General features: G+C 41.7%; 2 long non-coding RNA genes across 2 annotated transcripts; one reads left to right on the forward strand and one right to left on the reverse strand.

Annotated features, from left to right (window-relative positions):
* Positions 1 to 28,222: 28,222 nt before the first annotated feature.
* LOC137163339 (uncharacterized) lies at positions 28,223 to 43,796 on the reverse strand. The gene is made up of 3 exons (XR_010922689.1): positions 43,543 to 43,796; positions 29,395 to 29,463; positions 28,223 to 28,544 (listed from the first exon to the last, which is right to left on the reverse strand). It is a non-coding gene; the product is annotated as an uncharacterized lncRNA (long non-coding RNA).
* A 2,929-nt stretch (positions 43,797 to 46,725) lies between these two features.
* Positions 46,726 to 48,070, forward strand: LOC137163341 (uncharacterized). Its single transcript, XR_010922690.1, has 3 exons — positions 46,726 to 46,804; positions 46,965 to 47,072; positions 47,668 to 48,070. It is a non-coding gene; the product is annotated as an uncharacterized lncRNA (long non-coding RNA).
* Positions 48,071 to 72,089: the final 24,019 nt, after the last annotated feature.

Consider the following 72,089-nt stretch of genomic DNA (forward strand, 5'->3'; position numbering starts at 1 on the left):
CAAATATATTCTTTGATAACAGCAAAGGGAATGCTGAAAGCTGCTGGCCAAAAAATTGCTTTTTGCATAAAAGCTGCCTTTTATTAAGTATACCCCACTGTGAGGATCCCCCTTGAAAAAGAAAACAGAAGGTCTGAGAGTGGAATCAGCACTGGTGAACTGTAAAGAACTAAGACTTTCCAGAATTCAAGTACTGAGGTGGATAGCAGACAGAAGCATACCGGGCAACAAAAATGAAAAAACAAAAAACATTCTAATCATGAAGTGAGACAAAATAGGTCTCACCTACAAAAATTAAATACTAGATCTTAATTTTTCATAAAAGAGATCAGTAATTATTGCTCCCAGATCTCTGCCTAAGAAGATGTTTTATATTACCATACAAAAGTCACTCTTTTTAAAATCCAGTCCTTTGTAGGGTAAAGAGCTCTCAGGCCAAATCTGGAGATGCTTACTTTCCAATTGATTCTGCAGCCCTTCCTCACATGGAGTGGTATGTACCCACAAAAATAGTCCCATTGGGGTAGATTATATGTTATGTCACAATTCAGAAAAACACTTAAGCACATGACCTCATTGACCTCAGTGAGACTTAAGCACATGCTTAGAATTAAATATGTGCTCATGTGCTTTGCTGAAGCAAGGTCTGTATGCACAGGCTCATGCTGGGGGGCAGGCAGGCCACCCAGCCCCAGGAAGAGCACCAGGAGGCTTATTTGACTTCAGAGAGGCAAAATGCTACCTGGGACTATCGTACTACATCCTTTCAGGGGGTGTAGATTCCCCCCCAGCACAATCAGCCTGTTCTGCTAACCCACACATATGGAGAAAACACAGCCAAACCGCCACCGCCATCTACTCTCCTCCCTCTTCTGCCCTCTATTTGCTAAATTGCTCGTGGGGGGAAATTGCAGGCCTTGTCTATAGCCAAGACCAGCACCAATCACTGGACGCCGATTGCTGTACTGGAGTCAGCAAGATTCCAGTAACAGTTCCCCCCTGCTCCTTCCACTGTGTGGTCATTTAAAAAAAAAAAAAGCACAATCTCTAGCCCACTGGAATCCCAGAGTTGCAGAATCCAGCCCTCAGTTTTTATTTGCCCTTTGCTCAGCCAATCTATTAACTTCAGTGGGAATTTTGCCTGAGGAAGGACTGAGTAAAATCTGGGGAAGGCCTTATTATTCCTGAGCAGCCAAATCCATAAGATTAAGGGTATCTTTCTGGTTCTGGAAGTGTGAGCTATCAGCCTGTTTATATTTTTAACCACTTAAAATTTTTAAATTCAATTCTTGAGGGTTTCCCCATAAAATAGCATACCAAGGACAAGTCAAACAGCACATTTCCCCTCCACACTTGGTATTATTAAAAGAGCAGGAGATGCACTTTAGGGCAGTTTATTGAGTGCATATGCCATTGAATATGACAAGTAGGTTAATTGGAATGAAGGAAAATGTGACCCTTGACTATAACTGCCCCTTCAGGGGACTGAGTTTAATGTTGTTATTATTGTGTTCTGCAGCTTTCGGAGAAGAATAGTGATAGCGCATAGGAACTGTTCTTAAACAGCTTCATATAGAGTGATTTGGATTAAATTTGACTCAAGCTTGCCCCAAGAAATCTTTCCCTGGAAAACCCTGTAGCACTCACAAATACTTCAGAAGAAACAGTACGGGGTGTTCAGCTCAGGGATAAGCAAAAGAGATACTGTGGTTTGCATGTCAAAGTCACGTATATTAAGCTTGTACTGCAGTAACAGTGGCAGGTATGTGTACGGAGGAACTGGAGCTGCAAGTATGTGTGTATTGAGCGAGAAACAGATTTTCCTTTGAAAGAAGGCATCACAAGAAAAAATAGTAAAAGCAACTATTAAATAATTGTACATTTTTAGCAGTATTTCTTCATGATGTGTGTTTACGGTTCTGTTAAATTTAAATCTCAGACCTGAAGAAGAGCCGTGTGTAGCTCACAAGTTTGCCTTGCTCACCAACAGAAAGTTGGTCCAATAAAATATATTAACTCACCCGCTCTGTCTAACACAGCCACAACAGCACTGCAAACATACATTTAATTCTGCCAGTTCTCTATGGACGTGCAGTGCGTGAGAGTTCTGATTATACTGCACTCTCAATGTGAACCTGACTTTATATGGCCCAACCTGGAAAGGCCTGATTCGTGTGTCTAGGCCTTACCTACGTAAGTAAGCCCCCTTGATTTCAGTGGGAATGCTCATTGGAATAAGGGCTCGACAGATCAGACCCTTATATTGTACTATTTTACTCTCACCAAACTGAACTGGAGGTTAATCCATGCCTAACTAGGGAGCAAGTAAATATCTAGTCATTGTAAAGTTTTACTCACATAATGTAATGAACCCACTGGCTCATTACTTAAAGTTGTCTTACTCCTCAGTTTAACAGCCAGCCAGTAGAAGGCGCAATAATCTTCAGAATACAGGACAAAGGAGGACTGCCTGAGGTCAGCCTCAGCAGAGAACTAGAGGCTGCATGTGCACAGGAGCAGCAGGCTGGAGGTAGCAGCCTGGGATTTGGCTACAGAAGGAAGACCAAGAGCAGGGACTCTTCCTGCTGATATGGAAAGCCAAGCAGGGAAACAGCTGGTTGCATAGTGCTGGCAGGAGTCTAGCAGTATTACCAGAGGGAAGATATCAGTCAGTGGCCTGAGGAGTCCCATGAGATACATCAAAACAGGCCATAGGTTTTGATGTAAGAGCTGGATTAGGCACCACTGGCTTGATCTTTTAGTCAGGGCTTCTGGATGCTAATATAATGCAAAATAAATCCATGAATAAATAATCATCATCATCACTGGAAAACAGGCCGTGATTGACTAGAACAAACTTGAAAATATAATTTTGCAATAAAAATCAATTTACTGTGTCTGTAATTTTCTGTGTTTCATTTGCTACAATAATCCTTAATGAAAACTAACAGGAAATGACTGCCTACATCTGAAAAGAAGTGGACAGATCAGTTGGGAAGAGGGTTATTTCCCTTTGAAATTCATGTACCTAAAAAACAATGACAGCTGAACTTGAAATAGTAAATGCTATCTTCATTCTCTAGCCCAGTCCCCATTCTGTCTTGCCGCAAAAAGGATCGACACAGAGTAAGTGTTACAGGCAATCATTCACACATTAGCTGAAGTATTTCACTTAATTTAGCATCCATTTCATTGGCCCCATTTTGCTGATACCATAGGCATCAATAGAAGCAGGATCAAGCCCCATATTTGTGAGGGATGTTTGAACTATAGAATATAAGACCATCATTGTTGCAATACTCCATCAAACCAGTGATCCATCTAGTCCAATATCCTGTCTCTGACATAGGACAACTCCAGCTTCTCTAGAAGAAGGCCCAAGAAACTTTCAAGTGGACAATTATGAAATAACCTGTTACAGAGTAGTATACTCACAGCTGGCTGGTGCCTATTTCTGATGATCCTGGGGATTAGTTCTGCCCAGTTCAGCACTGCATCTCTTCTCTTCCATTGTTGCAATTCTCCTTCTGCTCATGGAACTGCAGCATGGCTGTTTTGTCACTCAGCCATCCAGCCAGGTCACACTTTGATTTCCCCTTCCGGGGAGGGGTCTTTCAAAAATCTCTCTGTACCAGCAGCATTAGGCATTCCTCATGTGCGCTGCCCTGACTATGTCAGTGACCACCAGTGCCAGAACCAGGGGAAGAAGGGGTCTGAGGGACAGGCCCCCACTATTTAACAAAAGAAATATAAGCAGAGAATTCATGTCCCCCACTGATTTCCACCCCAAAGAATAATAAACTCCGCTGGGGACATGCTGCAATTACACCATTCACCCACTCGGGGCTGCTGTGGCACCAGAACAGAGGGCAGCCGGCTCAGGGCCAGAGCAGCCAGCCAGCAGCACCCTCCCCCCCCTTCTACAAAAAGTTCTACACCCTTGTGTCATTCCTGCCATGACTCGGGCAGACTTCCCATTCACTGCCCCCAGCAATACCTCTGCAGTGGATGATAGAGGAACCCAGGCCCTCCCTCTACTCTGGGTTCCAGTTACAGGCCCTACAAGAGCAGTTAAGGTCTGGGTCCTCCCCAACCTTACTGCTTTCTTCCCTGGGCTACTTTCTACCATGCTCTTTAAGCTTCTCATTCACCAGCCTTCCTAATCTGACTCTTCTCTCTCAGCCTGCTAGATAAATTCTTCCTCATGGGTTACTATCCCTTTTCTCAGAGGTTCCTATCCCCCTTTCTTCTCCCTCAGTTCAGGGAGAAGAGCTGCAGGCTTCCTCCCAGCCACAACCTACACTGCTGCCAGCTTCCTGGCTTTATAGATGCCCCACCTGTTCCCTCCCAGGTGATCTTCTTCTAATTAGCGCCCTCCACACAGCCTAAATCTCCCCACTTTGCAGCTTACTTGGCTGATTGGGCCCACCTGGCCTAATCCAACCCCTCCAGAGCTGGTGAGGGGAGTACACCCCATCACGCTGGCCCAAAGGGGAAGTTTATTTCTAACGCTGATCTGTTAGAGGTTGGCTTATGGCTGAAGCATGAGGATTTAGATCACTTCCAAAGAAACACTTTTATCTTATCAAGTGTAACTGTGGCTGTTCCCATCACCCATATAAATATGTAATCCTTTTTTTGAATCTAAGGGCTTGTCTACATGACCTTGCAGTGCAAATTATAGGGGTGTTACATGCAGCACGCACTAAAGTGTTGTACTGTAATTGCCCCATATGGAACCTGCTTGTGCCAACTGAGAGGTACCTAGCTCACTTTTAATGTTGTCTTGTGCTAGGTAGTGTTTTGTTGGCACAAAGAAACTGGGATCCTCCATGACCCGCAGGACCCGCTGCTATAATAGCGGGAGCGGGATAAAACCAGAGTGGGTACTGCAGGATAAAAATTAATGGGTATTGCAGGGCAGGATGGGAGCAGGATTAAAAAAAAATAGTCCTCCTGCGCTGTAAACAACACGAACACGTTGGCCAGCAGCAGTTGCCGTTCTCCAGCTGCCCAGCTCTGAAAGCAGTGCCACCGCCAGTAGCATCACAGACGTAAGGGTGGTATTTTGTTGCCTGGGACGCATATGTTGTTTGTGGCATGGGAGGACTATTTTTTTTAATCCCGCTCCCATCCAGCCCCTGCAATACCCACTCTCGCCTGCTCCCGCATTGTTTATTGAGTTTTTATCCTGCTCTCACTCCTATGGCAGTGGGATCCCAATCCCGCTGCAGGGTAGAGCCCTTGTAAAAAAAAAAAAAAAAAGAGTTTCAGATTACAAGTAATGAAGGGGGAGGCATGACAAATTCCGTGAATGGTAAGGGGGACGCAACTGGAAAAGTGTGTGCCCCACTGCTCTAGAACTAGCTGTTCCAAGAAGCAATCATTTAATTTTCTATTTGCAGTCTTCCTTTCAACTATCCGGATTAGTTTGTAGATTAGAGCAAAATGAATTCACTCCTTGATGGCTGAGGAAGTGAGCAGAGAGGAAAGAAATAGCATTATTGTTCTTAGGTGGATAGGAAGGTGGTAACATTGTCCAGATAAAGAAATATTTGAGAACACATTAGCACGGTGTGATTCCAGCTGGAAGGTGCAAGCAACTGTCTTATTGGTGCTCATTTTCAGACAACAGCAATGAAATCATGTCTCCAGCACAGGAAGGTCAGCCAATGAAGTTTTGTAAACCCATCAAATTATGCTCACCACTGAGTAAGATGTCGCCAGCATACACTGAATTAATAGAAGGAGCTGACGGTCTAGCCACCCAAACAAATGTTGCCACAATAGCAGCAGAAAAAAGTGCATTGGTTTTTAATTTCCTGTGTACTAAGAAGCAGGATTCCCTGGATGAAACTAATTACATGACTTTTTTTTTTCTCTGTTATTTGGCAGACTGCATTTAGTGGCTTCAGAAGCAAACCACTGTATCAGCCAGCATCACCTGGCAGCAGCAGAAGAATGTATGAAAGTTCAGGTCACTATTTTTATTGTTCAATAAAATATAAATCCAACCTTTCGCCTCACCCAAAAGGAAAAAACGATTACCAAGTGTGAAAATATATAAGGACATCTGAATACATGTTGAAATTAGTACAGAGATCCCACAGTAATGATCACAATATGAGAATTGAGATAGAATTTATAGTAGCTTTTTTAATATTTGCTTAATTCAGATATTTATCTACCAGACTCCAGCAGTTCACCTTATGCCAAGTGTTTAAATTGTTAAATGAGCATACGTTACCCCAGCTTTTGCAAAAAGTGCAATGGGAGCTTCCTGGACCACAGATGGTATCAGAGTCTCAGCTTTATAGTACGTCTCTTCTGAAAGACAGCACCTCCTCCAGCAGTACCTAGAGTTTCCATATCCCACAAAACTTTCTGAGATTTCAGAAAATTTCCCATTTAGCAACAGGACAAACCTGAGACCTTTTGTAGTTTTTCCCAGTGAGCGAAAGCTACCCTAGAATAGCTAATGGCCCAGTGGTTAGGGCACTCACTTGGGAGTGGGAAACCCAGGTTCAGGTCCCTACTCTGAATCAGGCATAGCAGAGACTGGAATCTGGGTCTCATAGAACCATAGAAGATTAGGGTTGGAAGGGACCTCAGGAGGTCATCTAGTCCGACCCTCTGCTCAAAGCAGGACCAACTCCAACTAAATCATCCCAGCCAGGGCTTTGTCAAGCCGCACCTCTCCCACATCCCTGGTGAATGCCCAGAGCACTTGGCTCTAGAGTCAGTCTGTCTCTCTTTCAATTTCTCCACCTAGAACTGTTTGACTTTGTGTAAATAATGAAATATGCAGTGGGCCAGAGAGAGACTGACTCCCCAAGCCAGTGGTTAGGGCACTTACCTGGGATATGAGAGTTCAAGGTTCAAGTCCCTCCTCCAAATTAGGCAAAGTAGGGTGTCAAGCTGTCTGGAGAAGCTCCAGAACATGAGTGCCAACCTCAAGACAGACTGTTAAAAAGCAGGGCACAAACCCCAAATTGGTTGCAAGTTCTATACTTAGATTTCACCAACCAAGTATCAAGTGTAAACTCCTCAGACACTATAGCACCCTTAACATGCAGTCACAAACAGCCCCTGAGATACGCCTATCTATCTTGCCACCCAGGCATGCCTGCCTTTATGATAGATGGTCCCTTACACCAAAGATCACAACAATATTCAGATTATTTTCAGTCCCAAAGAACCGGTCACTTATCCCAGGTCAATGCACTTTAAATCTCACAACAGAGACGGCGCTTGAAGCCAATTCTATAATAAACTATCTGAAGATTTATTATCTAAGAAAAAGGAAATAAGCGTTATTTACAAGGTTAAAGCAGATAAACACACACACAAATGAGTTACAGTCCTAGACTATGTCTACACTCACCACGAAATTCAGCGGCAGTCAACAGGAGGTATGCAAGCTACATAACTTCTACTTACTGTGGCATCTTCACTTCGCTGCGCCAATGGGAAAATGCCCTCCCATCGATACAGCATTGCTCTTCTTGGTGGGGGTGGATTAGCAGCATCGATTTCCAGGTCAATTGAGCAGGTCTCCACTTCCGCTCAATCGATCCCGGTGAATTGATCCGTCGGCCCCAACTGTGCCACTGTCAGTATACACACAGCCTTTGATTCTAAAAGGTGATAGAAGCTGCTGTAGTATGCAAGCTGTATATGTCCTTTAGGGATAACCCAGGCTAAGCAGCTGGGGATCCCTTGCTTATCCTTAGAAACTTTGCCTTCCCAAAATCCAAGCATCATAAAGATCCAGTTTCTTCTTGTTAGGGATTTTTATTCCCTTGTCTCCAGAGTTCAAGCTGATGGGATGAGTTCACAGCATGCCTCCTCTTCTTGAGGGGGGAGAGTAGAGGAGGAAGGGGAGGAATGCAGTTAATAAAGTCTTTGTTCTTTGATATTTCATAATGGCTCATTTGGTGTCAATGGGCTTTCTTGGTGAGCAGGACCTAACACCTTCTGTAGGAAGCCAACAGTTTACATTAATTAATTATTCTTTTCTGGTCGATGAGTTACACAGTTACAGAGGATTACAATGGAGCTAGTCTACACTTAAAATTTACAGTGGCATCGATACAGCTGTGCCTCTGTAAGAGTGGTTGTGTAGCCATGTTATGTCGACTGGAGAGAGCTCTCCCGCCAACATAATAAAAACACCTAAATGAGCGGCGGTAGCTATGTCGGCAGGAGAGCATCTCCCGCCAACAAAGCGCTGTCCACACAAGCACTTATGCCGGCCAAACTTACATCACTCAAGGGGGTGTTTTTTTCACACCCCTGAGTGACAAAAGTTTTGGTGGCATAAATGCTAGTGCAGACAAGGCCTTAATATCATGTTATAACATGGGCTGCAGATGTTATAAGTGAGATTAATGGATGCAGCAATTTACAAGCATTCCTTCTTAAAGTCTAAACTGTAAACACATTTTTATAACTCTAATACCTATTTTAACAACACTAACGCACATGTGAACCAGATTGGTTGCTGCTATGTATTGATCAGTGTTCAGCTGAGGGCTAGGAACCTTGGCATGAGCTGGCATCTGGTCTGCCAGCATCACACAGGGACTTGAACCTGGGTCCTGCAGATGAATGCCATAACAAGCAGTCTATTCTGGGATGGAGGGTCTCTCTTTCTGTGACCAGAAATTCCATCCTGGACCTGAAAAACCTTTCCTGACAAAAGTTCTGTCAAAACTGGTACATTGCTGCAAACAGTTTCTGTTTCAACACATTAGCATTTTCCATCAAAAACCCCTTTCATCGGAAAATTCTCCACCAGCTCTAACCATAACCCCAGTATTGTGCGGGGCCATTTGTACGGAACTGGCTCAGGGGAAAGAGTACCTATTAAATCTGTATCACAATTTGTAGTGCCCTGCATTTTCTTTTAATATCTCTTCAACTCTGCCCAGCTTGTGAGATATGATGTGATCACAGCCCAGAGTCATTTAGTTTCAGGCCAGTCAGATCCCCATCCTCTTGGGAGTCCTCTTTACACCACTGCAGCAAGGAGGCTTTAAAGCTACCTTAAAGTAGCTGCTGTGATTTCCTCTGTTATAAGGGTATCGTTGGTAGGTTCAGGGCTGACATAAGGGGCATTCTGGGGTGGGCCAGGTGTGGAGATGGGGCATATTAGGGACAAGAGAAAGTATGATCCAAGCTGACAGAGAAGGTCCTTGAAGTTTCTATCCACCTGTGCAAGCTAGAGCGGTCCTGAGGTTGTTCTAACTTGCACTGGAGGCAGGTTTATTCAAATCAGTGGAACAGGAAGGTGCTTCCCCTTCATCTCAGGTATGCTGAGCATCTTGCCATCTTTGCCTACATCACAGTTGTCTTCTGTGCATTAATCTGATCTAACATTCAGTATGGCATTACGACCTTGGTTGAGGAGCATATGAAGATCTGTGACAGACCAGGAGGGGACTTTGTTATAGATCAACATGCAGGAGAACAGAGTATGCTGCAATGGAAGGTATTACTTTTGTGAAGGAGATGCTTTGAATCAGTACGTGTGGAAGCTGCTGAAGGAAGCTCTATTGAGTGGAATGGCTAAGAAGGAAACACTGTTGATAGCCTAATAGCAACTGGAAAGTGAGCTATCTGATCAAGTGAAATGCGGGGCCAACTTCATCAACATGAATCTAGGGAGCAGATTTTTAAAGGTATGAAGTGCCTTCAGATGCAGGTAGGCCCCTAATGGGATTTTCAAAAGTGCACCTAAATAAAGCTGAAACTGAATACCTTTAAGAATCAGGCCCTAATGACTCAGACATCATGGTGATGAGGGCAGAAATAACTGAAATAGAATCCGTGATGAAACTCCAGCACAGTGGATTTACACCAGGGACTAATCTGGTGCATGGTCGCTAAATGCAACACCAGTATTGACTAAAAATCAGCTGAACTATGCGTATCTTTCAGATAAATGTTCGACTTTTATTTTTTCATGTGGCTTGGGAAGTTAAAGGAGAGAACCGAACCTTACCTCTGATAACGGGGATACTTAACTTTCCTGCATGCAAAACAGAGTTGGCAATTGGGACAGTTTAATGATCTTAGGACCCAGTCACGCAAGGTGCTGCATGGCCTCATTCCCTTCAGTTCACAGTGGGTATCCAGCACCTTGTAGGCCACTATATTTGTTCATCACTTGTAAATGGTGTCATTATGGTACATTTAAACAAGAAGCCCTTCCAAAAAGCTCACTCTTGCATTCTTTGGCCTATATTTTCAAAGTGACCATTGATTTTGGGTGTCCAGTTTGAGACACTTTAAAGAGACCTGATTTTCAACTCATGCGAGGCCCTGCCGTCAGTAAATCAAGTCCCATTAAGATGCCTCAGGTTAGGCTCCCCCAAACTAAGGCACCCAGAATCACTAATCACTTGAAAATTAGATCCTGAGGCTGGATTCTCCTTAACTAACCTTGTTCAATGGAAGGCTGTAGCTCTGGTGTCGTGTTGGTACTTTCTTGTCAAGGGTTGTGGCTTGAAGATATAGAACTGATCTTCTATACTGATGGTATTCAGTACTTGGGGGTGCCAAGCATTTAAGTTTTTATCCAGTTTGTCATTTCTCTTTGACGCACAGCATCAGAATCACTGCTTTGAAGTCTCCATAAGGTCTTGAGCTCACCCAGAATGTCTTAGGTGATGTTGATTATTTTACACAAACTGTCAATATGCTAGAAAAATGGAAACATGACAGTTATTTAGTATTCTCCAGCATGAAGGATTTTATGTCCTAGAATTTTTTTTGGCAATATGCAGTAACAGAGTCACATTTAGGCATATAGCAGACAGTGTTAAAGCACTATGCTAACTCATTTCTTTCTGTCCAAGCAGAAAGCTGTATGATAGCTGCCTTTCTAATGAAACAAACACAGTAATCATTACTTTTATGTAGTGGTTGGAAAGAGTTGTTTGAAATTCTGGTTGCTACAGCACTTTGATCTGTTTTTCCTATAGCTTGCATTGAAGCCATTGTTAGTCATTCCCTATATTTAGAACTTCCATTATTGATGTCTCAATAAGCCAAAAAAAAAATTATATGAATGTGTATCTCTGCATTTGTATTGTGAAAAACTGATATGCCTGATTTTTACTCTGTGGGCGTATGCAATTTGGATTCAATTTGGAATTAATTGAAGCAGTCAATTTTTTAAAAATAATTGACAGAGCAAGAAAGAGCATTTATACTCAGATTTTTATACCCTGATTTTTGCTTTAATTACCAGGAGCTCTTTCTTTCTCTGATTAAAAAGAAGCTAGGTTAGGTGGAGAAAAATGTATACAGTTATCTATTTTTAATAAATAACTCTGATTTCATTTAACCGGTATAAAGAGGTGGTCAATAAGGAGAATTCAAAGCTGCAACAAAAAAGAGACAAGGTGAGGGGCAGTCAAGTATTACTGAAGTGTTTTTATTCATTTTGTTTTAAGATATAGAACAGGTATGAATATATATTGTATATATCGCTCTCCCCAACTTTTCATATGTTACCTTTCTTTGATTGAAAGCTCTTCAGGACAGCATCTTCCTATGTGTTTATGGCCCATCAGAGCTCTCATTCTGATTGGGACCTTTGGACTTTACCGCCATCCTTAATAATAATAATACAGCAATATTTAATTTAAGCATCATATAAATATGGATTTCCATTATGACAAAAGTGAAATTATTGATGTTTGAAACATAAACAGGTTAAGAAAAAAATTCAAAGTTCCCTCCTACAACTGTCTTGTTCTGGTTACTTCTGTTTTTTGCAGTATATCTCATGAATAAGTAAAAATGAATAACCAATAAAGTACAGGATTCTTTATAGAAAGGAGCTGATGTTGAAGAAAAAGAAGCAAAAGAACATAAGGAGGAGTGGGAGGCATAAGAAGAAAAGCATTGTAGCAGGGAAGAGTGAAATTAAGCTGAATTCTGTCCTCATCTACATCACAATGCAACCCATTGACTTCAGAGGGTTATACATGAATAACAGAGTTAAAATTTGGCCCTGAAGGAAGAAGTTGTGTCTCAAAAGAGTTCCCCTATTTCCGAAACGTTGTGGAGACTATCTGCTGCCCCAGACAAGATTAATGAACTAATACAGTATGATGAATATCTTATGGTCATTCCTAGACATATTTCACAAAGGCCAAATTCAGACCTTTTGCAAGCTCCAATGAAGTTAATGGAATTATTCCTGCTTACACCAGGTCTGACCAGACCAGTGACCAGGTTACCTGTGCAGAATAAAGTACTTGTAGTCCATTATTGATATGGAGGCCAATTTATTCTTCCTTTATAGGAGAAGGGCGAACGCATGATGCTTTAGTCAGGATTTATTTCAATAAAGTGAGAGAGATTACTGTGCATAACTAGAATGGGGTTATCTTTGTTAAGGCCTGATTGCCATTATTCCACGAGTTAAATTATGCCTAAAAGTCATGTCTCTGATATGATTTAACATATTTCTATCCAGAGGGAAAACACTTTTCAGCAAGACCAAATAACGTAATCTTGAGAGGAAGGTGATTATTAGCATTTCCAGAAGGCAGCCGAACCTGAGCATTTGGCCAAGTATCATCATCAGAGGTGCATGAAACATTTTTGTTGTTGTTGTTGTTTGTTTTTTTCTGGTCCGAGAATGCGGCAGAAGAGGGTATAAAAAAGTAGAAGAGGGCAGAGCCACTAAAAGATGCCTGGAAATGCTTGCCGACTATCTAACTCACCTGCAGCAAATCCAGAATGGTGTGAGGAGATGCCCTGTTTTGGCATCTGGAAGGCTGTTCTATTATGAATGAGCTCACAGTGCCTGCATTCTTATATGCTGCAGCTACACTCTCATTTCCAAAAGTAGTGTTTTTGGGGCAGTACTTGCAGAATTAGCAGAAAACAACATGCCAGTGCTTTGGAACAGAAATTTAGTATAAATACCAAACCACGTTCAGAACATCTGTGCTCAGAGGCATTCATTTTTTGTGGGCCATTGCTAGTTCTGGTGACATTTAGATTTTGATTTCGAGACACAGGCATTGGCTAATAGAAGAGGGGCCTGTATAAGTATACACGCTACGGATACAATAACCAGTTTTTATAGTGCTTTTTACATCTTCAGAGTAGTGTATAACCTAATCCGCACAACACCTACCTAAAAGTGTGGCTCTACTGTGAAAAGTGACTCTAAAAACTGCATCATAGAGTTTCCTGTGTTTCAATGACTTCCACGTCAAATCTGCTCAGTTTACAAGTAAAAAGATAGTATTCCTAAGTGCCAGCTCTGCCAACTCAACCTGGGAGCTGAAAGTTAAAATTGTATATCTATGTACCATTGCCAGTACTAGATTGTGCAGGCCCAACTCTTCCCTCTGTTACACCTGTATGACCCTTCAATTGAGATCTTTAAAGCATACAGAGGGACTTAGCCACACAATTCCCAATAATTTCAATGGGAGTCATAGACCCATAGGGTTAGAAGGGACCGCAAGGGTCATCTAGTCTAACCCCCTGCCAAGATGCAGGATTTGTTGCATCTAAACCATGTGGCTAAATCCTCTAGTCAGCTTTGAAAGTCTTAACTTCTGTTTTCAGTGGGGTTGTATCTGTATAAACAGCCTTGTCTACACACAGGCTTTTGTCAAGTTTTCCCATCATTGCTGTCACATGAGTGCAGCACCACCAGTGCTAGCCACAGTGGGAATATAGGCAGAGCACGGACTTTGTCACTACCATTTTTTCTAGACCCGCTCTGAGCAGTGAGATGACACAGTGATAAAAATGACAGTGGCTGTTCCACACTTGTGCTCCCACCATACCTAGGTCCAATGGAGCTACACCAGCACTGCCACCAGTGGAAGGACAATTTCACAAAAACTTGAGTGTAGACAAAACCCGTGAGGGCTACATTTGGCTTGGGGAAATGAGTAGCCAATCCTTTTAATGATGTATGAGCCAGAATAGAATCCAGTGCACTCTCCCTTAGCTATATTCACTCTGCAGGTCATTAACTTCCGTGGGACTGCTTATATGAGCACAGAGCCCAGTGCCGGGACCAAGGGAAGGCAGTATGTGGCCCTTCTCTATCCTGGGGTTGCTGAGTTTGGTGCCTGGTGCAGATTGCAGATGTAACAGTAGTAAAAATGTATTTCTGCTATTCATATAAAGGAAATTTAAATCCTCCTTTTGTTTTTACTGATGTCATCAATTTTTGCCACTGCATTACTGCCTGGGCTATGCTGCTTTCATGCTACATGGGGGTTCAAAAATCAGTCCATAAAATCCAGAGAGGTGTTGCTATCAAATTGCCTGCCCCCTTTCAATAAGCCACTGAGTCAAGGTCAGAAGTGAAATGAAAACTGCACGTGACAGATTTCTTTGAAAGAACAAATTGTCTGTTGTTTAGGAAAACATTGGATTTTTAAAAAGCATTCTTCATGTTTTTCTCTAATTTCTGACTCGTGCGGTCTGGCATCACTGCACACCATGTGCCACAATGTCTCCTCGCACAACACCTGCTAAAGATGGAGTGAAAAAAAAAAAAACTTCCTTCATCTGCTTTCTCCACTTACCAAGATTTTTGCCTGATTTTAATCTTGCCATCAATAAGAAAAGGGTCTAAGCAGACAATAAACCACAGGGCAGAAGAATACCTACACGTTACCCCAGTTTCTGCCAGCTGGGTTTAGCTGGTATGTCCATAAAAATTTCAGCCTTGGTCACAAATAAATTCAGCAAGTCATCTCAAAATATAGAGTATGTTGTGAGATACATACAGTACAGTTAAAAGCCATAAAATATGACTGATGCCTCAGAAGAAAAGTTGGCACAATAATAGTCTAAATATCAAAAGATAGAAAAACATAACATCTCGAGGAATATTAAATGTTGCAGCAGATTTAAAGAGACATCATCAACCTTCATAAGCTCAGCTTTACCTAATGCCCTTAAAGACTGTTCTAATACAGTAGTTTTCTGTTTTAAGTGAATAAGATTCTCATCCTGCAAACTCATCTGTGTGTGCTTCACTTCAGACACGAGTGTCCCACCGACTTTAATGGGACTCCTCATGGGAGTACGAAGCCCAGTGCAGGAACCTAGAGGAGATAGCTGGTGCCTCTCCCCTATGCTGCGGCTACTGGAGGCCAGTCAGCCCCCCGACACATATCAGAGCATCCCTGAGAAGAGTCTTAACTTGTACCCCAGATGCTGAGGCTTCTATGGCCTTTCAGCAGATGGAGAATAACCTGAGCACATGAAAGCCTCATCCATACCCTCTCCCATCCCTAGCCTGCTCCTTGCATGGCCCCAGAATGCCTCCTGAACTAAGAGTTTTGGGAGTGCAAAGACAAAGCCAATGTTGCTGGAGAGCCTTACAGTGGCTCGGAGGTTACTTCGTACTGGCTTATCTGTTGTAAATGGGAAGTATGCTTCTGATGAATCAGGACTTAATTTGGGCCATCTCATTTGTTTCAATGGCCATTTACTGCGACTGGAGTGGACACATTTACAGAATCTTTCAGGTGCAGCACACGAAGCCCCAGCGCTATATTCTGCAGTTGTTGGAATTGTGTGTGTGTGTTCGTGGAGATGAAGTGTGATAATGTTCTGAAAATTTTTTATTTGTTAGCACAGGAAAGATCAGATTCTCAGCTCCCTGGCTAAACAGCCAAGGAAAAGATCTCCCCTGAAGTTACTCACATGCTGGTGTTTCTCTGTTCAGTGCAGCGGTAACTACTTTCCTAAGCACCTCCGAGTGGTAAAATGAAAGTCCCTCAATTTGTAATCTATATTCAGCACCTCGTGTAGCTGAATCAGGCTGCAATCACAGCTGCCTGTTGAGTCTCCACAGGTTGGTAGCCACAGATCCTAATTTCTAGTGCAGTCATTACTAATAAAGGTGTTTCTCCCCTGTTTAGCTTAAGTAATAAAAATATACTCCATCACAAACACCTCTGAAAATGAATCAGTCCAGAAAAAAAATATTCTGGTTTATAGAATGAAACAAATCTGGTTAATTAAAACCTACAAATCAAAGTATTTTTCCAAGTTTTCACTTCTTATAGATTTTTTAAGTCCTTTAATAAATTCTTAAAAAAATAAATAGGATAATCTTATTTTCCTTCCTCCAGTTCTATCCTTTCTGCCTGCATCACTAATATACAGCAGTTAGCTAATTAAGTTTGTTCTGTGGCTAATGATATTGCCTCTTCTTTCACTGAATAGTTCACACTGCAGCCTTGCTCTTAATCTATTGTAAGATTTTTTCATCTGTAGATTAAAAGAAAAACATGTGACCTCGTAAAGCCTGTAAGAATTTGAGCTCTTGATGCAAGAAAGTGTAGGATTTCTATTATATCTGTTCTTTAATTATGGAATAGCATGTGAGAGAAGACTCTTAATTCATAATTATGTTCCTGACTATTACATATTTTAGAGGATGGCATATATAATTGGAAGAAAAATACATATGACAATAGAGGAAAAGCGAGGAAACTGTTCCGAATCCTGTACTACATAGTAAAAGGTGCCAACATCTTAGGATTGCTACTCCCCAGCAGCCTCTTTGAATTCTCTTCCAGGTTACATGCACAGCATAAGTCACTGCCTGATAGTTTCACTGAAACAGAAAAATATAGACACAGCAATGATTGCATTCAATCATAAAATTCAATCAATACAGTCAAGTCTAAATGTTCTGTGCCCGAGCAAAGCACTATAGTTTCTCCCTGTCTTATTCCCTACAGAAATGATTTTTCATTTCTAAAGGATAACAGTTGTTCCAAGTGATCTAGCAGATGTAGTTGAGTCTGTCAGAGTGAAATATGTAGGTCAGAGCACTATGAATTCATTGTTTTCTTAATGTCACCTCTTCTTTGGATGGAAAAGCCACTTGATGATATTTGTATTCAAATTGGGGGCTACAATGATTGGGGGCATGATGGGGCAGCAAAACGCAGTATTTGGCCTTTCACTTTGGGACACCCAGGTGTAAATTTCAATCAGTTCACATGTGAAAATGAGTTTGGTTGTCTCAACAAAATCCCCTTTGCGCACGCCACAACACCGCCATAGGGTTTGGCATATTAGCAGTCTCTGATAACCCAGGACTAGGATCAGAAGTAGGTCTAAATCAGGATAGGATGCAGGGACCTTGTACAACTAAAACTATCTAGCATGGCTCCTGGCCCACAGAGATACCATGTGCCCTGTGCTAATCATGATTCTTAGGGGGAAATATCAGTGCAAGTAGAAGGTCTAGTTTGGTGTTATATATTTCTCACCTTCATTCACTATTTTGAAAAAAGGAACCAGTACTCCCCCACAACAAAAAATTGGCCAATGCCCAACCACAACACCCGCCCCCCTCTTGGTCCAAACACCACAAATCCAATTTTCTCAATACTCATTCTTCTCTAGGAAATAACATTAAAGGTTCTTCCTTAGCCACCTGGAGCAGTAACAAACTAAAGATGAAAACCAAGCCCTAAAAGCCCAGTCTAACGTGAAACCATGCCAAAAAATCCTAACTAAAGGTTGCAGTTCCAGTCTTCATTTGTATTTGGGATGTACAGTAAGTGACAGCTGAATAAATCAGGACTTTGAAGCCCCATCATTATGATCAGGTTAAGGAGCCCTATTAGCTCATTTTTGGCTAAAAAGTTCTGATTCATACATTCTTCCAAAACCTGTGGGATCTTGGTTTGTCTGCTGTGTGTGTTAGATGTGGCAGAGGACAAGACTGATCTTTTTAGAAAACAACCCTCCTTTTTTTTCTTTTTCTTCATGAATCTGTGTTCCTGGCTTCAGTCAGACTTCTTGTCTCCCATTCTTACTAGCCCCTACTTCCTCCTCTCCGTCATTAATTTGTTCAGCACCTTCAGTGAGTCACAAAAGACAAACTGACAAATGAAGTCGAGTTTCATTATATATATGTTACTTAGGAAACCTCCATAATGCTATTTGTCAAGCCTAACTCATTCAAGAACCCAGACTTTAATGGACCTCCATTTTTGTGGGTGTCATTTGGGTGCAATTTTCCTCCTACCATCATTCGTACCCAGAGGTTAAGTCACTTCACATGTCTATCTCTGACTACACCCCCCCAAAAATCAGCCTTTTAGTTGTCCAAGTGACCTAAATTGCTGGTACAAATGATTATGGATGCAATATTGTGGCTGCAATTTACACCAATGAAAAGGAAGCTAGCACCAGGAAACCTAGACTTTAAACTGTACTATATTAATGAGGTGAAGATGAATCTCTTCTTTTTAAAATAAACAAATGTATCGCCTTAAAATTTTTCAGTAGAATCCTAGTATCCAGCGTATAGTTGTGTTTATATATTGTATTAGTGCAAGTCATCTGAGTATATGGATCTGCATAGTCATCTTATAATAAAGCCTGAAGCAAGGACTTTTTAGGCCTAAATGGTTTATGTAATATGGTCCCAGTTCAGAAAGGTATTTAAGCATATGCCTACCTTCCAGCATGTGAGCAGACCCAGTGAAATCAAAGGAACTAATCATGGAGGTTAGACGTAGGTAAGGCTGTGAGTCTGTCACGGAGGTTGCAGAAATCATGGATTCCATGACTTTCCGCAACACCCGGGACTTCCTCTGCTACAGCAGCCCTGGGGCCAGCCGCTTGGGCAGCCCTGCAGCCAGCTGCTGTTGGATTACCAGTCTCGAGCAGCAGTTGCCGGGGCGACCCAGAGGCCATCAGAGAGTGGTCCGCAGAGACCTTGGAACAGTGAGTGGCCAGGGGCAGTCAGCCCCTGCCACCAGAGCAGGGGCCAGCCATCAGCCTCCAGGGCCCCCCAGAGCATCGGCGCCCCGGGAGCAGCTAATATAAAGTCAGAGGTATTTATAGTAAAAGTCATGGACAGGTCACAGGCCATGAATTTTTGTTATTGTGGGACCTGTCCCTGGCTTTTATTAAAAATACTCATGACTAAATATTAGCCTTAGACATGTGCTTAAGTATCTTACAAAATTACTTGATTTGCCAATAATCTGAAATTAGGTATCTTGTTAAGTAATTTGAAATAAATGTGCTTTCCTGAATCAAGCCCTTCGTGCATAAGCCTCAGAGAAACAACGGGCTATTCTTACCATCCTAGAAATAACAATGAATCCTAGTTTCATGTTTAATGAAAATATGATTTTGGAACTCCTTTTAGGGTCAGATATTAACATGACAGTATGAGAGTTCTTAAAAGCTATCCCAAGTGCACTCCTTTTTCCAAAGACTTTGCAAAGATTGGTTTGGTGAAGAAGAAAATTAATTTCAATCAAGGATTTATTACAATCTGTTCTGGTATCGTTTAACTAGTAGGTCAGTTCTGAAAGATGCATAAATTAGTGAGTTGATATTGTTGGGTTAATAAAACTACACTTGCAAAGTCTTGCAGTTCCATGAAAAGTTCCCATGTTATTTTTGCCAGGAAATGATTTCTAGCTGACGAGTTTATTGCAACTGAAATGCACTGTGTTCAGGGGCTGCATTATGATAAAATAGGTCAAGCAGCAGAGAACGCAATTATTTTGACTGAACTAGGGTTAACAAGATGCATGTAATAAATGCCTCAGGAGAACAATCACATGGGCTTGCCACACATGATACCACAGCAGGATACCAATAGCTTCAGGTTCCAGCTAAATGGCATCATGGTGTGCTCTTTCGGGCAAGAAAATAGCTCTACAATTGTTTGAATGTGATCTCCTCAGCTTATGTAATGTAACCTGACAGTTTAAAGGGTCCCACAAGTACATTTTCACTGACGCCTACATGACTTGTACACACTCAGCTACACTGTCTTTAACATAAAGCCGATGGAGAGTGAAAAAGTAATTAACGAAAGATCAGATGCCTTCTGAAACTCTTGGCATGGCAGACTGCCCAGCTGCCTTTCACTTATTTCTGGGAAAGAGACACAAAAAGTCAGGAGACAGACGTTACCAGGAGGGATTAGAGGTGGGCCGAAACCAAAACCATGGATCCAAACAACCCTGAACTTTAGGGACTGCGAGATGGACTCCAAACCTACACCTGAATCTACTTTGTAGTGAAATAAACTAAAATGTTTTCTGCCTCAATTTCTTGGATTTTTCAGCAATTAATCCCATCCCCAGAAAAGTTGAGGGAGTACATACCGTACATCGGATATCAAAACAAGCTTTACTTAGGTATGAAAAATAAGACCTTTATTCTTGCTTTCTTTCAAGAAGTTGCATTGCATAGAAGAAACCTATATTTGAGGATGGCTGCCTTCACCATCCTAGCCAGAGCTCCCTCATCCTTCTGCCCCCAGGTTCTGGCAGTAGGGAGCTGCTGAAGTCTTTTTCTGCTGCTTCCCCTCTACCAGAGCCTTTCACTGACACACTTAGCTACACATCACAGTGTGGAAGCAGCCTGCTTTTCACTGTGGCATTTAGCTACACATACACTACATGCCAAGCCGCTGCCAGTGGTATGTAGTGTAGACATAACTTAAATGCTTTAGTATTAACAGACATCTGTATATGTTTTAGGTTTCTGGCAGGGAGGAGAAGGAAGCAACAAAATATTTTCATGCTACCAAAAATTAGTCTGTTTCACGCAAGGAGAATCATTTTTACAAAATAAAATTTCCTTCTCTTTTTTTGTTTCCTTCATCATGATTTGTTTATTCGGGTAGGAAAAACATGCTGCATAATACAAGAATTCCAACTCATTCCAAATATATACTAGGAGCTTTTGATGGTATAAAAATGTAGTTTAGAGATGTGATTTTTTTTTCTAAATGACACGTTTATATTGGTAAAAGCCCTACTGTAGGCACAGTTATACCAGCAAAAAAGTGCATTATTTTGTTTGGGGAACTGGTGTAAGCTATAGCAGCAAAAACACATTTTTGCCAGTAGAAGCTGTGTCTACACTAGGAGTGTTTTCCAGCATAGCTAAATCAATGCAACTGTACCAGCAAACTTTTTCCTAGTATAGAGTAGGCCTGAGTGTGGAATAGGTTTAAAGTTCAATACCGGTGCCATAATGAGAAAACTTTATGTTAGGGAAATATAAAAATGAAATTGTCAAACTGAGCACCAGTGAAGGACAAGAGACAGAATGAGGAAGCTGTGGTAAAGCCTGGATAGGAACAGGGGATAAGAGGTGGTTGGGAGGATAGAGCTTTTTTTAAATTAGCTTTGATGTTCCCAGCTTCCCATACTTTATATCTGATACTCAGTATTAATTAATGTAATCTCAAAATACATAAATTTAGGCTACACCTGCCTGGTGGTGTGACCAAGTGCACCCGTGTTCACACTGTACACCCTATTATAATAATTTTGTACAAAATATGCCTTGTGAGGTATCATTGGAAAGTTAATAACTTACTGGTCAATAACATCAGGGCAAAATGTGGGTAGTAAAATTATATTTAAAGTTCTGAGTTCCCCTTGTATGATGATGTTAGGGGGAACAGGTCTATCTTAAACAAAGAAATGTTTGTTTACTTCAATTTACATATTCGTAGTAAATGGGATTCCTGTAACAGCAAGAGGGGGTGCACCAGTTTCTCAAAGACAAAGGATAAGCTGCCACCTCTAGCCAGGTGTCATCAGAGTTGATAGACAATCAACAGTCAACTGGCCATTCTTTGGCAACAAAGGGGATCAGGAACAGATCAATCTGCATTTTAGCAAGCAACAGCTTGGAACTTCTTTCACCATGAAACTTCAGGTCTCCAGCCTCAAAGTGTGAAGGAACTTTATCTAGGGCTAACCCACAGGAAAATATATTTCAAAGAATGACTGGACTATTACAGTGGAGGGAAACACAGCCCAGGGATCTCTCTTCCTTTCTCTCCCTCTCTTCCTTTCATCTAAGGTGACAAAGGAACTAGCCTTTGGACTTTGGGTGGGGTTCTGACCTGAGAATTTGGTCAGCCCCATTGCTGAGAACATGGGGGAAGGATTTTACCTTGAGCTAAGCCTACTTTGCTAGGCATGTTATCTTTGTTTTTCTTGTAATCATTTCTGACTTTAATGCCTTATACTTGTACACAAAATCTATCCTTTTGTAGTTAAACTTGCTTAACTTGCAGAACTGTTTAAATTGAACTGTTTGGGAAGTCTAATTAAGTAGCAAACTGTTGTATATTGTCCCCTTACAGGGGCAACAGACCTATAATATCTAAACCATCAAGAGAAGGGCTGGACAGGGCAGAACACATGTTTTTGGGATGTGCGGGTAGTAACCAAGGCTGCTGGAAGCTAGAGTGTGGCTGGTGTATTGCTGACAGGCTGCTGAGGTCAGAGTTGCTGGACCAGATCCAGGGCCATAGCTGTCAGTCACACAGCCTTACATGCTGTTTGTGACTGGCCCCGGTTGGGAGCTCAGCAGCAAAGCATTGTGAGGCACCCAAGGTTGCAGGAGGGCAGGTGGTGACACAACCCCTCACCGGTCTGGATGGCACCCCGCCATGTGACAACAGGAAACATCACAAATGAGGAATTTGGATGTCATTATGCAAGACTTTGGCTCAGCACAGGCTGCAGAGTCTGAAGCCTGTGGTCACAGCTCCTGATTTTAGGAAGCTGAGAACATCAAGGCTAATTAATTTCAGCTTTCATTTAAAAAAAAGCAAAAAAAAAAAGCATCTAGCTCATTTCCTTGAGATGAGAGCCTTAAAAATGAACTAAATAGAAGAAGATTGCTTGAGATGCAAGTTCTTCCACAGACATTTTTCTTGAGAGCATGGGCCATTCGTGGTCCCAAGTCTCCATCTAGCCACGGCTGATCTTTGGGACACCAAGAACCCACAGTCCTCATTTTTTGGAAGCACTGAGACCAGTTCATGATGGCGAGGAACAGGTCACCCAGACTGTTGCTTTTTGGTATAGGCCCATCACAAGTTCCTTCCCCACCAGCTGCCTGAAACGGAGCTGCCAATACAGGCTCTGGACACAAAGAAGAGCAGATCAATAGTGTAAAAGATGACACAATCTAGCAATGGACAGTCATCAAAGGAGGTTCCTGCATTCTAGTCCCAGCTCTGACACTGGCTCCCTTTGTGGCATTAATCAAGTCATCTAAGCTTTCGGTCTCTGTTCCCCATCTGTAAAATGGGGATAATTAGAGCTGCTCAAAAGTTCTCATTAGAAATGTTTCCAGCAAATGAAAATGTCAAATCCTGTGAGGTGCTGAACAATCTCAGCACCCATTGAAGACAGGGGGAGTTGAGACTGCTTGGCAGGAGAGCTCAGGGCATTGCGGGATCAAATCCTTACTCAGTCGCTCCTGCTCTTGGGTCTATCTGCTATTCTGGGAGAAACGGCAGGACATTCTGCTCCTACTAGACTAATGCTACAGGGTCTAGCAATAGTGGGTTTCCTTATTCCATTACTCCCTCTGGAGGAGAAAAGCCCAAGAGCAGGAGGAGTGTATTCCTCAGCCTTTGGGATCCTTTTATTGAGCATTCTCAGTGCTCTGCCTCCCGCTCAGGAAGAGATGGGAAATGCTGCAAACCAAGACAAGAAAAGGGTTTAAAAAAAAAATCGCTCCATGTAAAGGTAGGTACCATCTTTTGAAAAGTCTTTATTAAAAATACCCAGCAATATAATGCATCCAAGTAGTTGACCCTGAATTCTTTTAACCAAACGCTTTGCTTTTAAAATCCTATTATGGTCAGGAGAAAGATGATGATTTAATGATACACTATGCATCATATAAACTGATTCCAGAAATAGTGCAGTTACTCAGAACAATAGAAAAATCATAATATGAAGAAAATATTGGTGAAGAGGAGAATTTTGCCATTCTCAATGGACACAGTTTTTAGAATTATATTCTTCTGGAAGAGCATCAAATAGGTTCCTAAGTGACCTAATTTTTCTTTGTCTGAACAAATGTGCCAGATGCTTCCTTATTCAGAGTGGCCACCTTAGTGACAAAGTGCTTTCTGGCAGCCACTTGATATCTCTTCAGTTGTCTGTTAGGGGTTATTATACAATCCTCCTCTGGAAAGACTGAAAGAGTCCAGTAATGAGGCTGACATCTCTTCCAGTTCAAATTTCCGTAGGAGGTGTGGGCACAGCTGCATCCTGCACGACCCTGCATCTCTTAGGCATTCAAACCCCTACCAAATTCAGTGGTAGTTTAGAGTGTGCAGGGAATGAAGGATTGAACTCCAAGTTCCTTTCCTCCTCTTAAACCAACAGAGGCACATGTTTTGCCTTCTGTGACTGTTTCCTTCACTTGGATTAGGCCAAAATAGCTTTCGATAGAACATTGATATTTATTAGCACATTTTAAAAAAATCTGGCAAGGCAAGACTTTAATAAATAAATAAATAAATCTTGTAGTAGAACATAACACTAAGAGAAAGTGACTTACCTCTCTCCGCACCCTGCCAGAAGACTCATCCTCCTCCTGGTTGCCTAATCCACTTACAACCTCCTAAAAGGGTTCTATTTTAACACACTCACACCCTTGCATCCATGCATACTATAAATTCCTTCTATCTGCTCTCCCCCTCACCTGTTTACTAGATGCATCTCTGATTCCACCAGCCACCTTCCTGCCTTTACCTGATGCTGATTCCTGACCCATTTGTTGAATCAGGAACCGGCACCTGGAGGGGGATCAGATGTAGAGCAGGGAGGATTTCCATCAGTAAAAAGGAAGAGCAGATTGAGATTTGCTTACACAACTCACTTCTAACACCTTAAAATCATCCATTTTCAGTTACCATCGACGCAGAAACTGGTCAATGTTCTAAGGGTTAAATATTCTCCAAGATATTGTGGGAACATCTAACCCATTCCTGGATTTTCCATAAATTTAATATAAAGTCCTGCTAGTCTGACTTTTTTTGACTTTATAGATTAAGATTATTCAGTTTTTCCAACTGCCCCTGCTGTTGGGTTCTGGAGATCAAGCAGTATTTATGTAAGTAAATAAATAAATAGCTGAGGATATGAAAGGGTTTGTCCCCACTACATGCACATCCCAAGTGGTGCTATATTTTTTTTTCCAGTATAAAAAGTTGTTCTGGTCAGAAGATAAAGACTGAACTTTGGCAGCTTAAAACACTCTGCATTCTGCCTGCCCAGTCAACAGTGCTTGGAGTCAAAGAGGTCCTAAAGGCAGCAGTGAATTTTCATTCAGTAAAAATAAATGGAATAAGGTGGGAATAAGGACATAAAAAAGAACTGGAAAAGCGTGTTTGCTAGTAGACCACAGGCATATCAATACTGATATAAAGAGGGCAGCTGTTCACATTGCTGGGAGTTGCAGGTATTCAGCAATTACTAGCTTCAGACCATTGATGATCTGATCAATAATTACATCTGTAGCTATGTAGGACAAGATCACAGTAAGTATAATAAAATGTCATGCTCTAGCACATAAACTTCTAGGCACCAGGGGTTCATTGGAACTTTTAATGTTATTGCTCTTATTATTTGTATTCCATAGAGTCCAAAGTCACCATCAAAATTGGGGCCCCATACAGTAAGGGTCTGTGCCTCAGATCAATAGGAGGTAGGTACCTAAATACCTTTGAGGATCTGGGCCTCAGAGATTACATTCCCAGACTCACACCCATGCAGCATTGGGGTAAAATTTTCAAAAGTACCTGTTACCTTTCCACCAGGTGGAGGTGGCAGCAATCAGGGCCAGGTTCAATACCTAGGGATTCCTTTCCAACAGAACCGCCTTGAGCCCCCACCCAGTCATCTGGGAAATTACACACCACCCCCTGGGCGCCTCCAAAAGGCAATACTTCTCTCAGAAGCCCAGAGTCTGAGTGTAGAAAGAAGACCTTTTAATAAAAGGAAGGAAGTAACTAAGCACTAGTTTGGATAAACAGCGCAAGCAGGATTCATAAACACAAAAAAACCATGAGCAAGACCCCCCACCCCAGAGTACATTGGGCAGTGTCCTTTGCCTCTCCCTTCTTGCTTCCCCACTCACAGTTGCTGTCTTTGGTCAGTGATGCATCGGAATGAGCTCACCTTCCACCGTGCTGGAGACAGGGCCGGGGGAGGAAAGCACCTTGCTTGCCCTGCCTGCCGTCACTGTTGCACCATTCACCACTCCACCAACTGCCATGCTGGCTGCACCTCCTGCTGCTCTCTCAGCCACCCTGCCAGCCGCACTGCCAACCACTCCACTAGCTGCCCTGCCAGCCACTCCGCTAGCCACCCCGCCAGCCGCCCTGCTTCTGCTATGAGCTCTGCGGATGGATCTCTCTGAGATTGCTCATTTTCTTTTACACAGTCTATAATTTTAATATGACTCCTTAGCATATTACTTTAGCCTAGTTGTCCTGTCCCCACTACAAACTAACAAACTTGTGTGGGCATCCCAAAGCAAATGTGTTCAGCACAATCAGAACTGTAACACTGCCAGGGTCTACGTGATTTGTCCAACTTACGCAGGAAGTCATTGACAGAGCCAGTAATAGGACCCAGATCTCCTAACTCCCAGTTCTGAGACTTAAGACTGAGCCTATTCTCATACCGAAAAAGCTCCTCCTAAACGTGCTTTCCCTCCCACCCCTGGATCCATATAAAGCTGTTTTAGTTTTTTTTTATGTTATTATGTCAGTCCTAAAATTAAGGCCTCACCCTGCAAATGCTTATTACAGGGCGTGGTCTTTACTTCATGGGAGCCCCAGCAAAGGCAGTTGGATACCTTATAGTAGTAAACTCTCAATTCAGCAGTGTTTGCAAAATCAGGCCCTAGATTGTATGCTGCTTGGGGCAGAGACCCTCCTTTTATGTGTTCTGCCTAGCACACTTTGAGCATTGTGGAGACTAATAAATTCTTACTACAAGTCCAGTTTTTTACATTTTTTCTTTTAAACCTCACTGTCTGAAGTGGTCTCTCCAAGCGGTCATCATGACATTTTAACGGAACATCTGAATGCAGAATATATCTGGACAATTTGTTAAAACACATAAAATTTACCAAAAGGCAGTTATGAAAGTACATATTTAAGGGTTGGTCATATAAGACCCACAGGCACCCAGATGGTACATCTACACTAGCACCTATACACATGTCCATGTATGAGTTCATGCCACAGCCCCCCATTGTCTGCACTTAAACCCCGGAAGCATGTCTAAAGGTGAGCAGCAGGTGAATAAGCTAGCATGTCTGAGGGGTGGGTAAGGATATGCCTTAGCTGTGGCCCAGCCCCATGCTCGTGCCAGTTTGAAGTATGAACGGGGAATGGGGGGGGGCATACCTGGTCTTGAGTTCCAATAGTCCTGCACCCCTGTTCCCACAATGCACTGAACCCTTTTCTTCCGGAGCTTTGTAGTGTCTAGGTCCCTGTCCCCCTGTGTCCTGCTAGCAGCACACTGCACGGCCCACAGCACAACTCTTTACAGAGAACAACGGATCCAGCTCCAAGAGCAGCTTCTTGGCCCACTGAGCATACCTGAGTCAAGTTCTCGGTCCTCCATGATTTTGGCGGAACAGCAGGGTCATTCCCCTCTCCCAGGAAATTTCACAGAGGCTGGAACAGGTGGACATTGAGCAGACTCCATCCCAGGGCCAGGAATACATGAAGCAGCTCCTGTACAGGAAGGCCAGCAATCAGCCAGGAGGGCTCATTGTACATGGCCCGTCTACGAGGAGCTTGACCGGTTACTGTCAAGAGAGCAGTTAAGCCTGAAAAGGCTCATGATCCTGTCCTCAACCCCACTGACCTTACTGACTGATAAGGGCCAGGGCCAGAAGGCAGCAGGGACCATGGAGGACACCCAGAAGACCAGGAGGATGAGGAGTATAGGATTCTGCACCTGTGTCCAGAGAAGCAGGTTGAAGAAGCTTCCCAGGACAAACCTGACGAGGACCCTGAGCCACGGCAGGAACCAGAACTCCAGGTGAGATCCCTGCAACCCCCACCACTATCCCCTCTTGCTCTGGTGCTAAATGGCTAATTTGAAGATCAAGGACTTTTGAAGTACCGTACACTGACTTTTCCTCCCTGAATCATATGCTATGCATTGCTATGTCTCTGTGTTTCAACTGCACTGCTGAAGCCACAGCATTATCACACCCCATCCCCTTATCAAACTCCTTTCACTTCCCACCCCCGCCCCCTCAGCACCTGCTCTGCTCTGCTCCACCCCAAAATGGCCCTCAAGCGAGTTCTAAATCAACGATTTTACTGATTTGTGATAAGCCACAATTATGCATTTGGCTTCTAAAGCTATTTTTTCAAATACTTTATAAAGGAAAAATCAGCATGCCCCTGGGCCTGCCTAGGCATTTCTCAGCCAGCAGTCAGGCAGCAGTGGTCCCAGGGGAGCATGGATGGGGGCAGGAGAGGGTTTTCAGAAAGGTCCCAGTTGGGGAAGGGAACACAGTTGCAGAAAACTTAGTTGGTTGTCTAAGGAAAAAGGTTAGTTACAGCAGTCTTCTTTTCTCCCTTGGACAGTTTCAGTGAATCTTCCACCCCAGATCTTCCAGTCCCCTTACAAACCAGAGTCATGTGGAATTTGATGGAAGGGGTAGGTGGTCAGAGAAGGAAGATCCTGGATGGAGAAGGGAACAGAACATGGTTGTAGAAAATGTACCGATAGTTGTATAAGGAGAAGTTAATTACAGCCGTCTTTTCTCCCTTGGAAGATCGCAAAGTCTTTACAATCTCTGTCCGTGGTAGCTGGCCTTTTCCCACCCACAGCCATACTATGGGGGCAGGAAAAGGAGCTGGTCTTGTGGACAGATAAAAAGAGTGCAGGGTCCTTTTCCAGTTCTCTGAATAGAGGGGCTTTTTTCAGGAAACTTAATGAAGATGTGTCTCTCTTTCTTTGGTTACTGGGTTGGCTTCATAACTTGCAAAATCAGCTGCAGTGATCAACAGTAATAAAAATAAAGCACAAGTGCAGCAGTTAGTTTTGCAAGAAAGTGCACAACAAAGAATACCTGTCTTTCAGAGAACAGGATCGAGCCCCTAATAAATATATTCTGAACACCAAATAAATCCTGGTCTCATTGAAGTAAAGGACGAGTAGGCTTCTGTGGGACAAGAATATAGCCCTAAGAGCAGTACAAATAGCAGGAAGCAAGCTAGAGAATTTGAACCCCTAAGGATATTTAATGTCATTAACTATGCAGCCATGAGCACTGCCTCCATACTAAGAAATATCTAGGATGAGGGTACAGTTGACTTTACCTGTATTTTTATTATTTATTCTTTTAAAGCTCAGTGCAAAATCTGTAAAATAAATGCAATTTTTTTATTTCACAAAATAAAATTGTTAAACCAATATTTTTTTTAAAAAAGAGACATAACATTTACTCTTCCAGTGTATGCCAGTTTCAGCCCCGACTGAGTTTTGACAGCTAAATCTAAACTCATTTTTAAAAGTCCTAAAACTTAACTGGATTGGGGCATTAGCTGGGTGCTCCTCTAATTCCTGGTGGTTTTCAACATTGCTTCCCATCCTGTACCTACACAGAACAGAAATTGACAGTGAGATTTTGGAAACTTTTCCCAGTAAGCCTTTTGAGGGCATTTATTTATCAGAGTTCAAATCCCTGGGAAGCAGCTCAGTGTGATTATTTTTATTTAGTGTGTGTGCATGTGAGACTTTTTAGAGAGAAGGCTATGATTTATTTTCCTTCTCTTCCCCCACCTCACTCACTTAATCTCACAGTTTGTATTTTTTTTTTTTGCCACCTAGTGGTTGATTTTCCTTTCACATTTGTCATACCTGTAATTGTGAAATCTAATTTCTTTGTATCTTCTTTTTCCATTTGCCCTGTTCCCTGTTTAATTCGCACCATCCATTCTGCTTCAGCTATCCCATGTGCTGCAAATTTTCTGTCATCAACACCCAGCCAATTTAACTGCCTTAGAGTTGGTCTCTTTCTCTGGGTCAATGAACAGATTAGGACCATTAGAAGTCCAATACTGATCCCTGTTGTATTTATTAATCTTCTTTCATGTATGGTCTGTTTTGCATTTAACCTCTCCTTTCTTTGCTGCCAGGTGGTACCCAGAGCGCCAGCTGTATTATTTTCCTTTGCAGTTTAACTAAATTGAACATCCGTTACTAACACACATTATATTGTGACTTATATAATAGGTTTGATTGAAACCTCAAAAAGCAAAGAAATCCAGAGCTTAAAAGTAAGGTTACTAATCAGTTTCTTCCTTTTTTCCCATTGGTGTTGCAGGGGTCTGAACTGCATGCTTGATATTGCACATTATGAGTCAAGTACTGCTCGCTTTATTCAGGTGAGTAATTCTACTGAAAAAAAATCAGTGCAAGTACTTGCATAAGTAAGACAAGAAGATTCAGCCCTAGATCTGTGCTGCAATGCTATACTTAGACACATTAAAAACCAAGAGGAAGCTTTAATTTAATGTTTTCTTGCTTTTGTGGATTATGTTTTACATCTGGAGATGTGTCTAGTGGTTACAGCACAAGCCTGGAAGCTAGGAGTCCTCTGTTCTATGCCTGGCTCTGCCCTCCCCACTCACTATGTGTGACTTTAGGCAAATCATTTAAGCTTTCTGAGGAGTAATATTAGACACAGCAATGTTGTGAAGCTTAATTTTGAGCGTCAAATCATGTGGTTGCTCAGATCTTAATCAGGAAAAGTCCCGTTTACTTCAGCAGGGGCAGGAACAGGCCCTCATTACTGGCTACAAAGCTTGTGGTCTGTACTCACCCTCTGCTCTGCCAAATTGTTTTAGCAATGATGCAGGAAACACTGTACTGTAGCTTCAAAACCCTCTTCAAATGCTAGAGTACGGCATATAGCTTACAGAATCCTGTGTAATGGTTTTCTTTTAACATTGATTCTTCTTTCTTGTGATGCCAACAGATACTTAGTCAGCTACTGATGTTTTTGGCAGTGGTGCTGCAGATTATTTGACTTCATTTTGATCAGAAATAGGATTTTGCTATCTCCTATGCTTTGTTATTCTATGTGCTTCAGTCACTTTTGAAAATTTAGTCCTTAGTGATTTTGGGTTCTCTCCATATTTGGATGTTCAGGCTCCTTTAGGATGCCTTCAGTTAGGCACTCAAAATCACTCATCACTTTTGCATATTTAGGCGTTTGGCTCCTGGGCATGGGTTCTCAAACTTTTTCACTGTGTGGGACACATCTTAATAGAGATGTCTCATGGAACATCTCCCCTCCCAGTCACTAAAGTGTGGGCTACCTCTCCCCCTATTCACGACCACATCTCTCGGGCAACTACAATAATTACTTCCATGGGAAAGTAATATTAGGAAAGTATTCAATGTGTTTTTAATGCCATTTAAGAGCTAGGAACAGGCAGGTAGAGCTAGAAGCACATGCCCAGCACGGCTTTCTGCAGACCACCAGCCAGTGTTCCACAGACCACCAGTAGGCCACATTTTGGAACACTACTTTTGAGCCCCCCAAGATGTGATCCAAACCCATTGAAACCAATGGGAAGACTGGCACAGACTTAAACGGGCTTTGGATCAGGACTTCAGTTTGGAAAATTCAAGTGAATATTTACCTGGCTTGCTGTCCTCTTAGTATCTTGTCCAAAATACCTGTCACTGCCTGCTTTGGAGTCAAATCTATTTCTGCTGCATTTTACATCATGATTCATAACATTTTAAAATTTAATATAATACTTAATTTCTTCTGGGTAGAATTGGTCAAAACTGTTCTACTTTTGAAATTGCATTGAAATTTCAAATTTTGAAAAATACCTCAGTGACTTTTCATGTTTTCTCCCCTATCTTTTGACCAACGCTACTTTGGGGACTTGTGTGTGTTTTAAAAAAAAACAAACAAAAAAACATTATAAACAGAACTGAAAATATTCATCCTTTTCATTTTTCTAAAAACTGATTCAGGAAGGTATCCCTGTTTAGGATAGCTCTTAAGCCTGCACTTAAATTCATCCCTAAGGATGGATGCAAGTTAAGTGATGTCCTGAATCAAGATTTAAGTTAAGAGAGGGAAGTTAAATTCAGATCTCCAATAGGAAGAAGATATGATGATGTCCTGATACACATACTTTTTTTTTTTACCAGAGACATATCCTATAAGCAACATGTGCCCATTTTGCTAATGCAGGTTTACAGGCTATCATCTGAAAAAAATCTCAATCCCCAGTGTATGAATCATTGCCATTTGAAAGACTAAAATAAGAAAGCAAGAATGTGCTGATAACCTGGCAGCATTATGAATAATTTAGGAATGTGTTCTCCTGTTGATGCCCAGGACTCCTATTAGTGTCAATGAAAGCAACATGGGCACAATGCAAGGGAGAGAACAGACCCATAGGGCCAAATTCTGCCCTTAGATATATCAATGGATGTTGTGTGCATGTAAGTGGAACTTGTGTGCATGGATCAAGGGCATAGTCTGGCCCCTCTCTCCCAATTACTGTATTATAATCATGGCACATTATTTTCTCATTAGTTGCAATGGTTATAATAATTGCCTTCATTCCCTCCTGGAACTCCTTAAATAGGGAGAGCACTTTTTGTGGACAGCCAGTTTTCAATAGGATCTTGTACATAACATTCCTGCTAACCATATCAAAGGCCTTTTGTAGGTCAACGAATGCTACATAGAGAGGTGCCTGACGTTCACAGTTTTTTTCTTGCAACAAGCATATTGTTAAGAACATGTCTGTCATGGAGAGTCCAGCTCTGAACCCCCACTGGCTCTCAGGATAAACTCTCTCAGCAAGGACTTGGAGTCTTTTCAGCAGGACCCTTGCAAGCACCTTGCCAATCATGCTGAGCAGAGATATCACTCAGTAGTTGTTGCAGTATGCTCTGTTCCCTTTATTTTTGTATAAAGTAATTATGTTTGCATCTTTCAGATCCTGAGGTATGTGGCTTTCTTCCCAGCAGGCGCAAAGAAATGCATGGAAGTCACTCACAAGCTTTCTCCGTCCTGCTTTTAGGAGCTCCGGAGGTATCTGATCATTGCTTACTGCTTTCTCAGGTGCAGTCTCTGATAGCTTTCTCTACATCTTCAAGGGTTGGTATTTGGTCCAGCTCCTGCATTGTTGGAAGCTAGGGAATGGCAGCTAAGGCAGTATCACAGAGGCGTCCTTTGACTAGAGTTTTGTAATACTCAGTCCATAGGTCAAATTGTTCTTGCCTGTCAGTCAGGATGGCACCATCTTTCACTTTTAGGTCTGCAGTCTTTTCATTAATTGTACAAAGTGCCTCTTTGATTCCATCAGAGGTACCATGAAGGTCCCCTCTTTCAAAGCAAGTCTGAATCTCCTTGGCACAGGTCTTGCCAGTACTTCTGGGCACAATCTCTAGTGGCTTTCTGGACAACAGCCTTATCCTCTTTGAACTTAAGAGTTCTGGACTTAGTTGATTGTTGAAGTAAAGTTAGGCAAGCTTGCTTTTTCTTTTCTATAAAGTGGGAGCAGATGTTCAGATGCTGCGAACTGGTCAGGTTGATTTTTCTTTGTTGTTCCAAAGACATCCTTGCAGCAGCTAGTGTCTTATTCTTAAAATTGTCCTATAAGATATCAGAATCAGGGGAATCAAATTAATCATTTCCAGAAACACGCTCAAGCACATGTTGAAACTTTGTGCAAGTGTCAGAGTCCCTCATGTTTGTAATGTTCAGGAGAAGTTTGCCTTTTGGTTTTGCATGATGGATCTTTTTAAGATGTAATTGGAGCTTGGCTCTGACAAGGGCATGGTCAGTGTCACAATCAGCACTATGCATTGATTGAGTATACAGCTTAGAGATATGCTTCTAGAAGATTGTGCTTTAGAGATTGCATGGGACAGATCTAACATGGCTGCTCCCAGCTGCACACCTGGGAGTAACATCCATCTGTGTTATTAAAGTTCTATTCCTTACTCATTCAATAGTTTATTTTTTAATAAACCCTCAAGATTGTTAAATGCAGTACATTGCAAACATTTCTGCAATGCATCAGGATGAGGTCAACCTGATGCCAGTGTCCACAGCGGGGGTGCCTCCATGTGACCTTGCTGCTGCCAGCAAATTAGGTATTCGAGACTATCAGCTCACAAGAGATGCAAAGCTTAAGGACACGCTGACCATTTTAATTAGGGTTACCTGTGCCGTTTTGGCCAATGATGTGTCTGTCCCCAGTCCTTACCCCCACAGGCATTGAAATCACTGAACAACAAGTCTGTACCTTATGGGGACATTCTTGATTATTTGTTCCAGGTGAGAATAGAACTCATCTTTTTGCTGTTTAGAGTAGTCAAGTGTTGGGGTCCAGAGATGGACAGAAAAGTCAGGGTTCCCAAGTTCATATTCACATCCAGCTGCATGATCCTTTCATTAATAAATACCGGAGGGGTATAGGCACTAAGGACAGACTTCTTGGCAGCAAATCCAACACCGTGTAGCCTTGGTTCATTTTCAAGTTTCTCAGACCAGCAGAAGAGGTAGTTTACTTCATCTAGTGATCCAATTTTTGAAAGATTTGTCTCACTGAGGGCTGCAATATCAATGCCTAGTTGATGTAGTTCTCTCTCAATGATGCTTGTTTTCCAAAGTTCATGGCCTTTAAGTTCAAGTCTTAACATAGTACAAACATTCCAACAAGCAATGATTAATTTAGAGCCAGGAAAGAAAAAGTTGGAAGGGAGCCCACCTTTTCTAGGGCCTTCCTTGAATTTGGACAAGCAGGCTACCCCTAAATAGGGCTGTTTGAACATCTGAGCCACTGCTAACATTTGGGTCCTTCCCCACCAAGACGAGAGACCATCGAGCACAGACCTTTGACAGGTATGCCTGGGCAAAACAAAGAATAAAGGAGTTGCTATAGGGCCTCCACCTTCTCTCTTAGCAAGGACTCTGGAACTCCAATGGCAAGATGAAGGTCAAGACAATTGGTATAAGCCTGCTGCAGCTTCTAGCTGGAACACCACTCTGAGTTGACCCACCTTATCATATCCGCAACTACGCCTTTTCTAAATGGGTGTGGTCCCAATAGTGCGGGTACCGTTGGTCAACAAGATTCTGGCTCATCCGTTTTTCTGGGGACATTTCCTTCACCCAGGGGATTCCACTATCCCACCCTTGGGTGCTTCCCAATAGGAGACAGGTTTATTGACTGTGCCTGTCCTTTGTCATCTTAGCGCTTACCGACTTTCACATATTCTTCTCTATTCTTCTTAAGTACGCTTCTGGAAATGATCAATCTGGCATACTAACTGAATCGAGGACAGAATGCAGCTTGTTTAACATCAGGCAATTTCAGAGCAAAAAGCATGTCACCCAGCTCATTGTTTGGGATATGCTATTCGCAGCTGATGCTGCATTCATCTCTAATTCACCTAATGAATTGTAGATCATGGGTGAGTAAGTTCTCTGATGCATGTATCAAGTTCAGCATGGTAATCAGTATTAAGAAAATAGCTGTCATGCCACAGGGCACTAACATCTGACCTAAAGTCTATGTCAATAATGAAGCTCTGAACAACATGAATCACTTCTGCTATCTTGGCTCCACTTTAACCAGCTCACTTAGCCTTGATACAGAACTTGATGAGAAAATTGGCAAAGCCTCTATCCTTTGGCAAACTTACCTCACATGTCTGGAACAACAAGCTGCTAACCCTGAATACAAAGGTGTCCGTTTATCAGGCTTTTGTCCTCAGTACCCTCCTTTACAGCTGTGAAAGCTGGGTCATGTACTCCAAGCAGGAGCAGAGATTGAACAGCTTCCACCTTTGCTGTCTGAAAAATCCTGAGTGATTTGGGACCAATGGATCACTAACAACAAGATTCTTAAAAGAATCAGCTTCAAGAAATTCAAGTGTCTCAAGAAATTCAGCATCCCCACAGACCGCTGGGAGAGCCCTGCCCACAACCACTCAGTCTAGAGAAGTTGGATCAAAACTGGTGCAGTCATTGCAGAGAGTCAGAGAGCTCAGGCTAAGGCCTGGAGGCAAGCCAGGAGGCAGAGTGTGCTCCAACCTCCATCTGGTGAGTGGACCTGTAACCACTGTGGCAAGGTCTGGCACTTGCGCATTGGGCTCTTCTCCCACATTATTGCCAAGCACCATCGACTGACTGACTTTGTCATGTTTCCTTTCATCTGTCAAGATGTTGAATGGCCATCCATCCATGTTAATTTCTCATTCCTTAAGCAAAAAGTAATACAGTACAGCTTAAATATTAATGCTGCCAAATGTCAAGAACTCCTTTGGGCGACTGTATTGAGCAACTTTATGAAGACAGATGTCAGGAACTGAGAAATTTATATTTTTGGAGTCCAACATCCCTAACCAGCCAAAATTCTGATTTCAGTGGGATTTTGCCAGGATAGGGAGTGAATAAGAACTGTGAAATCTGGCTCAAGATGAGCTGAGCTAGACTTTGGGACTTGCAAAGCCCATGGCCACAGGTCTCCCAGTTTAGAGAATTACATGCAACAATGCAAATATCATCCTGGGGTTCTTTTCTTTTTAAGGAAAGTCCCTAGCTTTTTCCCCTCCCCTTCCCCCCATGAAAAGAGCCTTGAAAATTTACATGGAAGTAACCCCATGAAATCCAATTGCTAAGTTTAAAAATTTGTCCATGATTTTTCCCTTGAAGCCATGAGTCATGATCCACTTTACAGCCACCCCGGCTGATGTTTGGGACTCATGATATCCACAATACCCAATTGCTTGATTCTATAGACCACCCCTCCTCCCTAGACCAATTGACAGCTCCACAGTTGGGGCAGTACTTAACTGGGCTGTTGCTGCCGCTGCTACTACTGACGCCACTGACTTCTGTCAGGCTTTCAGCTGCCTGCAGCTTACCTAGAACCTTAGCAGAGTAGTCATGATGACCTCTGACCAGAGGGGGAGAAGAGATGCCCAATGGAATGAGGCGTGGACTAAGCAGAGGAGTGCAATAGCTCGTATAATGATTGCTTTTCTGGCGTTTTAGTCCTGGTCCTAAGCTGGTGGGACAAGCAGGAACGCTATGCTTGGAGTAGGCTTAATTGAGGGCCTGGTGCAACCACTAAGCTGTCTGAGCAGTAGAGCTAGACAGAAAACATGAAAGGGGAAGGTGTTGGGGGAGGGAACTTTCAAAGTCATTTCCTGTAGGTTTTGAAATGAAAATTGTTTGTTTATCCAATTATTTGAGGGTTTTTTTTAAATTGAAAATATTTGTTTCAAGTTGTTGAGGGGGGAGGTATATATATTTTTTTTATTTCCCTTCCCTCACTCCTTTATTCTTCTTCTGCCACTGAAATTAGAGAAGAAAAATCACAATCTAAACACAGGATTTAATTTTCCACTGTGTCAAAAAATGGATCCCCCCCTCCCCCAATTTTTCAGTGAGAATCTGACTTTAAGGGCTTTTTTTTTTTTTTAAATAAACAATTGTTTGAAAAATTCCACCCAGCTTTTCTTAGCTGTTTGGATTTTGTTTGTTTTTAAAAACAGGTGCTTCTTGGAGTTTGCTGCAAGCAACAGCGGAAGAAGCCGGTGTGTTTCCCTCTAGTACCAGGCACTTCATATCTTCCTCCCCTAAGCTTTTTGTACATTACAGGCAAGAGGACTAAAAGCAGAGGGGGAAAAAAAAAAAAAAAAGAAAAACCACACGATGGGGTGCTAGCCTGTGTGTTTCCTGCTCTACTGCTGCTGAATTCCCAGCTCTCCATTCTTCCATGTAATCAGGACCTTCCCCCAGAGCCAGCAGGGAAGAGAAGAACCACCACCCTCCAGCCCAGTCATGATGGTGTTGTGTACTATTCCTCACCACCCAGAAAGCCATACCCCAAAGGGATACCCAGAGCTCCACCCATGCCCCTCCAGCTGCAAGGCTTGTGATTGAAGACTCTAAATGCATTTTCCCCAAACAGCTCTGCCCATGCACAGCCAGCTGCATGAGGAGGATCAGGTCCACAAGAAGGGCGGGGGGGGGGGCCGTGATAGGTCTAGAATTGGAGTGTTTGCAGAAGGAGTTAATTAAATCATAGATGAAGGTTCCTTGTTACACAGGAAGAATGGAAAGTCTGTGATAGGCTCTCAGTGAGGTCTACAATAAAGAGGAAACGCCCTGATTTCTCAGGGGGGCTAAGTTATTATCAGCATGAAGCAGCTTGCACTCACCGCCATGCAGCACTGGAACCTGTGCAGTAAATAATTTACTAGCATAAGTTTCAACCTTTCCCTGGTGGGATGGGGCCCTCATGGGCATGGAGCCCCTACTTTGCTGCAGGTTAGGCATCACTAACTGAATTAGTCCTGCTCCTCCAGTCTGTCATGCCTTAGTTACGGGACACCCCTTCCTGCCCTTACCTCAGTCACCTCATGACCTGGGAGCAGCTGATAAGATACAATGGAATATAAATTAAATAAAATATTTTTATTGGTGTAAAAGTGAACCAACTAAATAAATATGGAGGCACTAAGGAAAAAAAGAGGAGAAAACAGTTGGGGGACAAAAAGATGGAGAGCAGATAAAAAACTAGGGAGGGAGGCTCCCTGCTTTTAAATTTTGTTCCAGGTTCCATGAATCTTGACTGTGTGACCTGCCTGTGCCTAGGGTAGCCCACCTGAAAATGCCAAGGTCAGGGCATGCTGCAAAAGGAGAGTAGATTCTCCCAGAACTGGTAGCTAACACTGAAGTTAGACTCCCCAACCAGTCACAAACAGCGCTTTTGATTCCCACACGGGTTAGCAAGAAGTTAAAACAAAAAATTCGAAGCCCCCTTTACTGCATTTCAGTGTCTGACTCCCAGTCAGCAACTAGGTACAGTAAAGAAATAAGTTGTTTAAAACTCTACTTTCCCTTGGCCAAAATGTTCTTCTGACCCAAAGGGTCGGCCACATTGACAGATCAATAGAAGTTTGGATCTTACCCAAAATACCACGCTACCAGCCAATCCTTTAGTAACTAAAACTAAAGGTTTATTATAAAAGGAAAGAAACAAATAATGAGATGTTAAATGGGTCAAAGCAATCAGAAACATAGAAATTATTGTAAAGTCTATATATATAAAATCAGATTCTCAGTAGAATTGTGGAGTCTGCAGGCTTGTACAGTCCCTCTGGTGTACATCCAGTACCTGGATGGGTCTCAGTCCTTTGTTTCACAGCTTCAGTTGTAGATGAGTTGATCCAGAGGTAGGAAGCAGGAATGAAGACAACATGGGAATGGAGCAGCTGCCTTTTATGTCCCTTTGCCATGTGGCTTATGAAAATTCAGAGAAACAAGACTGAGTCCAGGGTCACCTGGGTAAGCCCTGGTGACTCATCAGGTGTAGCCCCTGGGTTCTTTCCCTGGGTTCATTGTATCTTTGAGTTCCCTTAATGAGCCATTAAGCAGGCTTATTGCTGCTACTATCCTGTCTAGGGTGTTGCCAGAAACACAGCACAAGCTGAAATACAGATATATCAAGCATAGCCACAACTTACAATAGCAATGACACATACAAACAATACCACCATACTTAGCCAATTATAACTTTTCTAATGGTATCTGACATGATGTACCTTGTACAAATTATTGTAATTTGGCTATATTGATATCACTATTATGATGACTGGTCATTCATATTCTACCCAGCGTCACACTTTGGACTTGTCTTTAGAACAAGTCATTTAAATGCTCTCCCTGTATTGGGGAATTGCTACAGAAAGCCAGTCAGATTCTTCCAATGGACCTTGCAATCAGTAGCAAGACATCCATGTCAATAAGCACCAGTGCAGGCTCAAGTCTGTCCTCATTTTGGTTCTAATATTTCAGTTAATCAGAGCAATAAGATGCTTATGGCAGTGCACATCTGGAGGGCTACTGCACTTCTGGGGTGGTAATGGAAGGCTCTCTGGCTTCAGCCTTGTGCCTTGGCACTCAACCAAGTGAAACCAGTAAATCTCCAGAAAGTCAGAGCCGGACAAGTCTCGTTGCTTGATGCTAAACCACTTGTTACAAAGAAACATGTTCCTAATAGTATTTTACCTGCCCTGACTCACTGGAGCTTGTTCAGCATTCGAAGTAATGAGAGTGACTTTCAAATGAAGGGGCTCTAGATGTACATAAATGCAAAATGAAAAGGGCAGTGAAGAATAGGGTAGGGGAAATGTTATCACCCAGAGTAAAGTTACAATTCTACAGTGTTAAGAGATTTGTTAAGTTTCTAACTCTGATGCGGAGTCTCGCTGTAAGTTAACTTGGGTTTGATGGAGGAATGTCCAGAAATATCACTTGAAGTGTCAGATAACTGTTAGTCACCCAGATTAAAAACAAATTACATTGACATGGTGTCATATCTTGGGAGCCCAAAACAGAGATTGATGTTTTCATCTTGGGTACAGGGAGAGGGGAGAGCGGAAGTAAAGTAAGAAATCAAAATTGCCCAGATATAGCAAGTCTTCAAGCGGTGTTTGAAAAATGACACCGCAGCACAGTGCGCCAAGCTGAGGATGAGAGATAACGCAATCCTGCCTACCTCCCTTCTACTCAAAAGAAGCATAGACAGATGGGATATTATCATGCAAATAAAAGTTCAGTAATGTCTAACACCTGTTGAGAATTTTAAGTACAAGTTTAGAAACCAAAATTCAGTAACTGGTTCCTGCCCGGTGCTCAAACCCCTCACCAGCTCCCATAGATGTGAATGAGAATTGAAGCCATGCCCAGGACTGGATTCCGTGGTGCCTTTGCTCATCATTTGAGAATGAAAGAGAGAGAGAATTTATCAGCATCTGGGAAGGAACCTGTGAGAACCCAATTCTCAGCTGGTTTAAATTGGTGTAGTTCCATGGATTTCAATGCAAGCTACATTGATTTACACCGGTTGGGGATCTGGCATTGAATTTTTAATTAATCATCCCAGAATCAAAAATGAAAGATGGATCTGTCTCTGCATGGGCTAATAAGGGGTGTGAAGAGGTCCTGAATGACTATTTCTTCTACTCAGAGGTGTACAATATCCTGTATATAGATAATCATGACGGTGTAATGTGTATAAAAATACTTTGTCTATGTCTGATGAAGATTGTAAACTTCTTGGGGCAAGGATGGTCTCTTCTTTGTTTACACAGAACATGGCACATGAGCGTCTAATAAATAATTATCCAGAACTGAATCTGTTGTGGCCCAGTGAATGTGTAACCTGCACACACAGAGCCAGTAGCCCCAGAAGCAGCAATGGGGGATGACTGCCAATAATGTAATTTTCTGTCTATTTTTCCTAAACTTGACGCCTTCTGTCCCAACCCCTCCCACACGTTCCTGTCCCCACCCTGGTCCCAGTCTCCACTCCTCAGGCTTCTTATCCCAGTTCCAATCTTTTTGCCCAGCCATTCCTAACCCTACCTGGTTCTTTGTTCCCAGCCAGTCACAATTCTCCTCTCTCAGCACTGCATCCAATCTGTCTCTCCCCCATGTTTCTCAGCCCTACTGGCTCCCACTCCTTACCTCCTTCCTCAGGTCCCACCCACACACACTCCCCCCACCTCCCATTGACTGTCTGGGCAAAGAGACAGAGAGAGTATTCCCCCCACATCTTGGTGCCTCCTCACATCCAGCTCCATTCCCCACATACCTGCTTCCCACTCCCACCCAGGTTCCCAATCCCAGTCTCCTTGCAAAGCCATTTTCAGCCTCCCCCAACTCTTCATCCAATCTGTCTCCCCACATTGACACCCAGTTATCTTCCCCCTCCCCTCTCACGCCCTTTCCCCTCCTGGCTCCCAGACTGAATTAGCTAGCTCAGCCAGTCCCTTTCCTAGCCCCCGACTCCCAGTTCCATTTTCACTCCTTCCCTCCTCCAGTTCCAGTCTCCCCCCCATGCTACTTGTGCCAATCTACTCTCCCCTGCCAACTTCTGCAGTCGATTCGGTCAACTTCCTCATCCATGCTGCCTGGACCCAGAGGCGTAGAGTGGCAGGATTACTGAGACTAGATGAGAGACAGGTTCCCTGCCCTGGGTCCGGGCACAGCGTAGAGCAGCTAGGAACAGCAATTGCCGGGAAAACAAAAATACCTGAGAACAGAGTGAGACCTTGAGGCCCCCCACCCGCCCACACACACGCCCACCCGCCCACACACACACAGATTTATCAGGCCTCTCAGCTCTCCTGAAATAGAAGACAGGCTGTCACAGATCTGGTTGGGCTCACCTTGCTGGTGGTCCATCAGATGCAGCAGCTGGATCCCCCCCCCCATAGCATATATGGTGTTTTAAGCCTTCAGGGTCTGAACAGAATCCTGTCACTCCTCCTTATGGTGTAGATCCTCTGTCTAGCCACTTGTCCTACACGCATTTCTTTGCCACAGATTCCTCACCTCTCCAGAGTATTCTGTGGGCTGGGTCCTTTGGAGCCACCCAGAGTCCTTTTGCTCCAATGCATAGCTTGCGTTCTGAAACACGGAGCCCTCTTCCCACCCCCCCACCCCCTTCTTCTCTGATCTGGGCCAGACCATCTCCTCTCCAGCCTTACTACCAACTGTGTTGTGTTTTCTCTTTTTAAGGTCCTCCCTCCAAGCCTGACATCTCACACAGGTGTGGTGGGCAGGCTGACCGAGCCACAATAGCTCTTTAACCCTGTGTGACCCTAGTGTGGAGTTTGTATATCCCATCACATACGGGTGTGTTTTCCCCCCACAGGTATGGAAGATTTGGCCCCCATGTAAACATATTTCCTCATGTATCCAAAGAAAAACAAGTTTTTTGGGAGACAATCCACTAACGGCTTAGCAAATCCACACCTCAGAGCACCGTAGAACATCTAGGATCATATTCAGTTTTAAATAAAGATCATTAGTGAGTCAATGAACAATCTAATAATTTTTCCAATATATCAATATAAATGTTAGCTGGTAGATCATAAATAGTGACTGTGTTAAGTAACAAATATTGCCTGTCAGAGATATCAAAGGCCTGAGAGGAGATGAAATGCCAGAAATCAGACTGAGGGCACTATTTTACACTCTATATTATTTTTGTTTATCCTGCGGCATTTATCATACCCATTTATAGCACAAGAAAACAGTCACAAGTTTTTATTAGACTGTATGATTTTTAAACGTGACTGTTGTAAATCTTATTTAGAGAGACCTCCAAAATTAGATTTCTATGCAGCTCTGGGGCATTCCTGTTTTTAAAAGCATGGTGTATCTAAGCCAGATGACAACTTGGATATATAAGAAGTCACATGGTTCTAGTTTAGCCGCTTAGAAGCCAAGAAACATACAATAGCACATGAAATATGTATTTGTTGTCTTTTGCCTGCCATTTTGATACCTAAAACATGATTTTAGAAAATTACTGTGCTCCATTCCTGGGATTTGTCCCAAAGCTCCATTATAATAATGATGCCTAGCTCTTATATAGCACTTTTCATTGGTAGATCACAGAAAGCTTTACAAAAAGAGGTTAGCATCATTATCCACATTTTATGGCTGGGGAAACTGAGGCACAGAGCAGTGAAATAAAAGGGGTTTTCTCTACCTGAAACCATTATGGGGATGAGGGCAGAATCCTCAGCCCCCCACAGGTCAGGGCCACAAGGATGACTAAAAATATAAGGGAGAAAACAGGAGACACAACCCAGTGCTTACCTCATGTGGGGTCTTAACCCCATGGATCTGCCATGGGCCAGTTAACAGTCTTCCCATCTACAGTCAGCTTCAGAGACCCCACCATGTTCTGTGGCAACAGAAGAGTTTGAAATTCCCCTGCATATTTGACACTGAGCTTTTAAAGATGCTTTTGGTACTTCCATACACCCTGTGTATTAGTTAGTACATAGCACACCATTACTAATATACTTGATGCATGTATTTGTATATCAGTACCTAGAAGTAACCATAAGGTCAGAAGAAGGAAAAATAGGACACCAGCCATTTAAGAACTCTAAATATCTACATGGACCATCCAATGTGTGATTGGACACAGCTATGTTAAATGACATTAGAAGAGGTAGGTGGTCCCTTCAATTTGAGGATAATTAATCCAACCACAAGTAATGATTGCAGTAACTTCTGTCAGTGTCCCTTAATTTAATAATAAAAAATTAAAGCGCGGGAGGGGGGGCATTCATTCCTGTTGTCAGACTTCAAAGAGAGCTCCTGAAGTCTCCTGCCAGAATCTATAATCATCTCTGTGGTTTTTTCCATGCACCATTTGCATCTTCCTTAACATTATTTTTGCTCACTTCTGCGCAGATAGCAAAATGCATTCTTGAATCACAACTGCCTTTATATTTGTTATTTTCCTTTCTTATAGATTAAATAACACCATGGATACAAATGAGTGACTTGCAGTTGCTTATCTTCCACTTTAATGCATCATTCAAGAATATTAAAGGTGAAATTTCTCAGCTGAAATCATAATGTACAATATAGATTAAATGTTTGAGACCTGTTCTTACAAAAAAAACAAAACAAAAATCTATCAAGATTTCAAGGCTGTTTGCTATGGAGATTCAGATTATTTCCTTAGACCTTTCAGGCCATGACTGGCAAGTAGCAATTTATTTTAAACTAGATCAGCTTGTCCTTTTTATGAAAAATAAAACAAGTAGCAAGTTCTGAATTTCTTGATGTGAATATGCAGGGCTCTTTCACATTAATTTACCTCCTCTACACTTTTTTTCAATCTGCTCTGTAATTACTAATTACAGAGAGAATTAGGATCCAGTGCTGAATTAAGGTAAAAAGCACTTGGCAGAATTTCTGATAGAGCTACAAATGATAATGGCCTTCATTTCTCAAGTACATCTTGTCCCTATATTGTAGTTTTTGATCCTCAAGACTCAATACACTGAAGGCAATGCTGAAAGGTAAATTAACATCACATCATTGTTCTCAAGCAGAGATCATAGAGACAACCCCTTTGTGCGTGGGTGTGTGCATGTAGAAAGGTACATTTACCCTTCAGCTTTTTACTATCCTGCTGATGGTTCTCTCAGGGCAACTGCAAGACGTGTATTTTTATTCCAGAGTTACTCATCACATCTTTATTGATGTGGTTGCATGTATAGGGCTGTTTGAAATGCTCAAAACTGGCCTTGAGCACCAGGTGGCCAGTGGAACACTGTGTTCCATGAGAGACAATTAGTTTCTAGAGCAGCAATTGGCTAAGTTCTCGAGAACCAACCCCATCAATACTTATTAGCCAAAAGGGACCACAGGTGCAGGCCATGTTCTTCTACTACTTTTCCCACCTGCAGTTCATTCCCCTTTTAGTCCACCTGCCCACTGAACTGGAAAAGGGAAGGTGTTCAACTGTTGTTTTCAGTTCCAGCCCTGTAGTGTTTGCTCTGACCACGGCATTGGTTTTGGCTCCAACTGCCATGGCAACAAGAGCTCGTTTCTTCAGAAGATAGCCAACAGAGGCTGGGAAAAATCTCCAGAAGCCTGAATTAACCAGGAGCCAATGGTTCCCTCCACCCCCAACCCACACACACATGGAAGAAGGAAAAAGAGCCTGAGGAGAAGTAGCATTGATGTGGGGGATGGTGGGTCAGAACCACAAAGGGACTCAGGTGCCTAAAGCCCCCACCTATTTCACCTGCTGGGGCCACTCTGAGAGGTGGGCTCAGAGTGTGCCAAACTCCGCGTGACACAGCCAAGCAAAGAGGAGCTGACCTCCGTTATAAGCTGTAGTCGAGTAGTTAAAGCACTCAACCGGGCTATAGGAGACCCCCATTCAGTTTCCCCCTCTGCCCGGTCAGGAGATGAGAGGGGCACAGGGGTCTCCCACCTCTCAGGTGAGTTCCCTGGGCCATCAAACAGTCTGAGGTAGATTTCTCTTGTTGAAGCCATTCTACTTTAATTAAATATTAACTGGGCCACAGAAAGAGGGCAACTGACTCTAGAGTCCAATGATCAGGGCCATTCTGAGTGGTAGGAGCCCCCTGTACCACTCCCTTTGCCTCATGCAGAATTCAACCACGGAAAGACAACCACCCCTCTCATCACATCTCCCATTGGTTAGCTTAGGCAGCTCCGTGGATTGCTGGCTTCTGTGGATTGCGTTCTCAGGTGCCTAGCTCTCCCCATTCATCATAGAGGGAGCCTAGGCACCCAACACAGGCTGTGTGTATTGATTTTCAAGGCACTTAAAAATTAGGCATTGGAATGCTATGCGTTGTTGCAACACCTAAATCCTTTTGTGGATCCAGGCCAGAGAGCCTCCAGAGCTCTGATTCTCAACTCATGGCCCTAAGGCCACTTGTGGCCCAATCAGCACAAAGCCATCTAGGTGCTGGAATTAGGGGTGCTGCCACACCCCCTGGCTTGAAGTGGTTTCCAATATATACAGGGTTTACAGTTTGGTTCAATGGCTCTCAGCACCCCCACTATAAAAATTGCTCCAGCGCCACTGCACAGCAGCGGCCTATGTGACATCCTCAGGACCATACAGGTAGTATACATATTGTGTGTATGCAGCCCACATAACACAGAGAGAGCTGCATATGTGGCCCACAATGGTAGATAGGTTGAGAACCCTGCTTCTGAGGAACAGAGATCTCAGCTAGATCTCTGTAACCATGTACTTGGCCTTGAGGCACAAACACATGACCCAGTGTACCTATTACTGCCCTTGGGGCCACTTAAGAGCAGTCATTCTGGGATATGTAGTTCCCCAGGAAGGACTGACTCTAGTGGTCATGTGACCAGGGAATCAGGTGACTGACTACCTTTTTGGAACTTTGTAAGGGCTAGTGTGGGACCTGGGGTTAGATACTGAAGGTAGGTTCATTTTATTATGGGAGAAGGAGATTGAGGTGATATACTGGGAAATCTCCCCAGGTGAAAGGATGTGTCTTTTTTCCTTCCTAACTCTTCTAAGGTCTCTTAGATGGGACCAAGTGATGTGAGTTGCTTGTCTCTCTTTGAATCATTTTGTGGTAAGCAAAGCAGCCCTGAATAAAGGGCCTTAGACTGACCTGTAATCTGGACTTTCTTTTACCTTCTCTTGCTGGTGTATCTAGCTCCCAGTTTACTAATTTCTAAATAATCCTCTGCAAACTCAGCTCCCACAAAGGTTCAGTAGAGCCATGGCTGGCGTTTATGGCCTTAGGAATGCTACCCAGAAGACACTGCAGCCCTTGTGAAGAAATGTGTGTGAAGTTCCTGTGGAGGTGGGGAGTGGCATACTACTTATATAATTTATGTGTGGAACTCATTGCCAGAAAATACTATTGAGGAAAAGCCTAGGATGAGTCAGCACTTACACAGCTAATGAGACCATTCATGTTATGTATGCTATGATAAAACTATATCTGGAAAATAAACCCTTATGGTTTAAGACACTGATAGTCTGGAGTTAAAAAATTTCCCATGTGAGCAGGATATTCCATGATTGTTTATTAGGGGGTTGCCTGCACCCTTCTCTGAAGCATCTCATTTTTACTAAAGATTTACCACCAGTGTTAAAGTTCCTATGTAAGAACAACTAACCTATACTTCCTATCTTCTCCCTATTAAAATAGTACAAAGTATACATGTACTCATTCTTGATTCCCTTTCTTTCCCATCACCAGTCTTAAATGCTCAGGGGACTGCACAAATAGTTGCCTATTATAATAAACAAAATCATAAAACGTATATATATATATTGCACACACTAAGAGCCAGATAAAATAGCTGGCATTTAAAAGTTGAACCAGAGGGCCACCTATGATTGAAGCAGAAAACCACCCTGAAAGGAAGTGTTTCCATGTTTTTTTTATTTAGTGCTGTTAGAGATGGGCTGAGTTAGAAGAGGAGGAGAAAAAGCCCAGAAGTCACCGCTGTGAGACCTAAATCTTCTTAACCAAGAATGTAAGACTGATATAATTAAAGAAGAATACTGTTGCTGTTTAATGTGTATAAGAGTACTTTGCCAGACAGCTCAAAATGCTTTATAAGGATAAGTATTATTATTATTCCCTTTTTATAAATGGGAAAACTGAGGCACAAATTACTTACCTAAGGTCACAAAGCAGTTCAATGGTAGGCCAGAACCTGGTTGGCCTGTTTCCCAATCTGAAGTCCTATCTGCTGGACCATACTGTGGCTTGTGCTTGAGGAATAAGTTATATTATAGTAGCTTGTGATCAGATTTTAAGGTTTGGGGTTTTTTTTTTTACTGATTTCTAATGGGACAGTATTTATTGAATCACATGCTGAAATTATATCATGATTAAGATGTTTATTTGGGCAAGACTGTAATAAAAATACTTCTAAAGTGATGAGATATGAAAAAAACATTTACTTTCAGCAAACATCTAAGGAAAAAATACAAGGAAACATTTAGAAATTTTCTCTCTCAAAACTCTGCAGGGCCTCAGGTTAGCTGCTCTTATAATTTTTTAACTTTAGCCTTTTAATTGTTGAGACCATTTGAAACTAATTTGTTCGTTAGCTGAAGAGTCAATAACAAGCTTCATAGACTTTATAGACTAGGTGTAGCTGCTTTTTTTCCCCCTTGTTGGTGTATCTCCCATCAGCTGGAAATGTGTATAGTTAAGTTTCTCTCTCTATTTTTAAATATAGATACTTTGCTTATTTTTTGTGCTAGACAGTGTTCTATTGACATAAGCCATAATAGGGGGCAACATGTAGCTGTGCCATGCATGGAGCATCTTGGGGAAGGATTATGGCTCAGGAAATCACAATCCCTTCATGCTTCCCCCATTCTGCAATGGTACTCTAATTGGCCTGTATCAGCAATATATTTCTAATCCCTCTACACTAGCTCAGTTCTGTTGGCAGATGCACTTGGGGGGCCATTGCCCACCCACCCACTTACTCTGGGGCACTGCTTACTCTTGCTTGGTCAAACTCCAGGTCTGATTATCCCAAAGAGGTAGGTAAGGGGGTTCTTAATTCCACCTCATGGTTCAGTGCAATTACTATGATCAGGTATGATTTAGACCTTAAGGACTAATGGAAACAATAAGAAAATTCTATACTCTAATACTTTTTTGTGGCAGACTGATTTTAAAGAGGGCAGGGCTCAGGCCTGCATGGTGCTGAATGTATTATTTGATGTGCTGAGAAGGATCAGATTTCTCTGACTTTAGTGGGCATTGAGCACAATCAACATTTCACAGGTTGAAGCTCCTACTGGTGTATTGCATGTAAGGTGCTCAGTAAGCAGCAGCTGCCTTACTAATATCTAATGTGAGGCTAATACGATAAAGACATTTATTTAATCTTTATTAATGTTTATTAATACCATTAATGTGATAAAGAAATTTATTTCATCTTTATCAAAAATATTCATGGTGGAATCTGAATGGCCTCCTTTGGGATCTATACACCAAAGTAACTTCCATTAAGGGTAACAGAGATTGGGCAGACATGCTGAGAATAAGGTTTCCAGACAGTTGCTTTTTGGCTTCCAGATCTAGTCTTGAAACCATTTTAGAGGAAAGGTCTCACAGTTAATGTTGGGTAAAAGTTTAAAGCTAATTTTAGCACAATGTGAATGAGTGAATCTCTTTTTCTCTTGCTGCTGAAAATTTTAATGTGAAATGTAAGTACAACACCCACTGAGCTGTAGTTGTATTGGAAAGCCATTGACAGTAGATACAATAGATAATGTTACTGTAAATGCTGCAATGGCTAGTTATGATACAGAATAAACAGTACAGCACACATTAAAATATCTACTTCTGGTGCTTTTCTCTCTGGACCTGGACACTTTGCAGATAGGATTCTTGTTCTATGGTTTCAGTTTCAGGATCTGATCTTGCTCTCATTGAAGTCAATAGCAAAACTCCCATTTATTTTAGTGGATGTAATACTGGGATCTTGATATTAAAGCTATTATGTTAAAATATAAGAGCAGAGTCAGGGCAAGTGGCAACCTTCTTCTCAGAATAATTACGCAAGCTGGTTTAAAAACAGGGAAACATTTTAGTAAACTTTTTCCAACCTGCTGTACTAAATACACGTTGAGTTACAAGTGTTTACAAATCACTGAGTGAAACAGCTCTTGGTCCTGCCTGAAAGGAAAGGATATAGGATTCCATAGGAGTGTGGTTGGCTTGAGGGACAAAGCCTCAATTTGCCTGCTCCAGCCTAAATTGCGAAAGAACCCGGAATCCACCCAACCAGAGTTCTAGGCAAACTTTTCACACAGTCCTAATTACTACCTAGATTTAAGACTGAGGAAACATGCCACAGCTGCAAGCATAGACGTGGGTAGTTCACGTGCTCGGTTTAATTTTCTTTAATTTCTAAAAATGCCCACCAGTTTTGGGGAGTGGATTGGAAGTGTGTGAGGCAAAGGGCCTCCCAGCTTCAGTCAACAGAAACTGATGGAGTGGGGGACAGTTCCTGCCTCCAGTCACTGCAAGTGTTTTGCATTCTTTTCTGATCATTTTGTGAGCCCATTCCCTGGGGAAGGGTCAACCAAGGTCAACAACAGAATGCCCAGAGTGGCATTCCATGGGGACTGTGGGGAATGTATTCCCCTCTCAGAGCAAGAAGCAGATTCTGTTTCTGTACATCCCAGAAAGTTCACAAAAGCTTCCTTATGGCAGCAACCAGAAAGGCTGTTTTTCTGGGTAGAGTCCTAAGAGAAGTACGCAACTCATTGACTATAGCAGCATCAGTTCTGCTAACTTCATTACAGCAATACTAAATCAAAATGCTGTGATGCTAATTCTCTTCCAACTTTCTTTGCTGATTGCTAAAGGAAGTAGCTTAATTGTGTAGCTGAACATACAAGTGTGACATACGACTTATTATCAGAACATGGGTTGTTTTTTTTAATGTACTATAAAACTCCATCTGTCCTCTCCTCCACAGTTGGCTACATCCCCTATAACACTAACACAGAACAAAAATAACTTGTTTTAAAAACCCAGTACATTAGTCGAAACTGGGTGGCTTTTTTGTTTTGTTTTTAGATACTGGCAACCCAAAATTGTTTTGCATTTGTAAGCATCAAAGATGTGTTTTATGTATGAGTCCTCCTCGGCGTCCAGCCCCAACGGAGCTGAGTTGCTTCCTTTTATACTAGCACACCAGTTGCAGCATGTGTGTGCAGCAAAGGCGGAGGGGCAGGACTTCCTCCGCCCAGAATGTAGGGTTAACCCCTTTCTGCCCAGTGTAAGGCAAGAATACCCCATCACAGGCCTGATTAATTAGACTTTTTCCACTGACTGCAAAGGGAACGGGCTCGGAACTATAGTGAGGTACAACATAGACAAAGACCTCTAGGAAGAGTTATAGAATAAAAGAGGACTGCAACTAATGCTGGGTTTTTCTTGGAATTATCCATTTCTCTAATGTGCTATGGAAACTGTACTGTGTATTCTGGTGGTCAGATAAAAAATATACAAATCAATCCCTTATTTAAATTAAGAATGTGATAGGAATGGACTTAACCAAAATGTTGGCCTGCTAGGGGGATCTTGTTTAGACCTATTATCAAATGCTCTACACTGTGCTATTCTGTTAGGACTCTGAAAAGGCTTTAAAAGATATGATAAGAGAACATTAGAATATAAAACATAAGGAAAAAACAATTTAAGTAAACCATTTTTAAATGTTCATTTCCAAACCCAAAATGTAACATATGAAATGAAAAATAGGGTTCTAGTTACAGAGGAGAAGACAGAATCCTACCACAAGAAAAGTATGCTACATCGGGGAGAAATCCTGGCTCCATTAGTGGGCATTTTGCCATTGACTTCCATGGTGCCAGGATTTCACCCCATCTCCTCCTCAAATTCCTTTGTATTAATTGGTAAGAAACCCTATCAAATTTAATTAAAACTGTCATATCTACACACTGGCCCAAAATATTGAGCATTACAGATATTTTCCCTTTTTTGAGTATTAGTAATTTAACAACTCAAGTAGCTCTCTTTAAAAAAGCCTAGTACCCTCCTAGAATGAAAATATAGGATCCCCTGAAAGGGCTATGTTTGATATTAATTAAAGTCTTTTCACTTTTTCCCCAAAAAATGTACATCTCCCAATGTGTGTGCATTGTTTCCTTTTTCAGCCTCCTAACCCCAACATTAATCACTTTTTTTTTTTTAATTCAGGCCGCCTTCTTTTGATAGTATCCAATGGATTTATTTTAGTGATCTTTCTTATTATGGCCCAAAATAAAATAGCAGCTCTTCTATCTACAGCACATGTCTTGGGAGCAAAAATCATTACCTGGTGAAATATTTCCAAATTCAGGTAAACACTGGATTTTTAGTAAAAGGCATTTTTGTTGGAAACAATTTTTAGCATTCTGACCCTTTAACACACCCTCGTATTCCATTGATTTTTAAAGGAGCTAAATTCCCTTACAAGATGAAGCCCAGTAATCCTACATGTAAGTAAAGAGTAGATAGCAGGTGTTGTGTTAGTGGCAGGAATAGACTTGCATAATAAGACTATTAGCATCCGTCCCAGAATGAACATTGAGTGAAATCTTGCCTAAATGCCAACTTAATTGGTTAGAGACATGGATCTGATCTTGCTTCCACTGAAGTAGATGCCAAAACTCCATGGACTTCAATGGAGGTCATTAAGCATTAAGCAACAGACTCTAGAGCAGGAGAGGAAGGAGAATGAGAAATAGTGCCTACTTCCTATTTGCTGCTGCTTTCAGAATCAATAGTGAATGGATTAAACATGTTCTTTTGTTTGCTTTCTGCTTTGAGCTTTTTTTTTTTTTTTAAATAAATAAAATAAAATAAAACTTGGAAACAGCCACGCTCAAAGATAATGAAGAATAATGTATCAGCTGCCCTGAGCTGTATCCCACTTGATTTATTTAAATGTGTTATTGTCCCCTCTGAAGAAATCCATCTTATACATCCAAGTAGTAGTAGTAATATAAGCCCCAATCCTGAAAAAAATCGTGGACATGTTACACTTTATGGGACTACCCACATGTGTAAAGTTAAGCATCAGCATAAGTGTTTGCAGGATCAGGGTTTTATATAGAACCGTACATTTAGATATTGATTTACAAATAGCAGGCCCGATTTCCCATTGCCTTATCCTTGTATAGTCATTTGCACTAGTGCAAAGTGGGGTTAAATGCTACTGAATCAGAATGGCAAACTTTTACACCCACTGTGCACTCTTTTTGCAGATGGGTAAATGACTACACCACATGCCAGGCAACAAAGAATCAGGCCAAGAATAAGATACATTTGTGGGACAGAAAAGTGAACAGAAGAGCAGCAGGGAAAGAGGAGAGACAATGGCAGGTTACATTAAAGAACTAGCAAGAAACAAAAATTGTGGAAGATCTTATTAAAAATATTGTGCTAGATATTTCCCATAAGAATGTGTTTAAATGGGAAGCTTGTTGAATAGAGGTTTTGGGCCCAGTTTTCAGCTGGAGTAAATTGTAATTGACCAATTTATTCCGTTTGAGGATTTGGACATCTATATACTTCAAAATCAACATTCATAATAACTTCAGCTTTTGCAAGAAAAAAAAATGGTTTAGGATAGATGCTTTTTTCCCCCCCTAGGAAATCAAACTCTTTCAGAAGACTTATTCTTTAAGGTGGCCTTCTCCAGAATGAAAGGAAGGATGGAACCTAGAAAAGGAACACTGAATCCCTGAGGAGATCCCAAAAAGAAGGGAAAACACTTATACATTTTTGTGTAAGCAACCCTGTTCTAATTTTAGTGGGCACAATGCCTCTTCTTTTTCCTGATCACTCTACCTAGGAGTAGCAAAGCTACACAGTTGCATTTTCATTTATATGTGCCTTTCAGTGGCATAGCTACAGGTGGCATAGCTACATGGCCCACCCACTTTGAAAGCAAACCCACCCAATCAGATTTTAAGCAATTCATCCCGCATTTTTATCAGCCTCTGTTTCACTTGTGCTCACCTGTGTCAACCACAGGCCCTGCCAAAAAAACGCCTCTGGTGCCTTTATCTGAATTTTGCAATACCTGTTTTGCAAAATTAAACAAGGAAAAGGAAATTTAAGGAGTATTTGTTTCAAACTGCTCCAGACCTCCCTGCCAATATCTTTCAATGTTGAGTGCTGCCTCATGCCTGGAAATTCCCCAGTTATGGATCAGACTGCTCTCCGGTGCCTTTGGACTACCAGAACCAGGCAAATTTACAGCTCAGAATCTGGCCTGTTTTCCCATTCCCTACTCACTTTACACACTTGTACTGTCTTATCTACCTTCTCCTGCTGATGCCATCCACTGCCACTGCACTCTGTATGACAGAAGATAAATCATTCATATTTGAGCTGATTTGATTTTAAGCAACCTGTTCTATGTTAAGTCTTCAGGAACTATGCATGGGAATGATTTTAGAGAATGTAGGGAAATGGGCTTTTCCTCACATATGGTACATGCACCCTTCATAAAACTTCTGCCACTGCTCAGGTTACAAATTTGCTTGGATTTAATGGGACAACAGAATGTAGTTTACCCTTTTGTGTTTTGGAATAACATTTGCAGCATTATTTTCTTGTAGTGCCTTTTTTCCCTGCCAGTCATTGCACCCCAGAATTATAGTGCATCCAAACTGTATTCAGTTGTCAGGATTAACAGGATTCGAGTTTTTATGGACCATGACACTGGCTCTCCAGCTCCTAGTTTACATAAAAAAGATACTACCCTGCTTGATATGAAAAAAGCACAAATGCCTCATCAATTTTGGGCATGTCAAGTGCATCCCAATTCTGGCCCCTACAGCTGTGCTCAGTCTCTTCTTGTGTGATTCTTTCATGCAAAAGCAAAAACCAATAGGAAAGACTGTCAAAACAAGACAGAGTTTTGCCTGCAGGAAGATGAGCTATGCTACTGCATCCTACAGTAAGAATGCCAAGTGAAAGACCAGTTAAACTAGGAATATATTGTTTGCACATAATGTAAAACAGAGTTTTGCTAAAGCTTGAGGTTATTTAGAAAAAAGTCACGTTTTCCTAAATATTATATAGTTAAAATGAATAATTTATAACACAGAAAGGATAAAAACCAACAAACGATCACGAACTTTTTTTACGGTGACTTTTTTACTTACCCAGATCTGGTTTAATGTATGAAACATTACCTCCACTATTCCTGAATTTATAATTCTGAAGTTTAAACAACTATTATTTGATAGAAAAATAACATCAGAGGAAGAAACATTTGCATCAATAATGAAGAAAAGCATAAATGCTACTTAGCATTTTCATAGCACTTTTCATGTTCAGTGTGATTTACAAACATTGACCATTTGATAGCAGTCAATTAAACAGTATATCTCTCTGTTTTTTCGTGGCTACGCTCATGACTGTGAATCAGGAGATTTCCTGGTTGACCTTACATAAGTCATTTTGGTCTTGTCTAGACTAGTGAATTTTGGCATACTGACCCCTTCACACATTGGTAACAGTCCACATGTCCACATACAGTATTGCTGTCTCTGGTGCACAAGCCCCTATTTAGGACCCTATTTAGCTAACTTCTAATATCTTGCTGCAATCACATTTCAATCTGCCTTTCCATTTAATGTAGAAACACAGACATAAATATTTCTTGATAGAAAACTGCTATACAGCTGCTACAGGAAAGGTGGATGGAGTCATCTTTATTTCCACCCTCTCTGCTGCTGTCCAGCAAATACCTAGAAATCAGTCTAACAGAGAGAATTTATTTTGGCCATAATTTTTCCCCTGGTCCTTTGGAGTAATGCCAGCAAAACTTTGGTTAAGCCAGCGTTCCAGCCAGGCAAATAAAACTAGAAGGTCTGGACAATGCAAATTTCCCTGGGTCTGGTAACTGTGGGATGAGTACCCAGAGTTCAGTGCAAATGCACAGGCAGACTAGAGTTGTCAGCCTGGATCCTCAGCTTCTGTAAATCAGCGTAGCTCCATTGACATCAGTGAAGCTATGCAAGGGATCTGGCCCATTGTATAGACATCAGTGAAGCTATGAAAATTTACACCAGCAAGGGAACTGGCCCATTGTATAGATGTGGAATATAACTGCATCGTAAAAAGGAGGGCTATTGGGGACGTAGTGCATCATTGGTGCGTATAGCAGTGCATTCCAATCAGTTCACTTACCAGTGGTCCAATTTACATATCGTCCATGCAGCCTTAATCTCTCTGTTCCTAGTTCCTTATCTGTAAAATGGGTGCAATAATACTTCCCCTGCCTCACTGGCATGTTGTGAGGATAAGTTGACTGATGTGTGTGAGGAGATCAAATGCTATGGAGATCATATGCTAGGCCATATAGACCAAATGTGAGGAGATCATATGCTAGGCCATATAAGTATCTGTATAAATAGATAGGCGATAGTACTCATCTAAACAGCTGCTGTGTATAACTGTGTTCCCTTATTGTAAGCATAAATATAAGAATAGACTTAAATAAAACTGATTTTGATTAATCTAGTGCAGCTATGCCAATCTTGTATGCCTGACATTTGAATGCATTGAGGCATGACTCACCCTTTAAATAATGATTCAGATTAGCTTTTCTTGTGGGCTGTATGTCTTTTGTCTGCCTTTGTTTCCAAAGTCTCTGTAATCATCTCACAAAAGCAGTGATGGTTAAAATAACATTAAAACGAGACCTTCAATAAAGCCTGTACAGCGGGGCTCTTGGTAAAGGGCAAGAGGGCATGTCTCTATTGTTCTGCTGAAAAATGAGAAAGCCTGGGCTAGAGGGTCATTTTAAATTGGGAAATTAAAAAAAGCAGAGCGACTAGGATGAGTATAAAAGTGTTACTGCTAGAAGGGCAATATTGCCAGTGATGTGACCTTCTATTTGGTTACTGCATAAGAAGTGATTGAATTTGGAATAGCTGAGAGCAGTAAAAAAAACCACACACACACATACCATTTGCTTTTACTGAGTAAAAGCTTCATGACCTCAATAAGAGACTAAACTTTGGACTGTTTTATTTACACTAACATGAGTTTTAAGGGCTCAACTATGCAGTTTGCACACAACTGTGCTAGGGCATGGCACGGCACTGCACAGACTGCACTAGAATGACACAAATTGTTTCTCCAGAGTACTGGTCCCACACTGTGGCCCATTGCCCAGGGTTGCTGGAACAAATTGTATAGTCGGGGTGCTGAGAACCATTGAACCAAACTGTGAGCCTGGCATATGATGGAAACCATTTTAAGGCAGGGAGGGGGGAGTGCGGAAGCACTCCTAGTTCCAGCATCTGGGAGTTGCTGGGACTATGGCCTTGACTCCTCCCCATCCCTTTTTGGATGATTTGCTCCCTAAAGGAGCAAAAACTGAGCAGTCGCTGCTCACAGAGATTGCTATTGTAACCTGCCTTTGTGCAAGTGCGAGGAAGGGTTCTTGTGTACGCTCCCTCCCCATGCATCTGTAAAAAGGCACATCTTAATCTAGCACTCAGTATTTTGATGTGTATGGTAGTGGTTACTTATCCCATGTAACATTGCATATCCTACAGTGCTATGTGTACAAATAACTGTAAAGAGCTTTCCAGGTAGCAGGCCAGAGGCTGTGTTGAGACTGAATGGGACTTTTAGTCCACTTAAAAATAAAATAACCTCTGCCAAATGTTCCATAATCCTTTATCAGCTGCTAAACGACACCAGATGGAATGGAGCACCATACTTCCTATAACAGAACAATTAACAGACCTATTTTCTTTGTGGCCAGATAATTTGGTCCAAGTTTCAGTCCCCGGAACCTGCTTCAGGGTATTGAAATTTGGTCAGAATAACTAGAGTCCTTGTAAGAAAAGAAAGTGAATAAAAGAACTCTCATTATTTGAGGGAGGTAGCTCTACCCCTTGAAGTAAAGTGTCTGAGTTTACAATGGATTAGAGCAGTGTTTCTCAACCTTTTAAGTAGCAAGTACCCCTGGACTTCTGAAAATTTTATAAGTACCCCACCACTCAATTTTCCACTCTGAGAAATACAATATTTTCCCCCTTTACTGCTGGACAACTGTATTTCTCGTAAAGCAGGAGAGTTCTGAGTTCTGCAGTGCTGTGTGGCTGTGGCAGATCACAAAACCCCCTGCTGTTTCTCTCCTCCTCCCCTTTCTTTTTTTGCTGTCTTTAGACAGTCTTTTCTGACGATATTTCAGAAACCACTCAGGAAAGGAGATGAAGAATTAGGCATTCAAATGGTATTGCATAGTAACTGAGCATAAAAATGCAAGTGTAAGGTGATTGCATTGTAAACTCTTTGGGGCAGGGACTGTCACCAACTACATGTTTGTACAGCGCCTAGCACAATGGGGCCCTGATCCTGAGTGGATTCTTTGGGTGTTTCCATAATGCAAATAAACAAATAATAATGTCAAGTACATAAGTATTGACTTATTATGGTGCCACAATGTGAGAAAGAAAGAAAGAAAGAAATCATCATAGGAGACAGGAGAAATACATACAAGGACACAAATCCTGCGACCATTGCTCATTCCTTGCTCATGAGAGCAGTCCCACAGATGTCAACATGCATGTGTGAGGACTGACTACTCATGACAAGGAGGACAGAAGGACTCAGTTCATAGTTGCCTGCAGTTCAGTGAAGGCCAGCTGACTCCCTGACTTGGCAGCACCTGAAGGGCCACTTTCTTTATTATGGCCTTGACACAAAACTCATTGAAGTCAGTGGAAAGTCAAATCATCTTCCATGGGCTTTATCAAGCCCAATGTGAGCACCATAAGGAAAACATCTTTCAAATAAAACAGGAACTTGCAACAACATTCCCAGCAAACCCGTTGTTGAACTGCAAGTGCTGGAATTTCCTTGAACAAAATCCACTAATATTAATAAATGTGCTGGTGACTGCATCTGCCTAAGGGCTAACGGCATTTTCTGCAGTTCTTCAGGAATAACTTTCATACAGGTCTATTGGAGTAGGCAAAACCAGCACAAACACTACCCTTGCTATGGAACCACTGTTCTCCAACAAATATCAATTAGGAGTGGAATAAGATAATATTTTCTATGGTTATGTCAGCTACAGAACTAATTGTCAAATACAGAAATATCCTATTAAAGATGCTATAGGGGGCATCCCATCCCATGTCCCCCGCCCCCCAAATCCCAACTTACAAATGCAAAGAGCACTTGGAACTGATGCAGTTCTTCCATGCAAACGAATTTGAGACTTGATGCCTAGGGTCGTCTTCTTCATGCTGCAGAATATAGCTTCATAGGGGCTCCTTCTGCATGGAAATGGATGGGGAATTTAGGAACAGGAGTGAGCTAGGTAGAAGTTTGCCCAGTGAATCCCCTGCATTCTGACCTGCACAGTGGGACCATATAGCTGCAAAAGCCACTGTTGTATTGCCCAGAGAACAGTCGTAGGGGCAAGATTACTACCTATAGCCTGCTGACTGCCCCCTCCTCTGAATCCCCCCTTTGCAAAGCCTGGTTATTTGAGCAGTCTTCTGGGGCAAGATTTGGTCCTAGGTCAGCAATCGCTATTCTTTAGAAGAGCAAATAAGAAGAAAGTGGAAACAGAAAATGGAGACACTAACTCTTCCGAGTCTTTATATTATAGGGTAAATATTTTTATAAGGGAAATATTCATGTTATAGATTAAATATTTGTTATAGGACTAAATGGTTCTACACTGTTCTAGTGACTTTACTAGCCTTCAGAGCACTGGGTAATGAGTTTAGAATTACATACCATACTGAATTATTATTATCAACACGTATAGATGCCGCCTGGTACCTGATGAATGACACCTGCTGTGAAAAATGAGTGATGCTATTTTTGGACGGTATTTATTTGGTATTTGGAAGGTAGCTTTAGATATATGCTATTCAAATGTGATTCTTTAGGCAAGGTAATGATCCTCTATGGAAGTGCGAGCATGTAACTGTATGTATACTTGTGCAGTACATTTACAATAGTGCACCTTAGATCCTTAATGGCAATGACAGATCAGACCTGTAAATAAAATAAGCCAAGTGTGCAGTTTTGAGCCTAATCCTTACAAATACAGGTGGGAGTTTGGCCAGGAAAGGAGAGCAGGCTTGGATCAATACGAGTAAAGAAAAAATATGATTTCCTTTTTGGAAATTAAATTTATTTTACAATTTTAAAATGAATGAGATTCTGCTTACCATTCAGAAAATCATGTTGCAAATTTCTCAAGCCACTGTCTTATAGAAAAGTTATTGCCATTTCTTTTGAATACCTCATGCACTTCCCTCCTCCCCCACCCTTCCCCAGCAAATTGTGCAATTGTTTCTTTACTCTTTTGATTCACATTCAGAAACTAAAACCTATACTGAAAGATATTTAAGTCCAGTTTGTCAAACACATCCTCTAAATCTGTACAAGCATATTTTGCACACACTCATTTGAAGGTGCAAGTGGGAGTTTATCTGGGCAAAACAAATAATTTGTGTCTCGGACTACTTGATCTGCATGCACAGACACAGACAATGCCTGCACAATAGCGAAGGCGGGTTTGAGGCCATATAAAAAATGTGGCCTATTAACTATTACAGCAACTAGATACCTGCGGCTGGCCAGTGCCAGCTGACTCAGGCTCATGGGGCTTAGGCTGCGGGCTGTTTCATTGCTGTGTAGACTTCCAGGCTCATGCTGGAGCCGGAGCTCTGGGACCTTCTCCCACCTCAGAGGGAGAGTCCTGTACTACTTGCTGTCGGAATATAGAACTGCTTCCCAATAATAGGAGCCACATAGTTTAAAGAGGGAATAAATCCCTGTGGTTTTGACTTGCACAAAGATTTTAATTTATAGAGATGGCCCATGTATTGCAAATCCAGGGCAGTACAACTGCCACGGTGGTCAAAGGATGTTCTGTGCATGGATCCTGGTTCGTTTATGCCCTAAGAAATCAAAACACAAATACTCTGCTCAGTGGGCACAACAGAGTAATATCATGGCAGCCTTCTTGTATGCTTAAAAATTAAAGCAGATTAAGAATTTGGCTAGCTCCCTAAATTGTTGGCATTCTTCTCATAGTACTTACCTGATCACAGCTACAATAGTGCTGCACCGTGCTATAGCGCTGCGTGTAGGAACATTCCAAGCTGCGTTCTTTCTGATGCAATGGTGCCAGAAATCAGCTGAATTTCCCCAGTGGGAGGAGAGGCAGGATAGCTGGTTCTGATGCCATTCCCCTGAACCACCTGGATTAGGGAGTGTCCCGAGGATGGGAAAAGTAGCTTTATTCCTGCAATCCTCAGACAGCACTTTGGGGCCCATAGCCAGTGATGCAGACCAGAGCAGCCTCGTAGCTGCTCTCCTCTGCACCAGGGCTAGCCTAGAACCAGCTCCAGAATTAGAGCCAAACCACCTTCCTCCCACCCTCTTGCAGCCAGTGGAACCTGGGCACAGCAGAGAATCTAGCACTCTATTTGTTGAGAACAGCTTCCACTTTTGGGGAATTATATATCTCATTGTGGACAAAATGTCTTCAGATTCCCTCTTTTTTCCCTCTATCTAGAGTTATCCTGGTGAAATCTAGGTACTTAACTTCCTATCAGGAGGTACCAATATCTCTATAAGTGCCTGCCTCCTTGTCAGAACTGCCCTAGGGTGACCAGATTACTGATTTTATAGGGACGGTCCCGATATTTGGGGCTTTGTGATATATAGCTGCCTATTAGCCCCCATCCATCCCGATTTTTCACACTTGCTGTCTGGTCTCTCTAGTACTGCCATTTCCCATTAACTACAGACTTCTGTCCCCTCTTTAGCCATCATTTCTAATTTTGGACCAGATTGTCTGAATGTTTCTAACAGTACAGGAGGTCTCTGGCATGCAGACATCTTCCTTATCACATAGAAAGTGGATTAGCCACCTCTGTGGCATTGTATCCTCTACCCAGACCCAGCAAAGATGCCTCTGAAGTATCAGGAGGACTGGGTTGGGGCCAGGAACAGAAAATCCAGGGACTAAGCAGGAGTTATTTAATCCATTTAGACATCAGTTCAGGCGCCACAGTGATGGGCGTGGAATTGACGCCTTGATGATGGTCTCCAGTTGTTTTCAATGATGGCTTCCCTGCCACATGCCCCTGCAGGAAATCCTCCATGGCAAACCCTGACCACTCTTTTCTTCTTCACTCATCCTCTGCAGCTCCCCTTCCACTGCCAGTCCCACCCAGTTCATCTCCCTTCTGCTGCCAGCCCTGCACACATGTAGCTCCAGCATACTCCCTCATGCAGTGTCTATGGAATACTGGGACCTGACACCTGGGCTCCAGCAAATCTGAGAAAAGTGGAATCACTGCATCCTTGATATAAGAGACCACTTTTTTGAACAAATTTGTGTATTCTTAAATAACACACACAATAAACCTTATAGAAACATACTTTTCTATAGTCACAAAACAAGATAGGTAAATCAGATAAAAGCTAACAAAGCATTGCACTGCAGAATAAACACAAACCATAAAAATATTACAGATTTTGCACATGAAATTATCTTAAATGTAATCTTAAATATGGGTCAAATATCTTCTTAAATATTTCTGGATTTCCTCTGAATTGATAAGTAATATGTTCTAATGGGATACATGCATTTGTAGCCTTAATCCATTTTGCACTGAAGATATAAATACCTTTGTCCCACAGCCTCATTGTACAAGTTCTTGCTACTGATACCAGTACTCCAATACATTTATTCTGATGTCTATTCAATAAAACTTCTGAATTATTTTAAATTCAGACAGCTGGATTGAATAAACCAAATATGTTCAGCAAATCTTGCATATAATTGATCACAGCTAACTGAAACTTTGCATTTCCAAATCACATGCATAAAATTTTCAGTCTCTTATTTTATCGTTCTAACACAGCTCTTTATGTCACAGACATTTATTTTGGAATGATACATAATCTGTGTTCAGAATGAAAGAAAGTCATCTGTTGTTTAGTGCTGTACTTAGCAATACTAATTTAACACATCCATACACCAGCCTCCAATCTTCCTCTAGATAATCTGTATTTAATTTTAATTTTTCATTCTGCTTTTCTGTTGACCTTTGAAAATATCCCTCATAACTGCCACTCAAAAATCTATATGAATTAGAAATATTTAATATAAAATTCATATGAGGATCTTCAATTCATTTCTTGCAGCTGTATTTAAATAATATCTGTTTAATAAAAAGAGAGAAATAGAATATCCAACTTTTGTTTTATCACTGAAAAAGAAATTAATATTTCCTTACCAAAGATGGCCATTAAACTGTCTTCCCAACATTTTTTTTAAAACGGTTACTTAAATATGCCATCTAGAGTTGGTATTTAATGGCCATAAGAGAGATACATTTTATGTTCTTATTTATTATTAAACCATCATGCCAACCATAAAGTCCTGTTATGACTGGATCATATGTAACATCCTTAATTTAATGTAAACAATACACAGAGAAAGTCTTACCTAAATTATAATGTTTTACAATATCCATTTACACACTTACCAAATGTCCTTGTCCCTAAGGAAAACAAACAAAAACCAACCAACCAAACAAAAAGAGCAGAGGGTACCAATAGTAATGTATTAGGCTTGAGGTTTTTTGTAAGTTTAAGTTTCATACCGTGGCTCTCCTGTGAGTGTTCAAACAAATGGACAATTCTCAGATAGATTTCTGGGGTAGAGGGAGTCCTGACTTTCAATTCATTTATTAAGAATAGAATCATACAATATTAGAGTTGGAAGGGACCACAGGAGGTCATCTAGTCCAATCACCTGCTCAAAGCAGGACTAACCTCAGCTAAATCATCCCAGCCAGGGCTTTGTCAAGCCGCATCTTAAAAACCTCTAAAGATGGAGATTCCACCACCTCCCTAGGTAACCCATTCCAGTGCTTCACCACCCTCCTAGTGAAAAACTTTTTTCCTAATGTCCAACCTAGACCTCTCCCACTGCAACTTGAGACCATTGCTCCTTGTTCTGTCATCTACTACCATTGAAAACAGCCTAGCTCCATCCTCCCTGGAACCCCATTTCAGGTAGTTAAAGGTTGCTATCAAATCCCCCCCTTATTCTTCTCTTCTGCAAACTGTAGCTGTGCATGGGATTCTTCCGTTCTAAGTGGAGGACTCTGCACTTGTCCTTGTTGAACCTCATCAGATTTCTTTTGGCCCAATCCTCCAATTTGTCTAGGTCACTCTATATCCTATCCCTACCTTCCAGGGTATCTACCACTCCCCCTAGCTTAGTGTCATCTGCAAACTTGCTGAGGGTGCAATCTTAAATAAGATACTATTATCTTATTAGATACTATTATATATAATATTATATATGTATTATAATACTATATATATATATATTTATTATATTTTAATACTACATATATATTATGTATGCTAACAAATATAGATACTTATTTAAGTTTAATAGATAACCAAACAGAAAGGATTTGTTTAGGGAAAAGTCAACTTTAGAGATCAGATCATAATTTTATTCCCAGAACCTTTCCTACTTATTAAGGATGTCCTTTAAGATGAGCTCTCCCTAAACTTCCTCAACCTGATTCTTATTGACACTAAAGTTTCTTTACACACTTGTACCCACTTTAAGCCACCTTTACACTGTCAAAGTGCTGCAAAGGGGCCTTAGTGCCATTGAGACTCAGACCCTCTATGTTCAAATCCCTCCTGCTGTCTTCAGATTAAAAACAGTTCCACATTCTTTAATACAGATTGAATTTAGGATCTCTGAGTCTCAGTGTTCAGACACATGTCCTCTATATACATACTATTCTTAAATTGTTACTTTTCACTTCCACGTACAGTCTTGATTGCCCCAGAATTTGTGCCACTAAGATTCTGTGTACATGACAGAAGACACCCACCTCTACCCAAATTAAAATGAGCTGACCTTGTTCTATTAAACGCCTAGCCATTGTGACTGAGAGATAAAGTTCCTTAATTTGTTGATGAGGTTTATCACTTGGCTATATTTAACATTCACAGGAACTCCCGTTATTACCAATCAATGACCCTCTCCTCCCTGTAGGAATAGGCTACTTGGAGAGATTTTGACATTTTGGGTAATCCCACTTTATGGAGGGCTAACCAGAAAAGACAGAAGACTCTGTAATTTAGCACCTGGGGACTTGACAAGTGGTTTACAATCACGTGAGTGCCTGCACATAATTTAGAGTCTCTGCCTATGTTTAGATAATAAAAATGGTCACTTTCCCACTGGAAGAAGACATGTCTTTGTAATACAAAAATAAAAACATCCAGCAGTACTGGTGCCGGCTGCTCCCTGAGCACTTCTAAAATTAATCAAAGATTTTGTCCTCGTGTTGGCTGATACCTGCCAAAAATCCCATTATCTACCTAACTTCTAATAGTTCTTTAACAGCTAGTCATCATATCTGATTTTCTGTCCAAAGAAATGGGGAGGTAAGTTTTATGTAATTCATTTGCCCTTCATTTATCTCTGGTTGGCCGTTATCTTGAAGTACTAGCTAAACAATACACATACTGTATCTCATTCTTAACACTGGTTTCCTTTCTCTTCCTATTTATAACTGAGGATATTAAGGTATTATTTTGTTGAATCTCTTTCTATATAACCCCTTTGGGAAGCCAGTATCCTGTCTTCTCTGAAGCTGGAAAGAATCTTCTTGCCTTCTGCACCAAAGTTAGGCTCCATGTCCTCACTTTCAAACCCAGGCACAATTTACCTCCCACCGACTTCTCGTCTCTTTGTCAGGTTCCTTGTTGCCATTTAGCTCAGCCCAAATCACATGACTGGCCAGCCCAATCATGTACTTCTCCCACTTTTGTCCATGCAGCATCCTATGCCTGAATCCTCCTATCTGAGCCAATCCATTACACTGCCATCCTTGTCTCTTTCAATTCCCTCCTATTACAGTAGTACCTAGAGCAGTGGTTCCCAACTTTTTTGAGTGAAAGCCCTACTAGTTAATACTAGGTAAAACATGTGCCTCACCTTCCCAACCCACCCCCTCGCCGGCCATAAACACATATAACCCCTATAAACACATATCATGATAATAACACTAAATTACATAATAATAATAATTTACTCTTACCTGAGTAAGAAACTAAGCCTTCCCTGGTGCAGCCACCACCGTATGCCCCAGATGGTCCCGCTTCTTCTCATCCTTCATGGACTGAGGGTAATGGAGGCAGGCTTTGGTGGGTTGGCCAGGGCTACTCCAGGCCCCCACCGGCATGGAGCTGCTTCTCTCCAGCTGGGCACCTGGTCGGTGTGGGGGGCTACTCCTCCGCTCCGGCCGGTGCGGAGCTCAAGGCTGCTGCACCTGGCACAGAGCTCAGGGAGCTAAATGACCTCAATATTACTGAAGCCTCCTGGACCCCATGGAATCTTTGGCGCCCCTCCCAAGGGGGTCCCACCCCCAAGTTGGGAACCACTGACCTAGAGGTCCTGATCAAGATCAGGACCTATTGTGCTAGGCACAAACCCATTGTGAAAGACAGACCTTGATGCAAAGAGCTTACAATCTTAACAGGCTAAGGGTAGGAGGGGAAAGGCACAGAGAGATGAAGTGACTTGCCAAAGATCTTACAGCTGGTCAGTAACTAGTATTAGAACTCAGTCCTGTGTCTCTGCCCAATGCCCTCTCGGCTAAGCCACACTGCATCCCTATCTGGCCCTACACAAACCCGTTCCATGCCTCTCCCAGGCGCCTGCACATGCCTTCTCTCCCCTACTCTCATTCAATGTCTCCTTCTATACACTCCTTTTTTTCTAAGGTTCCCAGAGGCTTTTGATCCCTCCTGTATGCCTGCCACTATACTGCCAGTGCCCTGCCTCCTCATGAGACCTCTCTTCCTGCCTTTCTCAGAGCCTCCTTCATTACATGACTAGAAAACATAGCTCCAGGCCACCCTTCCATGTCTCTCTCATATTCTTGTAATTTCACTGTGCGCTCAGATTTCCATTTGTTTGAATAGCAAACTGCTACTCAGATTCCTCAGTAGATGCCTAGGGGAGACAAACCCACAAGAAGGGATCTTGGCTTTTTGGTCATTCTAAAAATAAATACTCAAATAGAGGAAACAGGCAGAGGCCCAGAGTGCCCCAAGAAAAGCCCGCATTGCCAAGCAAAACTTTCAAATATTTAAACCATGACAGACCCAAGATTTGGAAATATTAAGCTCAGTTTATGTGGTGTAAAATCAGAGCTGTTTACTGTTCTTGGAAGTAGTGAAAAATCCAATATAATTTGGCCACTTTGGCATCCACTTTTAAGAGCAGCATGTCACTCCTGATTAATTGCTTTCAGGAAGAGGTGGGATTGTGATTATTTTAAATCAAACTGAAGCTATTACAGTAACTATTCCACCTGCTCACACAGAGCAACTTACAGTATTGAAACTAATAAGGCATAACTTTGGAGGAGACATTTAAAAGATAGGGCCATAACTAGCCCTTATATACAGGAGCATAGATCCCATGGAATCAAATTATTCACTAGGGTTACTCCAATGACTTCAACAGAGTTAACCCTAGTTATGTCCCCTGTGAATATTGTCCCACTGCTTTCAATAGGAATCCATAGAAATTGCAGGTACATATCATCTGAGGATAGAATTTGGTTGAGAGTTCAGCTCTGGACCCATACTCTGGTGTTTAATTTGGTGTTGGTATATTAGAATCAGAGGTACTTATTGCTTACCTAGAAAATAGAAAACGTCACATTGAGACACCTTAGACCATCATCACCACTTTTCTGTGGATCCATAGGGTTATTATCATTCAGCTGTAGCAGAATGGATATGGGGAAGGTTAGAAGACATTAAATAATAAACCGACCAGATTAGTGGAGTCAAGCAGACTGCATAGAACTAAGCAAAAACTGGGTGATTCTGTTATTTAATACATTTAAAAAATATTAGGAGTATCTGACAAACATTCCAAGGCTTAGGAGGTTATTTATCAATGATAATATCTTTCTTCCCCAAAAACTGTTTAGCTGTGTGTTTCAGCTGCTGTTATTTTGGTTGTTTTGCTTTTTGTTTGGGGATGCTTTGCTCTCCTCTGGCAAAACAAACAAACAAATTAATGTATTATAGCAGGGCTCTTTGTGGAGCCTATTATAGTTAAAGATGTAAGACTCTTTTAAATTATAACCCTATTTTCACATGTTAATAACATTTTGAAACATTTCCCTTTGCTGGCTGACATTTTCCACGATTGGGCTTTGCCCCCAAAACGATGATATTTTTTTTTTCTGGAAAGTTTGAGCATAGTCCACTGACCAATCTTTGAGTTACAAGAATGAGAACATTTAATTTTTCTTGTGGCCAGAAATTCTAAGCATACTTTTCTTGTGATGGAGCCACAGCAAAACTTATTGACGTTTGAAACTGGTAGCTTGGTAAGGGCACAGTCCTAATGTTTTTTCTTTTGTTTGGTGGAGCTAATGAAAATTTTTAAAAAGCTAGAAACAACTGAAAAAAAAATCCACTTCTGCATCTATTTGATTGGCATCTGATATAAACCCGAGATGAACTTGAAGACTCAATTCTCTCTTTGTAACATAACAATGCATATTCACCCTGCCTGGCCTGATATGGGGGCTCTGACAGGGACTGTTACTGTCACTTTGCTATTAGGTTTGTTTGCATGTGTGTTGATTGTAAATGCTTCACTGAAATGCACACAGTAAAATCCACCCCAAGCCTCCCTTGACATCAGTCAGGAGAAAAATCACAGATGCAAAGAAATGGAGGATTCAGTTACCTTTCTGCCATATTTATTGAATTATGCAACATTGAAGCTTTTGGGTTTTTTTTTTTTAAATAGTGTTGATCTTTTTCTATTATGAAGTTAGCGCAATCACAAAATAAATTATCTGTTGCTGTCCAGTTAACCCAACCTGGCAGATAGCTGTAACCAACCAACCAACAGCAGCAGTAAGAAAGATGAGAACTCACAATTCATGTACCTCACTGAAGTGTGAACCTTAACTTCTGAAACCTTACTTCCTACACGGAGCCTATAAATAGTACTCTGGAAAATATTTTACTGTAATTAGCATTTTATTTTATTGAAGCGCATTTTGCGAAATGAATTCTACATTACTCCATGTTCTTGTCTGCATGCAATACTACTGGTAATTGATTTTCTGATGGTGCCTTTGTTGCTAATGGAAAATCTCTGCAGAAGATTTTAGGGGAAAGGTATTTGTCCCACAGAAAGCCCACATCATCTGGTTTTATATCAGAAACGTGTATGTGGACTGGGCAAGTACAATCTACTCCGCCCCAAACTTGAGTGAACAGGAAGGGATGAAGTGGAATTCCCGCCCCACAGCCACTAATCCAAACTATGAACTAGAGTAGTGGCCTCTACCTCTTCATGGCACTTGCACAGGGTGTTGGGACTACTGCATGTGGGTAAATGCTGATCTTGTGGTCCCTTCCCTGTCCCTCCTTTCAACTGCCTACATTGTAGCCCTCCACATTGGCCTGTACAGGACTGGCAGGTAGACACGGGGCCAGATCCTCAGCTGAGGTTCTGTTCTTTCTCTCTTCAGTACAAAAGGGTTCTGCTGACACCAACATTATGCACGTTCTCCATCTGTGACTTCAACACATGCCGCAATGCAGGGTTTAAGTGTGCTGAGGTTCTTGTGCTTGCAGCACTCAGACCTACCCACTGATGAGTGCAAATCTACAGACTGTTATCTATGTGAGTAGAAAAATATGTTTATAGTGGGCCAGCAGTAGCAAATATTTCAAATGCTTATTATATTGTATAGATGTTAAACTGATAATACTAGTTTTCAGGACTATTGTATTAAATGCATAGTCTGCTGATTAGTTCAAGAATAGCTGAAGACAGCACCGCTGTCTTTCTGTCCTTGTGCATAAAGGGTAACCTTCCATTCATGGGAAATCTCTGGGTCTGAATCTGATTGCAATTCCACTTGCGTAAATAAGAGAAACTCTGTTTAAGACAATGGAATTATATCTGTGTAAAATCAGTGTACTGAAATCAGAGTCAGGCCTTGCGTACTTTAACAATCTACCTTCTCCACAAATTCCTTTAAGGAGCAAATGTGTTTCATTGCTGAAATTATATTGCCTACAGTATCTGCTGTTGCTGGAACACTGCAAGTACTTTTGAAGAATAGCCTAATTACAGTTATTTAAGAATTTTTTTCCATCCTTTTTTGCTCATTTACAGATCTCCCATATTCTCCTTATCTCCTCCCATCCCCCATCAATCATTGCCTTTTTAACACTTTCTCTAGCTCAGACTTCTCCCAATACATATTTCACTGGGGAGTCTATACTCCTTTCATTGTTTGAGTACAGTTTCCATTAACTATTGAGTTAAAGGATAGTCTCAGGTGGATTATACCCCAAACTTTGGTTTGCAAAAAGAACAGAAGCTTATAAAACTTTATATTATTAGACATTTTTCCATTTGCTTGTGTTTAAACATCCTCTCGCAGCCTTTGCAATGAAATCATTACAGCATTTTACATGAGAATCAGAATATGGAGCTGACTAGAAACAAAAGTGAAGCTGTCTATTTTCATTGTCCAAACTGAAAGTAAATAAACAATAAATGGCAAAAGTAAAACAGATTTTTAAATATCTTTTAATTTTAATAGTCTCAGGCTATTAATTTGACAAGCATGGCAATTTATTTTTAAATGTATAATTTAATCTGACAGTTTTTGTTAATGGGAGCTGTGTATGGTTGGACAGAAGTGGATATGTTTAACTAGAACATTCATAATGCCTCATTGACATACCACTGACTTTTGTAGTTAAAACTACTTTTAACTAAAACATTAGAATGGGTTACCAAGAGATGATCAAGACTTGGAGTCTTTAAATCAAGTTTGATGTATTTTTGAAAACATGCTCTAGTTCAAGATATTGGGCTGAATCCAGGAATCACTGGGGAAAATTATTTGACTTGCATTATGCAGGAGGTCAGAACAGGTTATCATACCATTACCTTCTAGTCTTAAAATCTATTAGGTTTATGGAATGTATCAGAGAACGTAATATGATCTGAGCATCCATCTTGTAAGTTCCGCATTTTAAAATCTTGGAACAAAAATTTTAAACTTGGCTTCCTAAAGTTAGGCACCTAACTTCAGGTTATTTGATGTTGATAATCGCTGCAGTCGCTCTGTACTTCAGAAAATCATGCCATCTGTTAGATGTCAGAGTTATGGACTTAGGTGCTTAACTGTAGCACCCAAGTTTGAAAATGTTTACCATTACTTCTGTTATTTATTTATTTAACCTTTAACACTCACATTTAACTTTCTTATTTTTTTATGTGAGTTAAATATTTAGAGTAAAAGGCATGGATGGTTAGTGATGGAGAAAGAACCAAATGAAGTGAGCTTTAAGGGAGTATTTGAACAAGGAGAGTGAGGTTGGTTGATGCACTGGAGATAGGAGGCTATTCCAAATATAGAGGGGGGTGATGTGATAACAGGTGCAGGTTCGTGAATGGGAAAAGCAGTCAAAGAAGGTAGTTAGGAGGAAGTAGTTAAGAGAGTATATAAAAAGCAGGGGTGACATAGTGCCAAGTCTTGAAAGTGAGGATAAGGAGTTTGAACTATGGGCCTAATCCATCTCCCACTGGAGTCAACTGGGAACAACTGGGAATCAGGCCCCATGTGTTGGGAGTGGGGACTGGTTCTCTAAAACTCTCTAAAGTCGAAAGGCAGGGGATGCCAGATGAAATCTACTGGGAATCAGGACCCAGGGACAGAACTTCAAAGGTTTGTCCTGGCTAGGAAAGGTAGTCAAGTTTAGTTCAGATTAGCTGACACGTGCTACCTGCACCTGACAAACTCAGCCTTTTTTCTAGTGTAGATGCAGGGTAACACTCACTGATTAGTTTTACCTGGTTGAATTGTAGATAAGGCTTCAAGCTAAGGTTGTTACTCTGCACCTATCCAAACTTAGCTAACGTGCTAGCTAGGCCCATCCTAAACTCAGTTACTTTTCCTAGTCAAGAGAAACCCATGGAGAGGAGAGTGTTAATATCTGCCCTTTGTGTTCAAGCTACTTGAGTGAGAAAACATTGCTTTTATAGACCAAGACACCCACAGAGTTCCACTGGAAAAAAGCCCACAGTTATTTCAGTGACAAACTATCATCCTATTCCCTGCCCACAATTTTGCTGTATGGGAAGTCTGCAAATGCTCAGCGACAAGATGCCAGAGCAAGGGTAGACTTGTAGAGTTTTTCACA

Source organism: Emydura macquarii, unplaced genomic scaffold (assembly GCF_026122565.2).
Source record: "Emydura macquarii macquarii isolate MOO-44397 ecotype Brisbane River unplaced genomic scaffold, CSIRO-AGI_Emac_v2 contig_2531, whole genome shotgun sequence".
In the NCBI taxonomy this organism is placed as follows: domain Eukaryota; kingdom Metazoa; phylum Chordata; order Testudines; family Chelidae; genus Emydura; species Emydura macquarii.